General features: G+C 36.6%; 1 protein-coding gene across 5 annotated transcripts; it reads left to right on the forward strand.

Annotated features, from left to right (window-relative positions):
- Nucleotides 1-1,305: 1,305 nt before the first annotated feature.
- Nucleotides 1,306-13,666, forward strand: RNF6 (ring finger protein 6). Of its 5 annotated transcripts, none has more exons than XM_074303617.1 (4): nucleotides 1,306-1,769; nucleotides 6,888-7,099; nucleotides 8,016-8,123; nucleotides 10,715-13,666. In XM_074303617.1, exons 2-4 carry the CDS (start codon nucleotides 6,907-6,909, stop codon nucleotides 12,469-12,471), a joined length of 2,058 nt encoding a protein of 685 aa, XP_074159718.1. In that variant the 5' UTR covers nucleotides 1,306-1,769; nucleotides 6,888-6,906; the 3' UTR covers nucleotides 12,472-13,666. The 5 variants fall into 5 exon arrangements, with proteins under 5 accessions (XP_074159718.1, XP_074159717.1, XP_074159719.1 ...); XM_074303616.1 differs by having other exon boundaries at nucleotides 1,341-1,466; XM_074303618.1 differs by having other exon boundaries at nucleotides 1,342-1,764.
- The last annotated feature ends 58,423 nt before the right edge of the window (nucleotides 13,667-72,089 follow it).

A 72,089-nucleotide genomic window follows, 5' to 3' on the forward strand; every position in this document is an offset into this window, starting at 1 on the left:
TTCTGCAAAACAGTCCTTTAATAGGCAGCTTACCAGAGAAGGAAAGGGAAATATTATATGGTGCTTATGTAGCAGATACTAAGCTAGTATAAATATTACCTTATTTAATCCCTACAAGGTTCCTTAAAACAACCCTCTGAGGTAGATACTATTATCTCCATTTTACAGAGAGGACATTGAACCAAGAAACCAAACAAAATCCTGGGTCACACAGCTAGCTAAGTGTCTTAGATGGAATCCGGACTAATGGGGGTGAACCCTGAAACTGCCCAAACTATCCTCTGGAAGAGACCCAAAGGAGGATGACATAAACTGAGATCTGGGGGGCCGGAAACTGTACCCCCTTCCGGGAGTTCTCAGAATCCGTGGAAAAGCCTCCAAATTCCAAGTGATTTTATTCAATTGGAGATCTCTGAGGGTCCTCTATTGATTAGCCCAGACATCTGCCAATCCTGATTTGTCAATCCATCTCTGCCAAATTCCTAATCTCCTGCTAATTTGCCTGCTAGGAAAACTTCCTTCTTAGCGAACAATTCCCTTTTTGCCACACAGATTCCGGATTTGCGAATTTTTTCGTAGCAGAGGGGATTTCTCCCCCTTATTCCCACCCCTCATCAGAACCAGTTCTTCCTGCCTTTAGGTCCAGCCTTCTATTCACTGAGGTGCGCACCTAGCTATCTACAATCAGGACCTCTTCTCTCTTCCTGGCTGTCCCTCAACCTTGCTTATACGGCATGCTCTTTTTATGAGTCTCATGGTGCTTCATCATCACTAAAACCATTTCTATCTATAGCTACATATATATGTGTGTACATACACATTTATCTATTTTTATTGTACTATTTTAAATACTAATTATATAATAATATTGATTACTAATACTTAAACATTCATTTTAACCACGCCGATTTATCCCGGGTGCTAGCACGGTCACTATCTATTTTCTTATTCTGATAGCAATTCTTTAGAAGGTTTGTTTCATTTCTGCCTTTGTAACCCTACAATCTGACAGCGCCTTAATGCAAAGGAAGAGTTTAGTCAAAGTTGGCGAAGTTGGACTGATTCAGTGTTCCATTGGAGGAAATGTTCCTTTAGGTGGCTCCCATTAGCGGGAGGGGACACCGGAACGGTCCCCGCCCTCAGCCCCACCCACACGGGATTTTACATAATTAGGGAGGAAGCGCGGCCCCAGCGCTCCCTCCAGAGCTCCCGCGGACTGCCCCACGCAGCGGCGAGGGCGGCGGAGAAGGCGGGGGGAGGAGCGCAGTGTCACGCCCAGAGGCGGCCATGTGATAACCAGCTGGGAGGGAGGGAGGGGGTGTGGAGCCTAGGAGTGGTCGAGTGGGCGGAACGCAGGACTCAGGAATCCAGGCTCCCCGCCGGACGGCGATTCCGGCTGCACCCGCGATGCTTTCAGCCCGCCGGAGAGCCGATCCCCGCGTTCGAGCGGCGGCTCGGCCTGGCAGGTGACGGGTGGACGGGCTCCGGGGGAGGGATCGGGGGTGGTAAGAAGTCGCAGCAGCCGTCCCCCACCCTCTCTCCGCCCCGCGTCTCCTTTCCCCTCCGGCCGGTCGTTCTCCTAGCCGCGGTCTGGCCCGTCTCCAGATCAACGGCTCCCCGACGCAGCAGGCCCATCGGGCCCGGCCGTTCGGCACCAGGAACCGCTTCAGGGGGAAGCGGCCGCCGCCCCCGCCACTTCCTCCAGGGCCCCGCGAGGAGAGCCGCCGTTTCCGCTGCGGCCGGACTAAGACCCCAGAACGAAGGGTGAGGTGAGCCGGGGGCACGGTGGCAACGGCTGCGGTGGGACCCAGCGGCCGCCGCTGCCCTGGGAGGAGGAGAAGGAGAAGGAGGAGGAGGAGGAGGAAAGCAGGCCATCCTCGCCCTCGCCGGCTCCACCCACATCTCCTCTGATTGGTCGAGGTCCTCGCTAATGAGCGCCTCTCGTCTGGGATTGGCTAGAGAGTGCTGTCTATCAACCTTGCCTCGCTGGGAGTTCGGGTTGCTGAGGGACGCTCGGCTGCGGGTTGGATTTGGGGAAGGGTTGGGGCCCTGGGGCCGACTGACCCACCCCTGACTTTAGGCGAGTGCCCCTGCCCGGAAGGGGACCAGCAGACCTACGTGGGCTTGGCAGGGAGTTTAAAAGAGAATCTGGAGCCCGTGGGACGAAAGTTGAACTACGGCCACAGTAATTGAGTGGGGTTAGTGGATAAGGAAGAAGATTTAGAGGCAAGTCCTATCCTGTGTGGGAAAAAAAGCCTATATTTCTTTCCACAGTTTAATTTTGGGGGGAATTTCATTTTCTAGGCCTGTCTGTCAAAATCCCACGTGGAGAATTTGTAGTCTATTAGGGGCAGCTGTGTTAGAATACCTGGACGTCTCCGGGCTTCAAAGAGCCCACCTCATTTGAATATTTTATCCCTTTCTCCTAGCTTTTGAAGCCTATGGAGAGGAGAGGAGAATATTTCACAGATAATATAAGTTTATGCCTTTTTAAAAAAAAATTGCAAGGAAATTAAACTATGTTTAGATTTATTGATTAAATGATAAATCATTCATGAAAAAAATCTTTGGAGTATTATCACCAATAATGGTAGAACAACATGAACTTAGAAATTATTTTTTCCCAGTTATTTAGAAGAAAATAATATTCAAAACTCTTATGTTCCTTGACTAATGGTAGTTCATGTCCTGATTTGAAAAGTTAAAAAATGGAAAGGTAGCTTATACATCTGCTTATTTCCATGTTAACTCATTTGATGCATTTTTATATCTGAGTTCATTTTTATGCTTTTAAAGTTAATCAGAATGAGAATTTAAAGTACTCAAACATATAAATATCATTTGGACATTCCCTATCTGTTCTTTCAGGCACTGCCTTAGGTATATGGATCTTCCTTACCTTTACTTAACACACTCCTACTCTATCATGTGGTGAGGAAACAACATTGGACTAGAAATCAGAAGACCTGAGTTCTAATTTGAATTTTGCCAGACATTGTGGCCAGGGCCAAACTACTTGATGTCTGCCCTCAGTTTTCTTTTCTCTAAAATGAGTAGGTGAGAAGTAAGGTTCCTTACAGCTGAACCAAACATTCAGTGGTTGGGAACTCTCAAGTTTAAGCTGGAAACTAGAGTTTTATATATGTAGTCTAAGAGATATGTTACATGTACCTGTGCCTTTACAAAATTTCCAGCTCTTGCATTTAAAATAGTTTCTCTGGGTGCAACTGTTAAGATTTGCTACACTGATCAGATATCTAGAACTGAGTGCTCTTTGTGAACAGTGGAAGGAACTTGTTGACAAAGGAATAGAGAAGTACAGCTAAGAATGCGTTTTTTGTTTTTGTGGAACTTCATTACCATGTTGGGAACTAGTAATAATATCTAACAGTATCTGGCTATATATAACACTCTTAAAATTCAAGCCACATTGACAACTCTTATTTGTGGATGTAAGGGAATATTTCATTTTTAAAAAATTAATATATTTTTATAGGAGATATGGATTAAATTACAAGAAATTTTGTATTATACTACATTTGAATCATCTCTGCCTTCAGTTACTCCCCAGAAGTAAAGGAAATAGATTAATATTGTCAGATTATCCTGGAACCATTAAAAATAAATTCAGTCCTCTTCTCTTTCTCTTTTTTTAGTCCAGCCTTTACACTGCTGTTTATAGTTTTTCTAATGAATTCTTCTGCCCCAACATTCTTAATGGCTCCCTATTGCCTACTAAATAAAGTATGGATTTCATATCCTGGCATTCGAGGCCTTCCACTATTTGGGAACTAACTTATTTTTCTTATTTTTCTACGCTTGTCGCACCTTCCTGTACTCTTTATGTTTAACCAAACTGCACTGTTATATTAGTCATTCTTGACTTTTTTTTTTTTTCTTTTTTTTGTCTTTTGCCTTTGCCCTGCCCCTTTGCTTGGAATGAATCCATTTAAGTTTTCATCTTCTTCCTAATTTTTTTTCCTGTTGAAATTCTTTACTTCCTTCAAGATCCAACTTTGATGATAATCAGTAGAACCTTCTTTTGATACTCTTATCTCCCAGCTCCTAAGCTGGAAGTGATCTATTCTAAATTTCTCATAGTGTTTTGTTATCTCTCTTATCACATTGTATAATAGTTATATTTGTATATACCTTATCACCTACATATGATTACAAGCTCCTTGAGCCTGGAGCTGTTTCATTTTATCTTTGTATCACTAGCACATTGTTTATTGCGTTTAATGAATGTAGCATTAAATGCATCAGGAATACAGGTAGTTTCATTTAATGAAACATTTTCCTTAAAACAAGTTTTTTTTTTTAAATGTGCAAAGCAAAATTTTAAAAATTCCCATTGACTTGAATCATGATTTAAGCAATTGGCTTTAGGGGAGAAATAAATGTGGCAGTAAGCCAGAAATTTTTGTTGTTGCCTAATCAAAATATTCCCTCATTGGCAGTTTCATTCAGCAAGGCTGGCCACTAGTCAGACAATAAGACAATGTCCACTGGGTAGGGAAGGGTTGAGGTTTAGAATGAAGAGCCATCAGAGACTCTGATACCCTAGACTCCAGCCATCTGTGTGGAAGTAGCAGTTTCCTATGAGATTTCTTATATTGTCCTTGGAAAAGTAACAGATATTTCTTTTTTATTTTGGTGAAATAACCTCTCTAGCAGAGTGGGTAGGATATAGTTGATGGAATTATAGCAAAGTTTGGTACAGGAAATATTTTATATACTTTTGGACTTTGTGAAATCTACTTAAATATACTGTTTTATTTTTATAATATTCAGGTGTTTCTTTGTATAACATGGAAATTACCTGGGTAATTAAAGTAAATTAAAATTCACTTTAAGTTGAATTATATTGAAAATTGAGTCACAAATTGGATGTTTTGATAGTTACCTAGATAACTCTCAGTTTGTCACTTTGATGTAACTTTGGTATGAGAAATATACAGTGTAAATAAATCTAGACTGACACTGAAGACTTAACTGCCTTTTAGCTATTCCTAATTTGGTATATTAATTTTTTTAACGTCTTAGAATATATTTTCATTTAAATTGCTTTTTCGTAGTAACTCAGCTCTTATAATACTTTGAAGTTTATAAAGTACTTTCCTGATAACCCTTTGATGTAAATAATAAAGGTATTATTAACTCTACTTACAGATGAGGAAACTAAAGCTGAGATTGTGATTTACTACTAGTAAATATTAGATCTAAGACTCAAATTTAGGTTTGTTTAAACTTTCTTGCAATAGTTTTTGATATGTAAAGTCAGGAAAAACACATCAAAAGACCTAGTTTTTGCTTCCTTAAATCTTTTAAAATTTATACATCATTCAGCAAATGTATTAATTAATCTATTGTGGCAAAGACTCTGCTTGGTAAAGTATGAAATTTACATGAGATAAGTCCCTGCATTCAGAGAGCTTATAGTCTAATGGGAAATAATGCATAATATTGCCATTTATGTAATACTGGTACATCATACTTAATTTGCTCCATTCTTTTTATTTCTCTAACCATTTTGGAGAGTTGCAAAACAAAGCACTGTATGAATTCATAGGTGAAAACTATGGGTGTGAATCAGGGAAGACTTTGTAGAAAAGATGGTGTCTGAGGTGGCTTGAAAGAGTGAGTAGGTACTCAAAAAGTCTAGAGAATGAGGGAGAAGACACTGCAAGTATAGGGAGCAGTCTGAGCAAAGGTATTATGGAAGCTTGAAGGCCCAGGGTTTATTCCCTGAGTTTGGAAGCAGAAAATATTTTTGTTTGGTAAGAATATAGAGTAAATGAAGAGAAGTAATATGAAATAAGGTTGGGAAGGTTTTGTGGTGTAATATTTAACACCTCATGTGTCAGGCAGAAGAGTATAAACCTTGGCTTGCTGTTGTCTACCATGTACTTTTTGAGCCAAGGAGGGTTATGCCCAAATTCATGTGTAAGGAAAAATTATTTTGTCATCATTATAAAGAATGAACTCAACAGAAAGAAAATAAAGATAGAAACAGGTTGAAAAGCTAATAACCTAGGCAAGTAGGTAATTACTAATAAGGGCCTGTATTGGGGTCCTTGAATAATATAGAAGAAGGAATGAATAAGGGGGATACTCTAGAGATAAAATTTACAGGATTGGTAATGAGAAAGAAAAATAAAATATATTGTCAAAACAGTGAGATGGGATGTGTGTATATATGTATGTTATAATGTACCCCATGTCATTGTTTTGATTTTAGGTAAAATAGAGTAAAGTCAGAAGGACTTCAGATTTAGGAAAAAGTATAAGCTTAGATTAGATATTAACAAATTTTCCAAGAGTTTTTAACAGTAAAGGATATGAAAGATGAGATGATAAGTAATGGTTTCAAGGGGTATAAGGCTTTACATATTTTTTAAGAATTGGGAAGATCCGAGCATGTTTTTGTTTTTGTTTTGTTGTTTGTTTTTTAGGAAATGAGAAGAAGCCAATTATGAAAGAAAGATTAAAGGTTCATGAAGAAAGAGAGGAGGAAATGGATACAGGAATAAGAACCTAGAGATATGGGGAGGGAATAGGATCAAAGGAGTTGATTGGTTAATTTTAGGAAGGAAGAATAAGGATACCTTGTCTTCTGTTGCTAAAGAGAAGGAGGAAAGGGTACTGATGCCAAGATAAAGGAATGAAATTGCGGGAAGGGTTGAAGAATCTCTAGTCTTTTGACTTTAATCTTTCCAGGGAAGTAAATAGCTGGGTCTTCTGTTATAAGGGGGGAGAGGCTGGAAGTCTGGTTGGGTACAAAGGAAAAGGAAAACAAGGTTTTCTAGTCCAACTTAAATGAAAAATGAAGCAACCTATAACTTATGATTAACACATTGACTTTTTTTTGTGTATCGGTTGAACAGGAAGCCAGGATATCACAGCATGGATCAGTCTAGGTCTAGTTCAGGTGGAGGTAGTGAACAGGCCTCTTCTCAAGACCACCGTCACAGTGAAGATGAGCGAAGATGGCAGCAAGAGCGCCTCAGCAGGGAAGAGGCCTATTACCAGTTCATTAATGAACTCAATGATGAAGATTATAGGTTAATGAGAGACCACAATCTCCTAGGCACCCCTGGTAAGAGATGTATAGCAGGAGAGAAATACTTTGGCATTTAAGGAGGCAATTTAGAAGTGTAGCAAGTGAGGAGTTCTTTTCAGAGAATCATAGTACTAGTTTCTGCTTTAAAGTGACAAGGAAAAAAAAAAAAACCCGGAATACTCCTTTACGTTGGTGTAGAATAGAAAGCAAGAAATAATTCTGCTTCACAAGCAACCTAACTAACAAAACAAGATGATGATACATAAGGACATCTGTCCCCAAAGATGTTCTAGAGAGAGGTAGAGACACACAATTATATGTATGTGTACACACACACACACATAAACACATACACACATACACATATACACATTTATCTTAAGCAAAATCTTCATGAATATAATTACAGATATTATTTAGAATAAGAGTTTACATATCTTTAGGTATAACTACTTATACAATCATGTGACTTGCTACCTCTCATAAAAAGCCATTGTACTTTGCAGATCTAAATCAATCATTGGGTTATATATAAGAATTATAAATGAAGTTCAAGAAGATTTGGGGAATAAATAATAGTTGATTTCTACATCAAGTTGATGAAATGTGCAGTATTGTAGTCCAAAGATTATTAGCCTAATACAGCTTGCCAGGAGATTGAGATAAATTTAATTTGAATAAAAACATTTTTTTAAAAAAAGAAACAACTATTTGGATTTTCTGATGAATAAATAGAATGTGTTAACTAGAAGCTAAAAATTCCTACTTATATATTCTTTGGGCCCAACATTTACACTTCTTTCACTTTCCTTTAGCATCTCCAAAACAATGAATATTTAAATTCATTCTGTTGTAGTATGCTAAAGATTTGTTCTGCATCTCATATTTTCCCCTTATAAAACTGAGCAACTAAAAATTTACCTTAAAGTTTACATTTTCTAATTGCTTTTAGGAGAAATAACATCAGAAGAGCTACAGCAACGATTAGATGGAGCCAAGGAGCATCTGGCATCTCAGCCTGACCTGGAGAATAGACAAACTGAGGGAGGAACTTTGGGAGGTATTTTGAGCATTTTTTTCTTTACTTCCACAAGAAACACACTTTATCTGAGCATATACAACTGTGAAATATATTGGTTGGATAGTCTAGTCTTACATATTTAATTTTTGATTTGATACAAAATTAGATTCTTTATTAAATTTGGCTTTTCCCTACGAGTGTGCAACTTGCCTACCAAAAAGATATAACTAACCTTAACTTCTAATTGTTTACCAGTATAGAATGGAATTATTAAATGTCTAGATGCCTGATGACATTTCCTTGCATGAATATACACATGGATACATTTTTCATTTCTGCCATTTAATAAGCTATATTGTTAGACTTCTTGTTTTAATAATGAAATAGTAAAAATATCCTAGAATTGTCATGAACTGAAAAAATTGGATGTGTGTTAGGATTCTTACAAGGTGTTAAGTCACTGGAATGTATATAATTATCTAATTTAGTATGGTACTTAACAGTTCTCTAGTTCAGTAATATATTTACTAGAATTCCATGAGATTCACACCTTTAAGAGAACATACTTTAAAGGGGCTCCCACAAGCCCAAGGAGTACCCACAAGCCCACTCTCAGAGGCGGAGTCTGATTCCCACACACTAGGAGATTCAGAGTGAAGAGTCATTTGAAAATTCCACCGTGGTACTGGCTGGAGACATTGGGAAGATGAGAGGCTAGAGGCATTCAGACAAGAGCTCTCAGGATCCAAAGAGAGAAGAAGGCCTCCAGAAAGCTAGCCAAGCCCCAAGTGAAGGAGACAATACTTGAAGGAGAAAATAAAGGATCTGGAGATAAGATTTGGAAAGAGACAGTAAAGGACTTTAACTCCTAGCTGCATTTTGTGATTATTGAACTGAAACTAAAGCCAAGGCTACCTCCAGAAGCTCTCCAAAAAATCCTACTCCAAGAAAATGATTACAATTTAGAGAAAGAGAACATTACAGATGTGAAAGAGGAATAGATGTTAACTATATTTAGAAAAGTTATTATTTATTTATTTAGTTTTTACTGTTCTTGATACCATCTTACATCTTTGGAAAACATAATAAAGGCTATCTGGTTAGTCATTCTGTGCCTACAATCATATTATGTGTTTTATGTTTTAAAGTAAGGAAGTGATTTTAAATCATCAGTATCTGTTTTAAATGTCTTTTTATTGATGAACTTTCCAAAGCTTATTGGCCAAAAAAAATAAATAACCCATTTGCTTCTTTATACTCACATATATGTTGTTTAATTATATTTTTTACAAATAGAAAGTTTTTGAAAGGCCATGAAGACAGTGATTTGATTATATTTTAATGGAAGAAAAATTTATTATAAAACAATATATTTTGAACTAATGGAGACCTTCCTTGAAGGTAATCTAGTTCAAAAACTTTCATTTTAAATATGAAAAGCTTTGTTACTGATTTTAAGGTATTTTCATTGCTTTGTCATCCATTCTTTAATTAAGAGTAAATATATTAATATTAGGTAGTTATAAGGTATTTTCATCACCTTATCATCCATTCTTTAATTATGAGTAAATATACTAATACTGCGTAGTTACAATGAATATCTGTATTCCTATCCATTTAAAATTTTCCCTTATTATCTAATTATCAGTTTTACTTTGTAAAATGATTTCTTTAACAAGACAGAATATAGTTATATTGTGAAACTGTTGTTCTCTCACCTATTTTTAATAGTTAATTAGTGAATGGAAGAATTTTGAGGATAGAATATTTTGTAACTTAATTTGTTAATGCTGTGGTTTTCTGAAAAACCCACTTCATGTGAATTTTTCTGTTAGAATTTGCTAATCTAATAATAGTAGAAAACACTAATAAATGTGTACAGACAGGCAGTAGACAGCTCTCATAGCCTTCACTTATTCAATGAAATAATGTCAGATGATCAGTTCTTACTGGCAATTGTCTTCAGAAATCCTTTCTTGAACTCTAAACTTGAGCAAGTTTCTGAATGATAAGGTATAATTCTTGAAGTTCCAGATTTAGAGTGGATCTTTATTTGGCTCCAGAGATTGATGGTTCTGATTTTTAGCTTTGACCAAAATAATTTTACATACATAATAATGTGAATTTTCTGTTGTCTTTTGCTTCTCCCTACAATGAGGTAAGACAATTTTAAAAGCCTTCTTTTTAAAATATAAGAGTTCCTACTGACAAAGTGCTTTATGGTTACAGAACATTAATTCATAAGATTTTAATGGATCATGAGTACCAAGAGGGATCTCAGAGATCACCTTCCATTCTCCTCATTGAACAAATGAGGTAACATGAGATTTAGAGATGAAATGACTTGCCTAAAGGGTTACACAAAATAGTAACTTGTGACAAGACTTGAATCCAAATCCTCCTAAGGCAAGTCCAGAGTTTTTTCCAATGCATTATGGTGCCTTTTGTTAGTATTTCATACTTGTTTTGATGTTTGTTGTTCAAATGAGGATTCATTTGCTGTGCTCATATAAATGATTTTAAGTTTTGTGATATTATGGTAGTCCTGAAACTTTAAAATGTGGTCAGACTTATAAGCTTCTTATGAAAATAGTATGTATGTATAAATTCATTTTCCCCATTTTTCCTAGATGCAGAGATCCCTAGAGACAATTCAAATGGAGACTCCCTGTTAGAATGGCTGAACACTTTCCGTCGGACAGGCAATGCAACTCGAAGTGGGCAGAGTGGGAACCAAACTTGGAGAGCTGTGAGTCGAACGAATCCGAATAGTGGAGAATTTCGGTTTAGTCTGGAAATTAATATAAATCACGAAAACAATGGATTTGAAGCTCCTAGTGATGAATATGCAAGTGTTTCTCATTCTCATGCCACCAGAAATCATCCTGAAAATGGACACCAAAGAGCAGTTAGTCCTGTGGCCAGGAGAACAAGGAGCCAGACCTCAGTGACTCTGAATGGTGACAATCTCAGGGTCCCAAGGACTAGAATGGCAAGAAGTTCAAGGAGGCGGAATTCAGTTGAAATGTCTTTTTCTATGTTGGGAAGGGTAAGGAGCAGAAATAGGGGGTCAGTAAGCGTTTCTAGAACAAATTCTGTTAATAATAATCTTCTGAGTAGTCATGCAAACCCCCAGGGTACTAATGAATACAACTTGAGAGAAGGGCTAGGTGCATCTTCACAGCTCCAGGGAAACAGAGGTAGAACTCCTGTTCCCACAAGGAGTGCAAGCCAAAGACAAGAACCAGTAAATTTAGAGTCTGCTGTAAATAGTCGAAGCCGGTCACCAGTTCAAAGACAAGGTGATGCAATGGATTCTGAAGAACATAATTCACATAGGGAAAATAGACCTTTACAACAAACCTTTAGAAGGTCAGTTAGGAGGAGACATGTGGCTCGTGTCTATTTAGAGCCAGCTGGAGAACATAGAGGCACTACTCATACCCCACTGTCCAATTCAGGACTACTGTCAAGAATTACAGTAGAAGGGGAAGAATCCATTAGGCCTACAGCTGCTGTGAGGCGACATCCGACTATCACACTAGACCTTCAGGTTCGAAGGATTCGTCCTGGAGAAAATAGAGATCGGGATAGTATTGCAAATAGAACTCGCTCTAGAGTAGGATTGGCAGAAAACACAGTAACCTTTGAGAGTAATAGTGGAGGCTTTCGTCGAACCATTTCTCGTTCAGAACGTGCTGGCATTCGAACTTATGTCAGTACCATAAGGATTCCACTCCGTAGAATTTCAGAGAATGGACTTGGTGAGCCATCATCAGTTGCTTTACGGTCAATTTTAAGGCAGATCATGACTGGATTTGGGGAACTGAGTTCTCTAATGGAAACTGAATCTGAGTCTGAATTTCAGAGGAGTGGGCAACATTTAAGAGAGATGCATTCAGAGGTGAGTAACTCAAATGCAGTTGATGGCAATCAACAAAATGAAGTATCTTTTCAAGACAGGCAGGCCCAAGAAGGCAGCATTGAAATGAGTAGTGAAAATGAGAGGACCCAATCTAATAACCGCAACAATGAAAACAGGCAATCTCAAGATGCAAACAATTTAGTTGAAAGTGGGACGCTACCTATTCTTCGTCTTGCCCATTTCTTTTTATTAAATGAGGATGATGATGATGAGCACTTTAGGGGCTTAACCAAAGAGCAGATTGACAATCTTTCTACACGGAACTTTGGAGATATTGAAAGTGAACTAAGTAAAACCTGTAGTGTTTGTATCAATGAATATGTAACAGGAAACAAGCTCAGGCAGTTACCTTGCATGCATGAGTTTCATATTCATTGTATTGATCGCTGGCTATCTGAGAACTGTACTTGTCCTATTTGTCGGCAGCCTGTTTTAGGATCCAATATAGCAGACAATGGATAAAATAATGGAACTTGCTTTCATAATTACATTTTATCATAGCTTAGTATGTGTTTAAGCATTCATTTTTTAGCCTATTTGTAATGAGCCAACTGGGATGAATAATAATTTAGATAATGGTTTGGGCTATTTTCTTTAAAAAACAAAAAAACCAAAAAAAAAAAAAAATTGTTTCAAGAGGTAGGAAATTTGCATACATTTTAAAATGCAAACGATAAATTACTTTACAAAGTTTAGAACAATTAATATTGCTAGAACCAAATAATCTTTAATATGTTTTTATTTTGTTATGCTAAGCACTTTCATATATGTAGAATACAGTAGGATAAAATCAATTTGCTATTGTTAACAGTGCAACAGACTTTATTTAGAATTCAAATTTTCACAGACTCAGTACTGTGTCAAGAAATTGGTGTCTAAATAGTCACTCATTAGCTTTTTGTTCTAAGAACAATTTCTTTTCATAAAAGAATCTTTTGCTGGATGTTTGCTAAAAGTATTTAAGTTACTTGAAATGTTCGATTTAATATGCAGTATCCTATACCTACATATTTATATATATATATATATATATATATAGACATATGTATGTCTATATATATATATATATATATTTAAGATTGAAATGTCCAGTCTGAAAACTACCAGTTTGGTTCTATTTAAACTTTTTGGAAATTTTTGCATGTGGTTTTACACAATGCTTAATGTTGATAAGTTTATCTTGGAAAGTGGGTGGATTAAGGCAACATTTAAAAATATATACAGTTCAGTACAATGTTTCTGACAATCTGACTCTCAGTAGGCAGCAAGCAGTCTATTATAGTAAACAAGTATTTCTTTATAGTATGTTTGAACTTGAAATAGATATGAATTCAAAAATGGAACATGAAAATTTTAGGATATCTAGAGTCCTTTAACTTTGGTTCAACTTGTTTTTTACTTTATTATTTTGAAAATGCAAAGACTTCTCTTGGATTATAAAATAATGTATACAATATGCACGGTTTCTCAAACTTATATTAGAAAGTTTTTTGGAAAGGATACCATTTCTGTACTGAATAAAATGTATAGATAACATAGTGAGTTCTCTGAGACATAATAAAATAAAGAAAATGTAGACTTTATATGAACACCAAAAGTCATGTATTTTAAAAAAAACAAACCTTTCTATTTCTACAATAAACATTAATGCAAAGGCTGTGTGTAATATTTTTGTAATTATATAATCTGAGTTGGAAGGAATTGTGGGAACCCATATAACTCATACCTGTACAAGAATTTTTTCTATGATGTCCCTAGAAAGCAATTGTACAGCTTCTGAGGATCTCTGTTGATGCCTATATCACTGTCTGAGGCAGTTCATTTTACTTTTTGGGACCTCCTAAGTTCCTATAGAGTCAAGTAATTTAGAGCTAAAATGGGAACTTAAAAATCACCAATTCCTGTCTTTCTCAAAACATGAATTGTACTTCCAAATTTCTTAGGAAACTAGTCTGCATTTGGTGATTCAGGACTGAAGCACAGGGGGATTCTGGGGCTGGATATATAGGTCAATGAATCTTCTTTGGTGAAAATTGTTTTATAAGATGGTAATTAAAGCCATGGGAGTTTAAAATGTCTCTTAAGAAAGACCATAAAGTTATGTGATGGATTGTAATTGAGGTATAAGAAATGACAAGCAGAATGGTTTCAGAAAAAACAGTAAAAACTTACATAAACTGATGCAAGGTGAACTAAGCAGAACCAGATCATTGTACACGATAATAGCAACATTGTACAAAGATCAACTGTGAATGACTTCGCTATTCTCAGTAATATAATGATCCAAAATAATTCCGAAGATGTGTGATGAAAAATGCTATCTACCTCCATAGAAAGAACTGGATGGAGTCAGAATATAGATTGAAGAATGTTTTTAAAACTTTTTTCTTTTCTTTTTGCAACATGTCTAATATGAATTACATATTATAAAACTGTACCCATATATATCAAGTGCTTACTTGCCTTCTCAAGGAGGAGAGGGGAAGGAAAGAACTTGATTCAAAAATTATGGAAAAATGAAAAATTGTTTTACATGTAATTAAGGAAAAAAAATACATTCTTTAAAAAAAAAAAAAAAGAGTACATAGAAGAGGACCTAGGACAGACTTCAGAATCATCCACAATTAGGGGATATGATACTATATAGTGACCTAAGAAAGGAGACTTAAGGAGTGATCTAAAGGAGAAGAATCAGGAAAGAGCAAAGGCAAGAAAAGAACAAGAGAAGACTGAGAAGAGCTAAGAGATTTAACAATTAAATGAGATAATTGGTAACTGGAAAGAACAATGTCAATTGAGTGATGAGGTAGAAAGTCACTTTGCAAAGAATTTAGGAATGAGAGGATAGGAAATGAAAACAAGGGTAGATTTCTTAAACTTAAAATGATAGTAGAGACCAATGAAAAGGGATTTGGGTTTTTTGTTTTTTAGGACATAGTAAATTTGGCCATGTTTATACACAGTAGGAAAAAAACCCCAAATTTTAGTATTCATGAAAAGATTGAGTATGCAATCTAATGACGACAAAAGGATCAAGGGTACATGTAGGATGATTGGCTTTTGTAAAAAGAGGCTATTCCATCAGAAACTAGTGGAAAGGATTAGAGATGGTAGATGAGTTTTGAGATTAAAAAAAAAAGAGAGAGAAGCCCTGGCAGGTCACAGTTGAATTACCTCTTATTTTCTAAGTAAAGTTCCTACTAAGGAAGAAGTATAAATGGCTTGAGGAGAGAAGATTGGGATTAAAGTCTGGGGCGGGGGGAGAGTGAGGGAATCAGGGGAGAGTAAATGCTATAGTAAGAGTCCACTTGATAATGTATAACAAATGTATAGGGTTATCCAATCTGCATGGTTATGTGTCTTCCTCCAGCTCTGTTTGGCAGCATGTGTGTAGGACTAGAAGAGAGTGGGTGTTGGGAATAGTCAAGGGTTGGTGTTTAATAAGAAATGAGCTCCAATAGGATAGCAGTGTGAGGGATTTGAGAGTTTATTATAGGATTGGGATCGGAAAGTAGATGTAATATCATCAGCAAATACTAAAGGACAAAGGGAGGGATGTCTCATCAGTGGCAAAGAAAAAGTTTAAGAAAGAGTAAGCCATTGGGAAATATGAAATAATTGAGAAACGTTCCCATTTTTGACCAGGAAAATAGAATGCTTATGTACACTGAGTGGCTGAAGTAGAGTGTAGAAATAGGTAATGGGATTTAAGAAGATTGTAGAAATAGAAATTTAGGGAATTATAGGAAACATTGCCTTGAATGTTATAGTCTTCTAATAGGGCAGAAGTTTAGGAGGAAAGTGAAACAGGTGCTAAGAAAGCAAAAAGTATCACTTGTATGCCAGTATAGAATTACTGTTATTTGAATAGTGTACAAAAATTTAATATAAGTCCAAAGGTTAGGTTGCTTAATAATGACAGGAGAAGTTTGGAAGTGATAGTTGGGAGCAAAGGACATTTCAACTCTCCTACAGTAGAACTAGTGTATTGGGGAGAAGAAGTATGAGTTACATCCATTGCTGAAGGAGGTACAGTGTTGTCTTGGGAAAACTGGAAGGTCTTAGTAAGATCAGAAAGTTGAGAGATTATGAGAGGAATAGTTGCAGAATGAAGGGAGGTTTGTTCATTATGAAATTGGAATTCCAGAGGACACTTTGGAATGACTTAGCAAAGTTGGAATGGAATTTGGATAGAGTAGAGCTGAGAAGAATGGAGATAAAAGAACAAGAGGTGGGGATTTTGTATAATTTGTTGTTGGGTTTTGGCCAACTAAATAATATAGGAATAGGGAAAGTAGCAGTTGGTGAGAATATGGTAGTTACAGAAGCAGAAGTAGGCAGCAGATGAATTAAAACAATTTTGAATTGTCATTGCTGAGCAACAGACAGCACACTGCTTCTTCAAACTGGGTGGGTAGAGTTGTAACCTGGTGACTCATAATGAGATCAAAGTACTTGAACTTCAAATATATCTCCAATAATTATCTATTGACTCTGGACAAATAAATCTTTTTTGGGCCTCATTTTCTTAATCTGTAAAATGAAGTTGAACTAGATCAGCTCTCGAAGACAATTCTGGGGGTCTCTGAAACTCAGAAGGTCTACAAAATCAGTTTTTATTTCTAATATGATAAATATCTTTATAACCCACATAACCACAAACCCTTTGGATAGATTCTCAGTTTTCAACAGTATAAAGAGATACTGAGAGCAAAAATTTGAGAACTACCAAACTAGAGGATCTCTAAGAGTCCCAACACTTAGTCTGTCAGTTATTATAATTATAATATTATTATTAGATTCAGATGAAGTATAAAATACTCACCTTAAGGTGTTCATCATCCTGATAGTATATTAAGAAAATAGAAGAAATAATGATTTTAGATCTGGAAGAGACCTTTAAGATTATTTACTCCTACCTACTTTGTTTCAATTTAGTTGTTATTGGGTCAACTGTCTGATTCTTCATGACACCATTTCAGTTTTTCTTGGCAAAGTTGCTGCAGTGATTTGCAATTTTCTTTTCCAGCTTTCTTTTACAGATGAGGAAACTGAAATACACAGTTATTGATAATCACAAAAATAGTATCTGACACCAGATTTGAATTTAGTGTAATGGGTCTTCCTGACACTGGGGTTGACACTCTATCCAATGTACCACCTAGCTCTTTTGTTACAATAGCTTTTTGAAAAGAAAGTTAGAGAGTTTACTTATAAATAGTACTAGAAAGTCATCCTTAGACCTGAACCACCTCCTGACTCTAACCTATTCAAGTCAATTACACCGTACCAATCTTTAGACCCTTTTAATCCCTTTGCCACTGTAACAAATTATATCTCTTAGGAACTTTAAAGAAGGATAGTAATTATTAGTAATGAGCCTGCAAGTCCTTGCCAGAAGTATCAAAGTCCAGCTAAGCAGGGATTGCAACATGTAGCAAGTAGTCTATGCCATGTGGTTAAAGTTCAAAGCAAAAGCAACAGATGAGAGACAAAAAATATTTTAGTCTTCTGGGTCAGAAGGGCATTACCTGGAAGCAGTCCCGCAAACTACATAGATCCATGGAAGAAGTTACTTTATTACTCATTCAATAAACATTTATTAAGAATTTATCATGTAATTGTTATTAAATTATGTGGGAATACTCTACCACAGCTGGAGGGAGATATCTAAAAGTGGAATGGGTTGCTTCCTGAGTCTCCCTTTCACTAGAGGCTTTCAAGCAAAGGACGGGTGACTGTTTTTATTGAAATGTTGTTAAAGGAGATTCATGTTTACTTCCAAGTATGAGATTCTGTGAAAGTTGAGATGAGACTTCTCATCCTTGCCTTCATGCAGCTTATAGCCTAGTAAAGGAAAGACCCAAACACAGATAAACAAACCATCAAATAAGAACCAGATTACAGTGGTACAGAGCAAGGCACAAAGGGAGAGTGGAGAGGGAAAGTCATCCTTAGCTGTTTGGGAGCAGGGCTTTTGAAATGAGCTTACACAATGAATTTATGTCCACAAGTGAAGGGGATAGGTAATGGAGGAGATATTCTAAGCATAGGGAACAACATGACCAAAAGCATGGAGGGTAAATACATCACTGGAAGAACAGAGAATAAACCCATTTGATTGGAGTAGTCAGTGAATAGAAATTGCCATAGAATTGCAAAGGTAAGGGTGAGAGGAGCCAGATTGTAGAGATTTTTAATTAATGGCAGGAAATTTAATTGGAACTAGAGAGCCAATGAAGTTTTTGTTTGTTTGTTTGTTTGTTTGTTTGTTTTAGAGGGAAAGTTTGGCCAGATCTATTTTAAAGAAACATCATGCATTTATATCAGATTTTGCCTACATTACTTTCCTCATTACTCCACAGATGTTTTTTTATCATTTTATCATTTATCATTCAAACAGCCCATTTTGAAGCTAGCATACTTGGGTGTTCCTGATCACATGGAATCTATGCTATATGCAAAAGATTCATTCAAGGACACATAACTTAGAACAACCTCAAGAATGGCATTGATATCTTAGGTTAGGGTGTGTTAGGAAAGCAAAAGACCAGAACGAGTTGAGGCATGACAAAGCATGAGTTGAAAACAAAAGCCCAAAATGAGTTGAAGCATGACAAAGAGGGCATAGTAAGGGCATTAAAAAAAAAAGAACAAGGAAAAGATAGGCCTGTTTTTTGGAGTGGATAGAATAACATTCATAAATGACAGAAAGCATTATTTCTCTTCAATTTCACTGTCAAGAAGAATCACTTTCAGATCGAAGAGGATGGGAGTAGCAGGAAGGTTAAATTTGCCAAGATAAGTAGGAAGTTAGTAGAAATCAATCAACATTTGTTAAGCACTTACTATGTGACAGATATTGTGCTAAGCACTGAAGATTCAAAGAAAAGCAAAAATACTGTCTTTTATCTCACAATCTAACATCCATACATACATATGTCATGGTGGGTTGGTTGGTTGGTTATTGTCCTTAATTCTTAAAGAGGAAGGCTGTATCATGGGTTCAACACAAATAGTCCATATGAACATTTGGAGTGGAGATGTCTCTAAATTTGTACACATTTCTTTTGAGCCATTGCAATTCTGCTTTACTCATAGAGCACAATGTCTTCTTTGATGCAGGCATGCCATGCTGGGTAGTCCTATGCCAGTGTTTCCCATGTCTCACAATTGAAGATGAGGCAGAATATTTCATTCATGTAACCGAGATAGTGTACTCCATGTTTTGTAAACATTACATGGAGGAAAATGCAGCAACAACAACAACAACAACAAAACTTGGAAGGAATGGTTGAACATGTAGGAAAAGCAGGAAAGAAAAGCATCATAACAACTTAAAGAAGAGAAAGTATTACAGAGAAAATCATGACCAGTAGAAAACCAAGAATATTGAGGATTGAAAAAAGACCACTAAATGTGGCAATTAATAAATCATTGTAACTTTGGTAGTTTCAAGAAGAATGATGAACTTAAAAGCCAGATAACAGAAAACTTAAAAATTGAAGGAACCCTATGTAGAGTTTCTAGAAGAGTTTAGTTGGGGAGGGGAGGGAAGCAGCTAGGTGGATCAGTGGATAGAGCACTGAGCCTAGATCAGGAAGGCCTGAGTTCAAATTTGGCCTCAGATACTTAGTAACTGAGCAAATCACTTAACCTCTGTTTGTCTTGACGCACTGGAGAAAGAAATGACAGATCACTCCAGTATCTTTGCCAAGAAAACCCATGGATAGAATGGTCCATGGGATCATAAAGAATTAGACACAACTGAGCAACAACAACAATGGTTGGATTAAGGAAGAATTGGGGGGAGGGAGAAAAATTGAGCACATTTGTAGGAATGAACCAGAACTTTAGGGGGAAATTACATATAAGATAATGTGAATGATCATAGGGATTTTCTGGAGAAGGGAGAGAATGGGATTAAGGGTACATTTAGAAGGGTTTGCCTTGGCAAGAAAGGCCACCTCTTCATTAGAGACATACAATGAAAGAGGATATGTCTGAGTGATATGAGATGAGGTGGGGAGAAGGAAGCTCTTGGTTAATGACCTCATTTTTTTGAAGAAATATGAGGCAAAATACTCAACTGAAAGGCCGGTAAGAGGATGCTTCAAGAGGTTCAAGGAAAGAGGAAAATGTTTGGAATAGCCCCTTTGGCAAGTAACGGATAGCAAATCAAACAGATAGTCTTGCTGGAGTGAGGGACTAGTTGAGATTATGTATCACAAATTTATAGTCATCACAATTTCTTGATTTTTCTCCAGATTCATTTAGTAATACAAGCATAGTCATGTGGAATAGTGAAAGGTGAGATAGTGAAAGAAATCAAGTCTAGAGGGCCAGCAATGAATAGTAAGAAATAGAATAAGGAGGCAAATGATTCAAGAAGAAAAATAGTGTAAAGACAGGAAAAGTTAGAAAGCAAACATAGCTAAAATAAAATTGATGACCTGGTTAAGAATTGAAGGGTGAAGGAAAATAGGAAGAATCAGGAACAAGGTTGAAGGTTATAAGGCATAAGAAAAGATGGAGTATTAACAGATTTTGATTAGATAAAGGAATTTTGGATTTTATGAACATAGAAATTTAGGAGGGTTGTGAGTAATGGCTAGAACAAGGAAATGCTCATATCTATGTGTGGCTAAGGAGGAAAAAAGGAGTAAGTAGTTTAGCAAATTTCCTGCAAGATACACTAAAGCAAATTGTATGCCATTGAGCCCTGGAAGAATGCCCCATGATTACTCAGCACTGGAAGTCAGCAGAACTGCCAAAATAAAATGTCTGTTGCCCCTTTGCCTTAAGAGCAGACCTCAACCCTTTGAAAAATGAGTAAAAAAGCAAAAACAACTCTGACCATAGACAGCTTTTATGGAAAAAGAGAAGAACAGACCTCAAATTCTGAAGTTCCTAAAGGTAAATCAACTCCATATGAAGTCCCAAAGGGAGACATAAGCTGGTCCCCATTTCATAAAGCTTTCTTGGAAGATTTCAAAAAGAATCTTTAAAAAGAGTTAGAAGAAAAATGGGGAAAGGAAATGAGAACTTTGCAAGAGGGTATGGAAAAGGAAAAACAAATTATTTGAAGAAAACTTCTTAAAAATAGATATGAAATGGACAAAGTATATAACTGTGTACAAAATAGATCTGATGAAATGAAAAAAGGATATAACTCCTTACAAAATAGATATGAAAACAAAACTAATTTGTTGAAAAACAGAATTTGTGAAATTTAAAAAGAAGGCAATGAACAAAACAACTCATTTAAAAATTCAATTGTCCAAATGCAAAAGGAGCTTTAAAAAAAAAAAAAAGGTAACTGGAGAAAATAATAGACTAAAAATTAGAATTGAACAAATGGAAGCAAATGACTCAATAAGACTTCAAGAATGAAACAAAATCCCAAAAAAGCGGGAAAAAATAGAAGAAAACGTAAACTACCTCATTGCAAAAACAACTGACCTGGAAAATAGATCTAGGAGAAACAATCTAAGAATTATTGGATTTCCTGAAAACCATGATGAAAAAAAGAGCTTAGACATCATCTTTTAGGAAATCATCAAAGAAAACTGCCCTGATGTCCCAGAATAAGAAGGTAAAGTAGCCATTGAAAGAATTCACCAATTACTTCTTCAAAGAGATGGCAAAATGAAAACTCCAAGGAATATCATAGCAAAATTTTAGAATTATTGGATCAAGGAAAAAGTATTGCAAACAACCAGAAATAAACAATTCAAATATTAAGGAACCACTATCAGGATTACCCAGGACCTAGTAGCTTCCACATTAAAGGATGGAAGGGCCTGGAATCTGATATTCCAAAAGGCAAAGGAACTTGGATTGTAGCCAAGAATCAATGAATCAACTATCAAGCTAAATTGAGCATTATCTTTCAGGGTAGAATAATTTTCAGATTATTGCAATAACTTTCAGTTATTATTGCTGAACCATTAGAAGTGACCTTTGAGGAAATATGGAGAACTTAAATAGGACTTGGGACAAAAAAACAGTTTTGCAAAGGTATAGGGCCGGTAAACTATAGAGTGGTGAACTAGATGGCACAACAGATAGAGTGTTGGGCTTGGAGTCAGAAAAAACTCAGCTTCCTGAGTTCAAATCTGGCCTAGATATTTACTAGCTATGTGGCCCTGAGCAAAACACCTAACTGCCTCAGTTTCCTAATCTATAAAATGAGCTAGAAAAGAAAATGGCAAACCATTCCAGTGCTTTGCCAAGAAACCACCAAATGAGGTCAAGAAAAGTCAGATATGACTGAAAAACAACTGAATGTGAACATAAAACCCTTTAGGGAACAGAGTCTCAGAAGAGAGATATCCAAGTGCTTTTAAACTTGTTACCATGATTACTTGTTTATTCTCTTTGCAGGCAGCCTTAGCAGCCATCGTCAAAGAGCAATCCTTGTGAAGAAGGTGCCTCATTCACCACCACCAACTCCTAGTACTAACCAAATGTCACCAATGAGAGAAAAAAGTCCAAGTGTCTCCTAGACCATGGATCTTGCTAAGATATTATTAATAAGATATTAGTAATCACATTATTTTATCTTTCAGCTTCCTTCCAGAGCTAAATGTAAAAATCCTATAGCATTCCTTTATATCAGTGAACTTATTTTCAGGAAGTAGAATGTACTTGGTCTTGGGGTGTCATCATTGTGACCCCTCCCAGGGATGCAGGAATCCCAGCAACATGTCTAAAAATACAAAAAGCATTTTGTGCAATAGGAAGAACACTGGATTTGGAGTCAGAGACCCTGAGTTTGAATCCTACAATTATAGGATTTCTAGTTTAGCTCTGGAAGGAACCTTAGAGATCCCAAGTAAACAGCTCTTTCAGGGATAAAGTATTCTGACCCAACTAACAATGACCCTGAGAGGTAGGTGGGTTGCATCTCTAAAAAACTGTTTGCTTTAACTCATTTCATGGATAGAGATTTTGAAAAGAGGCTTTGAAAAATGAATTCATTTGCCTATGGTCATATAGCAGGTTAGTGACACAGGACATGAAACCAAATCTTTTAATTTCTAGTTCATGATCTTTCATGATTAAAAAACAAACAAACAAACAAACAAACTTATATAGACTAGGAAGATCCCATGGTGTGATGACCATGTTAGCACCCTGGATACCTTAGAATCAGCTGGAGTCAGGATAAGCAAAAGTCCTTGGTCTTTATTCTTGGTCTGTAGTAGTAGAAGTCAAGGGGATAGACGCAGGATCTCTGTTAGCTCACCTCTTCGTCTCCCACCCAGAAGTGACCCTGGCTAGTCTCACTCCACCCTCTAGTCTGTCCCACAATTCTCTGTATACACCAAAAGATTGGGCCAGCACAGGATAGTGGGAAGGGCCATTTTCCAAGCATATTCTTATAGAGTATGGCCAATCAGTAATTAGCCTCAAGTGCTCAATTGTCCAACCTCAGTGCATTGACTCAAGAGTTTCAGCCCTTTACACCATAGTTGTCTAGTTCACCCATAGAAAGTATGTATAGGACTACTGTTGAGATTTCAGTTGTGTCCAACTCTTCATGATTCCATTTGAGATTTTTTTTGGCAAACTTAGTGACTGTTACAATATTGTTGTTACTGTGTACAGTTATGTTCTGGTTTCTCTTCACTTAAATCTTCATCAATTTATATAAATTTTCCCAGGCTGTTTTTCTGAAATCATTCTGCTTGTATTGTATTGTAATCATTATTATAGCAGAATACAATTCTATCACAATTATATACCCCAACTTATTTAGTCACTCCCCAATTGATGAGAGGGATACATTCTATAAATAGTTTTGTATACGTAAGTCCTTTTCCTTTGATCTCTTTGGAATATAACTGTAATAGTGGTTGCTGAGTAAAAAGATATGCACTTTTCAAGCTCTTTGGCCATAATTCCAAACTGTCCTCTAGAAAGGTTGGACCAGTTTATAACTGCAGCAATGGTGCATCAGTGCTCCTGCATTTCCACATTCTCTTTAGCATTTGTCATTTTCTTTTTCTGTCATGTTAGCCAATATCAATAGCTATACATCCAGGTGTTTTGATTTGTATTTCTCTAATCAATTATTCTATTCTAGAACATTTTTTTTCAGTGACTATAGATGATAATGCTATCCTTTCAAGGATTGATCAGTCACTTGTATGACTAAATCTGTTTCATGTCTATATTGACATTTAACTCAGATTATAATATCATATTTCCTTTGATTCTATGGATAATTAATTGCCTCAGATATAATTTACAGCCAATTCTTTCCATGAAGGGCAGCTCTTTTCCTAGTCTATGCCCCAATGAATATTTAGATTGAACAGATGCCTTACCAAGGATGATAGGAATCTTGAACCCAAACCATGACCTATATTTTTATGACAAGATAATTCCCCCTTCTCATATTTCCCCTCAGCTTCAATCCCCACCTGCCCACTTCTGAGACTGTATTTAAACTGACATCATTATTTATGAGTGTTCAGGAAGCAGAAAAGAGGAAATGTACTTGGGGAATTTAGAGTAAAGGGTCACCCACAGAAGCAGGAAAGACTAAAAAATTGTATATGTGCTGCTTCCAGACCTTTGCCATGGTCATATACATTTAAAATTCACATTAAAATTATTTCTAAAATGACACTATTTCTGCAGCTTTGCCCTTTATCCTGCTATTGAAGCAGATATAATGATAGAATTTGAAATAATAATGAATAAATCCATCACTCTCAAAAGTTGAGAGGGTCACCAATTAATTCAAGCAGTGGATGACTTTTCAACTTGATCATGTCAGTGACAGGGTCTTGAGGAAGAGCTGAATTTCAATTGCGAGCTAGCCGACCAGTAAACAATAGACCTTTCAAAGCTACCTACTGCAACAGGAAGCATAAATGTAAATTAATTTAGAGAAGCCAGATGAATTCATTGGAGCTTTCCATAAAATGGCAGAGTTATTTGCATCATTTCAGACACCATTGCATTTCTGAAAACAGCTGCCCAGAATGCAAATGGAAGGACTCCTTAGCCTCCACTTTAAATGGAGAGTCTGAACTAAGATTAAAAAAAATAAAAGAAATACAGATTTTGTGAATTAACAACAGGAACCAAATAAGTGAATGCATTGTAGACAGATTCAGGAAACTAAGTTGGAAGCTTATCACATATTATGCCTCTAAAATGGTGCATCAGATTCTTTAGATTTTGCTTACTGTCTGCCAAGCAGCCGGTGAGTTTATTCTAAGCCTGGGATGTTTGTGCAATCCAAATAAATTCATTTAAAGTTGAGGAGACAGAAATTCTAAGGACTCAAGATCATTTGATCCTTTGAGAGAGATATTTCATGAAGTCCTAAATAAACTACATTCCTAAATAAGCCTCACTTTTTAGGGGTCTATAGGGAAGAAGACTGCTCATAGGACATTTCAAATTTTGTTCTTTTAGAAGAGTTCAGAAGATATATGTAAGACTAATGCTTCCTACTACAACAACAGCAGTCTTGAATCTAGATTATTGACTTTCTCAGTGTTTAATTTGTCCTCTACTTCTACCTAGTGGTTCCTTTTGGCTTTACAAGAGTAGTGAAAATGGGATATAGAATTCCAGTTAGCTGACAACAATAAAAAGAGCAATGATTTGAGAGACAGAGAACTTCTATTTCATGTGAGCTCTCATTAAAATGAAGGCTTCTTGACTTCAAGGACCATGATTTTTTTGTTTGTTTGTTTCACTTTAGTTTTCTGTTGGTTTTTTGTTGTTTTTGGTTTTTTTGTATTCTCAGTGCTTAACATTATGTCTGGCCCATAAGAAATACTATGTTTGTTGATTAACTGAATGCTTGTCACCTTTGTGAACTCCAGCAAGTGACTTAAAATTCTTGGCCATAGTTTCCTCATGTGTAAAACAAGGGGGTCAGGCTAAATGTCTTCTAAGATCACTTTTAACTATAGTGCTATAATTCTGTATATGTAAAGATGACTCCAATTTCCCTCAAATAGAGAGAGGCAAGGTGAGATAACTTAAGGAGTATCCAACAACACTGGGTTACTATACTAATATTCTACAGGATTATTCATTTTTCATTGTTACCTCAAACAGCTCTAATCTTTACCTCTCTCCATATATATATATTTGATATTTTTAAAGATGGTAGACAGGTAAGTCTTGGGTGATTATACATTGACCAATACAACTCTGTGCACTCACTCTGAAAATGGACATTAAATAATTTTTTTTTTATTTCTTTGCTTATTGTCTCATAGAGAACATGAGGATCCAAAAATATCTTGACAGTCTAAAAAAATTGGATCAAATCATTTTAAAAATTACTAAGGATGAAGGGTGGAGAGGACACACATCTTTTTCAGAGCTCTTCCCACGACCCTCGGGCTAAATAGCAAATCCAACCTCTGAATTAGTTCTGGACTGAAGAACCCACAAATATTGGGAGTGTAACAGATTACCAGCAGAAGACATTTTCAAAGATCTCCAGAAAAGTTTTGTTTCAATCAGGTATTGAGGGAGGTAGGCCAAGTGCAAGCAAGCTGAACACAGATGCCAGGGCAAGCAGTGCACAGTCCTGAGGCAGTATGGGTTCTGAGACAGAGAATCTACAGGAAGGAATCTATAGCAGTATTGACTACTCTGCCCTGGTTGCAAGCCAGTAGATCAGCAGAGAAGTTATAAAACATCCAACACAAAAGATAAATAGTAAACCCTGAAATATCAGAATTTCATGGGATGTGGCCATGCCCATTCAGCACCAGAGGTCAGTTAACACTGACCCAGCACAGCTGCTACCATTTATAGAGGAAGCTTGGACAATATCTTTCTTGCCCTAAAAATAGACTACAACTTTAAAAAAAAAAAAAAGGAGCAGAAAAGCAAAAAGAACTCTCCATAGACAGTTTTTATAGTGAAAGAAAAGAATAGATTTTAAACTCTGAGATCACTAAAAGCAGTTAGTCTCCAGATGAAGCCCTAAAAGGTTATATAAATCAGTCCCCATATCACAAGGCTCTCTTGGAAGAAATTAAAAAGGATCTTAAAAGAGAGCTAGAAGAAAAATGGAGAAAAGAATTGAGAACTTTCAAGAGGGTTTGGGAAAGGAAACAGAAATTATCTGAAGAAAACTCCTTTTAAAATAAATTTAGTGAAATGGAAAAAAGTATATAACACCTTACAAAATAGATTTGATTATTGGAAAATGGAATTGGAAAAAGAAAATAACTCCCTGAAAAACAGAATTTGTGAAATGAAAAAAGAAAACAAGTCCCTGAAAAACAGAATTTGTGAAGTGGAGAAAAAAAAAAATCATAGAACAAAACAACTCATCAAAAAATTCAACTGACCAAATACAAAAAGAACTAAAAAAGGTATGTGAAGGAAATAATTCACTAAAAATCAAAACTGAACTAATGGAAATTAATGACTCAATGAGATATCAGAAGTCAGTCAAGAAAAACCAAAAAAATTTAAATAATAAGACAAAATGTAAAATATCTACTTGGGAAAACAACTGACCTGGAAAATAGATCTAGGAGAGACAATCTAAAAATTATTGGACTTCCTGAAAACCATGATTAAAAAAAGAACCTAGGCATTATCTTACAGGAAATCATCAAAGAGAACTGCCCCCAATGTCCTAGAATCAGAAGGTAAAATAGCCATTGAAAGAATTCACTGATCACTTCCTGAAAGAGATCCTAAAATTAAAATTCCAAGGAATATAAGTCACTCTGGTATCTCTGCCCACAAAACTCCATATACAGTAATGGTGCTCAATAGTCTTCACTAGCCCATGAAGTCACAAAGGGTTGGATATGATTGAACTAGCAAGTTACTTTAGCATTTCTGAGTCATAAAAAATGACCTAAGATTAGAAATTATAGTTGGGTTATCATCTATATTGCTGCAGGGAATTCCCATACTTAAGAATTCATAGGTCTGTGGGGGTAAGAAGTTATTGATCAAATTCATCAGTACTGTTGCCCAGGTTTTCAGGAGAATTGGAAGTGGTTATAATAGCCTGTGTGACAATTTGGCCATTGGATCCTTGTTTGGGTACATACTACACAGCCCACAAGCACTGGCTAATATTATGCTGTAGATGAGACTAACAGAATTCTTTTTTTTTTTTTCCTTGCTGAGGCAATTGAGGTTAAGTGACTTGCCCAAGGTCACACAGCGAGGAAGTATTAAGTGTTTGAAGTCAGATTTCAAGTCAGGTTCTCCTGACTCCAGGGCCAGCACTCTATCCACCACATCATCTAGTTGCCCCTACACTGACTGACAGAATTCTTATATGACATCATAAAGGGCCTTGAATAGCAGCACTGAGCAGCCTGCCTCCAATCTCTTGTAGCAAAAATTCAATATTACTCTCTGAGTCCAATGGATAATGTATCCCCTTAATCAGAGATGGTACTGTTTATCAAATTCTATTCTTTTTTCTGGAAAGATTTTTTTTTTCCTGTTAGTAGACAGCTAGGCCTGAGAGTAGAAATTGTATGCTTGTTCAGTAAACTTGATAAGATCTAGGCAAACTTTTGCTGCTGCCAGATTCCGTAGATGTAATATCATACGCAGAGAAGGCTGAGTTAAAATAGTTAGGGTCTAAGTCTGTGGCAGGATGCCAGATTGCTGATTTGTGAGGTCTGAAACATAATATGGAAAAATAACCAATAAATCAGCAAACATTTATTAAGACCCCACTGTGTTTCCAGGCACTGTGCTAAGTGCTGGACAAACAACAAAAGAGAAAAAAATTAGTTATTGCTCATGATCTAATGGGAGACACAACATGCAAACAACTATGTACAAACAATATATATACAGGATAAATTGGAAACAAGCACAGAGGGAAAGGGCTAGTATTAAGTAAGGCTGAAAAAAGCTTCATGGAGAAGGTAGCATTTTAGTTGAGACTTGAAGGAGCCCAGAGGCCTGGAGACAAGAATGGGATACAGTCAATGAATATTCAGTCTTTTGTTCAAGGAATAGCAAAGAGGCCACTGTCACTGTCACTGGTTCATAGAGTACAAAGGGGGTGGGAGAAAGTGTCAGATATAAGAAAACTGGAAAGGTTCATGCTAAACAGAGGGAGCTACTAGAGATTATTGAGTAAAGTAATAGACCAGGGAAGCCACTTGATAGAGATGAGGAGGGAGAGAATTCCAGACAAAGGACATAGCTAGTAAAGATGTATGGAGTTGAGAGATGGAATATTTTGTGGGAGGAACAGCAAGGAAAAGAAAGAGACTGAAAATGAAAGCAAGATAAGGTAGCATAAAATGACTATCAAAGCATGGCCTATAAATATCAGGACATCTAAAATCCAGAATGAACTCATGGAAGGGTTTTTGTTTAGTTTTTTAGTTATACGAGGAAAAATTGTGAATCAAAGAGAGTATAGAATCTCTGAATGATAATCACTAGCATCAAAAAGAAAGTAAATCTGCTAAAACTATTATTTTGTTTTTGTTTTCTTTGCAAAAGAGAATGGCTTTTATGCTGGAGATTATAGAAGAAAAATGATTAATCAAGAAGAGTAAGAAAATAGTAAGAGACTTAGCTTTTCTTGATGAATTCAAGTCACTAGATGTAAATAAACTACACCCTCAGGTCCTGAAAGAATTGGCAAATATAAATACTGAGCCATTATTAGTGATAGATGAAAAATCATGGAAAGTGGGAAAAATACCATTAAAATTGGAGAACAAATGTTCCAATTTTCAAAATAAAACAAAACATGTGGGGGAGATAGAGATTTATCTCAGAGTCAGAAAGATCTAGTTTCATCAGACACATAATGTCTCTATAACTCAGGACAATTTGATTATTCCCAGACAAATCTTTGAAGATGATAAATCACAGATGTTCTAATCTATAGAGTGGGTTTCCTTATGGGGAGTTCCCTAGACCAATGAACCCAGAATTCTGAACTTTTAAAAATAATTTTCCAATACCATCTTAAGTATTTTTATTCAAAATATCAAATGACAGCTATTTAAATGGTAACATTTTCATTTGGTATAGTGACTTTTATGAGAATAAATATATACATTTTAATATTATATTACTGTGGATTTTATATGGAACTCTAGATGGAAGTTTGTGTTTGAAATCCTTTGAGAAATACTCCAGATTTTCAGTGAGTAGGTTATCATAACAAAAATACCTTGCTTGTGTTTGAAAGGTTTGCAAACTTTTGAGCCAAATAATCATTTCAAAAAGACTTGATCCATTCTCATACCAAAAAATATCTTGGTTGTATTTGAAATGTTTTCAAAGGACCACATAATCATTTCAGGAAGGCTTGATCCACTATAGGAGATTGTTCTTCTAGGGCTTACTGTAAAGAAAGAGGGGATAGATAGCCAATCCCATTCAAAATGACCCAGTTTCTGTTTGTGTTTGACATGCTACTGATTTTTTAAAAGCTGAGAAAGTTACTTTATATGTTGATTAAAATATCTCACTTTTTATTTAGAAAGTAAATACATTTTTTCATTTGTTTTTAAGGCAATTTTCCTCTACCTAGAAAATCCCAAGAAATATGATTGATAAATTCATGTCAACCTGGAGGAAAATCTCTAGTAGCACTCATATAGCTAACTTTATCATCTAGTGAAGTACTCCAGATTTCTATCTTTATCATTGACCAATGATTTGGATGAAGATATGGATTATGTATTTATCAAAATATCAGCTGGTGGCAGGAGGAATACAGAGAGGGTTGGAGAGACTTAAATCAACTGATGCTGAGTGAAATGAGCAGAACCAGAAGATCACTGTATACTTCAACAACGATACTGTATGAGGATGTATTCTGATGGAAGTGGAAATCTTCAACATAAAGAAGATCCAACTCACTTCCAGTTGATCAATGATGGACAGAGGTAGATACACCCAGAGAAGAAACACTGGGAGGGGAATGTAAATTGTTAGCACTAATATCTGTCTGCCCAGGTTGCATGTACCTTCGGATTCTAATGTTTATTGTGCAACAAGAAAATGATATTCACACACATGTATTGTACTTAGACTATATTGTAACACATGTAAAATGTATGGTATTGCCTGTCGTTGGGGGGAGGGAATAAGGGAGGGGGGGTAATTTGGAAAAATGAATACAAGGGATAATATTATAAAATATATATATATATATAATAAAAAAATTAAAAAAAAAATATCAGCTGGTGTGAAATTGGTATGAATATCTAATATGTTAGATATCACAATAGGCACCTAAAAATCCTTGATAAATATTGTTAGTGTGATTCCAAAGCCAGCACCCTCAAAGCTCAGGTTCCATGTGGGGATGAAATAAGGCATTCATTCACAAGTTGCTGAACTTTTAACAAAGGAAGATGTCCTAAAACAGCAAGAATATACAAGGGTACAACTTTTCTGAACATGGCTCACTTTGTCTCCATCTGAAAATTGCCTCTGTTCAATATATCATCAGACATGGTGACTTGTGTAGTTTCAGGCACCCACCAAGTCTGGGGGTTCCAGTCTATACCTAGTTGGGACTTTTTAGATCTCCTTATCAGGAAGTTGTATCAGGGAAGCTGGGTTCAATCAGATTGCACGGGGAGAGTATTTGAGGAGTTGGGGGACAGGAAGCTGCATTAGGGAAGCTGCTAAGGAACCCCAAATTGGGTGTGTTGTTTGTAGAGAGGAAGCTGAGTTACAGAAGCTGGGATTATAAGGGAGAAAAATGCTGGTTTTATCACAATGGAATAGGTTGTTTGATCTTGCTAGAATCAAGAAGAAATTTAAGTTATATCCTAATCTTTAGTATCAAAAATCAACTGCACAAATATAGAATGAGATAGATGTATTTAGGAGGTTGCAGAAAGAGCTGAGGATTTTAAAGGATTGCCTTTAAATGGCAATCTTGAAATTAATTTGATGCTATACTCCTATTCTGGAAACATCATATCTAAAATGCAGTTGACCTCTTTGTGCTCCTTTTTTGCAGATACCTTTGACATATACAGTATGAGGGTCTGATCCTTGGTATGATTGCTCTTACCAGCTTCCAGAGCTTCCACTCTGTCAACCATATTGTTTGGATTGTGCTTCCAACTCATCTACAGTTTCTGGAAAAGTTTAATAGAAAAAGAAAGTAACACTCCTCTGAATTTGTTTTGACTGGAGAACTTATTCTTGCCTTTATTGTTTTCAATAGCAATGGTTTTCTCTAAGCAGTGGTGGACTAAGAGTGTGGCTGTTGCTTCAGCAGTATCACAGGAGTCAATTAGCCTTCAATATTTACCTCTGTTTAGCAAATTATCCTATCTCTTTTAGCTGTATTAATTGATTTTATCAACAGGTTTCCCCATATCAAACCAAGATGGAGATCTCAGATTTTCAAGATAAGTTTGTGCTAAAGTGGATCAATAATTGTAGAGAGCTGAAACTCCAAAAAGGTATTCTTGAATCAGACAACTGAGCACTTAAGGCTAATTACCTATCCTGTGTGAGACAATGACTCTATTGGTATTTATTTGGATAAATGGCTCTTCTCACTGTTGGTACTTGCTGCATGTTTGGTGTTAAGATAATCATAGACAAGGATTGGGTGGAGGGAGGGAAGCAGAGGCACTTGGTGGCAGGACAAGGAAGAGAGAGGATGGTGACTCTGGACTCCAGGATCCAGGATTTTGCTTGGTTGCCTCCTTCATTTCTCCCCCTAAAGACCAAGGACTTTAATTCATCCTGATTCTGGCTGACCCTGAAGCCTTTCAGGGAGCTAATCCGTACTTTACAAATAATGACTCAGACTCATCATCTTAGAAGTCCTATCAGAAAAATGCCAAGGCTGTTTGGTAAGGCCTTAGCATCACAAACTCACCAAGAACAGAAAAGTAAAACCCAGATAATGGGGAGGTAATAAGCATATCCATTAGCACAGGATGTCTAGAGAGAAAGAGGCCCCAAAAAAGGGGAACATAGATACCATATGGGATTTTCCTGCATCCATCTGAAATGTTGACATTTTGTAAGAGACATCCAGAAATTCACTCATATTTAAAGAAGTTTCCCAGCCCTTCTAAACAATGCGGTTCTACTCTTTTCAAGTCAGAGAAATGCCATAGGTCTCCAGGACAAAGGACAGTCTATCAATTTCCAGCAATAGTCCTCATCTTTCAATAAATCTGTGACTAACAATATAGTAACTTGGTTGAATTTTCATTCATTCACACACCAATCAGAACACCTCAGCTTCAAAGCAAATCCACAAAGCTGAATAGTAACTAATAATACCATCTATCTCACAGAGTTGTTGTGAGATTCAAATGAGAGAATATTTGTAAAGTACTTAGCACAGTGCTTAGAACATAGGAGGTGTTATATAAATGTTTATTTCCTTTCTTTCCTTCATGTGTTAAAGTTTGCCTTCCTTAGGACTAACCCCTAGTCAAAGGTCCCTATCACAGTCTGAATCTGTGATTTGGAACTAAATAATGAGTGATGGAATTACCAATTAGCATCTACTCCAGTACACTGAACAAGGTTGGGTCTTTTCTTCCCTGATTTTGTTCAGACACCTGTTCTTGCTCAGGTATACAACCTTCTCACTCTGCTATAAGGCTCTAAGTGGCCAATACTGGCTGCAGTGTCCACAGAACTCTCTGTCTGTTACCTTGTAGTGTCTTGGGCTATAAGTAAGGTTCACTGTGACTTTTTTTCCTTTGATTTCTTGATCAGGAACAGTAATATTTGAAGGTGTTGTAGGAGGAAGGAGAAGGGGCTCAGTTTATTTCTTTCTGCTATTCTACCATCTTGTCTCCCTTTCCTGGACTCCGGAGTATTGAAAAGTTATTGTTCCTGATAAGAAAAACAGTAATGACAGTGATGACAAATGCCCATGCTGAATAGTCTAATGTCTTAATACATGGCTGGATAAAGTTTATTCAACTAACTCTACTCTTCTCCAGTCACTCAATGAAGTGAATCAATATATGGGTAAATTGGTTTATTTTTTGTTTGTATGTGTTGAGGTAATTGGGGTTAAGTGACTTGATCAAGTTCACAAAGCCAGGAAGTGTTAAGTGTCTGAAGTCAGATTTGAACTCAGGTCTTCCTGACTTCAGGACTGGTGCTCTATCCACTTTGCCATCTAGCTGTACCCACATAAATTTTAAATGACAAGGACAGTATTATTATTTTACTATAGTCTTTTGATCATCTAATAAGTGGTTTTGGAATTCGGAGGCTAATCTACTTGTTAGTTTTGAAATTATAAAACTTAAGAATTAATAAATCAAGACACTGAATGCACTAGAGTAACCATTATTATCTTATACAATTCATGTACTCATCCTATTGATATTAACAAGAAGTTATACCTTGTTAAAAGTTCAGAGTTATTATCCAAATCAAACTGTCCAGTTATCAGAAAGAGCTGTTAGATGTATTTCAAAAACCTCAGTCACAGATTATCTTTGATATTCTAGTTCCTTCAGCTTTTTCTCATCTTTTGACCCCATGTTTAGATCCTTAGGTCTATTTTTATATTTTCCATATATTCTCATTAAAATTTTAAACTTTTTAAAAGTTTTCCATGTGTCTCTTAAATGATAGAGTGCCAAATTGTAACCATTATTTTAGCACAAGTTCAACTAATGTTGAATATGTGTGACAACCTGCAATGTTCTTTTTCTCTAAATTGTAATTGTTCTCTGGGAGCAGGTTTCTTGGGGAGCTTCTGGAGGCAGCCTTAGTTTAAGTTCAGTTCAATAATCCCAAATGCAGCCAGGAGTTAAAGTCCAACTCCTTTATTTTCTCTTCCAAAATCTTATCTTCTTCATTTGGGGCTTGGCTAGTTTTCTGGAGGCCTTCTTCTCTCCTTGGTTCCCGAGAGCTCTTGTCAGAATGTCTTCAGCCAGCACAAAGGTGGAAATAGGAATGAATCTTGACTCTGAATCTTCCAGAGAGTGGGCTTGTGGGTGGGCTTGTGAATCTCCTGGAAGACAATCCTAGTTGTGAATCTCCTGGAAGTCCCCTGAAGTTCTCCCAAAGTTCTGAGAGCTTCTCACTTATATGTTCCATACTGAGTATACACTAATCATTATATCATGAGGAAACCATTATTTGTTGTAAGATTAAATCAATGCTAAATTAGATTTAACCATTGTCTCTTCAATTCCACTCAGTATCTTGTTTCAAGTTCTGGCCCATAACATCTCCTTGTAGGATCAGATCAATCCCATGCTAAATTAGATAATTATTGTCTCTATTCATTCCAGTGACTTAACACCTTGTAAGAATCCTAACAACAACCACTCCACAAATTGTCTCAAATTCATATTAATAGTTTTAAATTATATTTATATATATATATATATATATATATATATATATATATATATAATGTGGCGACTGAGTTAGGACCCTGGATGCCTTAGAATCAGCTGGAGTAAGGATAAGCAAAAATCTTTATTCTAGGTCTTTAGCTATAGAAATAAAGAAAGTGGACGAGTAGTGTAGCGTGCCCTCCTGGCAGTTACAATTACTAGTCTGTCCTAGACCCACCAGAGTACCTTTGACCACTGTCCTTTGCAGTGTCAACTCTACCCGACTCACCTCCTCTGAGGCCTTCAAAGGTCTCTGGACACAATCTCTTGAATCTATAGCTTAATACCTGGTAGCGTGCTCAAGAACAGCCATGTGTTATCTTAAAAGCCTTTATTATACCTACTCACATAATGCCCTGACTTGATGCCCTGACTTGATGGTTTCTGAGTGAACATCTGGTCAGAAGACCCACGTGTTCACTACCAAACTCCTTTCCTCTTTTGGCTATCCATCTTGGCTTGGCCACCCAGGCTAGGGAGCCAGGGTAAAGGGCGCCAGGTTAAAGAGAGCAACTGCTGCCTGCAGTGGGCTTATAAAGGACCTGTGAGGTCACACACAGCCAATCAGCGAGAGAGTCACCCATTATGAAGCTATCTCATCGTGGCCAAGATCCCACCCAAGGGCAGTCCTAATATCCACAGAAATTACTTCTGGGCCTCAATCTCCCGATGCACTGTGTCCGCCCATTTAAAGGGCTCTTACAGAGTAGGATCTCTGCAACCTCAGTACCTTGTCTCTTTCCCAGAAGTGACCCTGGCTAGTCTCCCTGAACCTCCTAGTCCCTCCCACAATTCTCTATATACACCAAATGATTGGGCCAGCACAGGATAGTGGGAAGGGCCATTTTCCAAACATATTCTTATATTGTCCAATCAGTAATTAGCCTCCAGTGCTTGATTGTCTTACCCCAGTGCATTGACTCAAGAGTTTCAGCCCTTTACAATATAATATATATAAATTTAAATTAAAAATATAAATTACATATGTAAAGCCTCTCTGCTTTCCTTCATACCTTCTGTCTTCAAAGGTCCTTTCCATGCTTTTCTTCTGCCAGTCTCCAGGGCAGCCTTACCACATTTCTTTGGCTGCAGGTCCAATAACAACTGACACTTTGTCCCACTTCTGAAGATGTAACTAGAACTACTACCTGGTGCTTCACAAGCAGGGGAGAACATAAGGTAGAGAAGAGAGTAAAGAAGCTAGGGTTGAGAGGCTAAACAGTGGGGCTAGTGGATAAAACTAGGACTGAGAAAACAGAAGAGTGAGAAGAAAAAGGTAGGGAAGAAAATGCAGTTTCCAGCTAACTAGAAGACACAGCAGGGATTGTTTGAATTCTAGGGACCAGTAGAGTCTGGAGTGAATATCTGTGCACCTTTTGGAAGATTTGAAATTTTTGTTGTCTGTGTGATGCTGAACTAGAGGTTGTAAGCATTCACTATAATGTGCTTGACAATACAAAAATGCCTACATGCTATAAAGCATTATTATTTCTGGCATTCAAACACATATTAAAACAAATTAATATTAAAAAGAACTTTTCATTTTGTTCCTTCAGCCTTTCATCATAAGTGGCTCTATCCCCAGAGCTTTGGCTTTGATGCCCATGACCTAGATAGAAATCTATCTCTCCTCTCTTACATCATAATTACTTATATTTTATGAGATCTATAAATATTTTTGAGGATTACTTCAATACAAAATTTCTGCATGTAATGGTAGAAAATTAAGGTAATGTGTGAATATGTCTTTGAAAGCGAATTTTATACATATATTTATAAGCATAAATTATTATGTGAATATTTCTATATGTGTATTGATATTTGGTGTGTGTCTAATAATAACAATGATAATATCTGCATAGCAGTTTCAGTTTTGGAAAGTACTTACATATGTCATCTCATTTGTATCTCAAAAGAACCCTGTGAGTTAGATATTAATTTTATCTTCATTTTAAATATGAGAAAACTGAGGTTCAGAGCATTAATCATCACACACTACTTCTTCTAAGAATATACATGGAGGTTCCTAATGTGAGAAAGTGTGTGTGTGTGTGGGGGGGTGTGTGTGTAAAGACACAAAGAGAGACGGACATAGAGAGAGCACATGTGATTATGTATATATTTGGGTCTTTTATTTCTTGGACTTGATTAAGCTGAGGCTTTTAGAACTATAGGAATTCTGCGAAAGAGGTGGCAATTCTACTCTTAGATAGTCCTAATTGTTATGAAGTTTTTCTTTACATTAAAACAAAGCCTATCTAGTTCTGTAAAGGTCTAGAACTGATCAGATGAACTTAACATAAGGTAACCTAGCACTTAAGGCTAATTACCAATTGGACAATTCTCTATTAACAGGCTTGGAGGATGACCCTACTCAACTCTGTGCTAGCACTATCTGTGGCTGTGGACAAGGAAGGGGAAGGGAGATCAGAGAGTGGAGTAGGAGAAGCAGGATCATTCTTGGTCAGTGGAGAGAGAGAGGAAAGAGGTGTGTAGCTTTCTAAATCTAATCCCCTGACGTTGACCTCAAAAGACCAAGAAGTCTTTTGCTTATCCTGACTCCAGCTGATTCTAAGATATCCAGGGTACTAACGTGGGCACAACAAGTTCACTGCTCTCTCCCATTTATTCTACTCTACTCTTTCCCCCTCTCTTCATTTTCCTTTAGTCCTTTCTTAGTCAATCAACAAGTTTCTAATAAATGCCTATATTCTAGGTGGGGGGGAGGAGGGAGTTGCAAATACAAAAACATGAAAGGGAAGAGAAAGGCACAGCATATAACTAAATGTATGTATAAAGCAAAGTTATTTAAGGGGAAAGTAAGTACTAACAATTGGGATGGGGGTGGGAGAGTTGGCATTCTTTATGGAAGAGGTGGTTTCTTAACTGAGAACTATCCATGGTGCTACTTTGGTGTTGGCACTGGATGGGTATTGCTATTCTTAGTTCAGGGAATTTAGCCACCCCCATATACTTGATGTTCCTTAACTGATTATGCTTCTACAATTGCCACTTAATTGGGATATATAGGATCAAAGTTTTTCACCTATAAATAGTATGATCTTCAAAGAATGATCAAGAAAGGCAACATAGTAAATATATATTAGCTACTCCACAAATTCATTTTAGAATTGAAAATCAATGTTTTGGTAATTTAATTCAATTCAACAAACATTTATGGTTAGGATTAGGTTGCTTTGATATATTCTGGAGACATATAGCCAAAATTGAAAGCAAGTCCATCCATGCTTACTTGGAACATTCTATATCATTCTAGTTGAATGTAAACTTCTTGAAAGCAAGGATACATTTGTATTTTTTCATCATTGTACATAACATTTAGTATATTATTCATCATATAATACCACACTTATCTACTAAGTAGATGTTTAATATTAAATGGAAGGTTATTTTCATCTTTATCAGAATAAAACTGGGTTAAGCTAAAGCAACATATGTAATGGAAATTATGTAACTAAATCTTCTTTGAAATTTCATCCTTTGAAAATCTGTGCAGAATAATATTGTCCAAAATAAAGCTTACATGAGAAAGAAAAAAAATTGAGGATGCTTGTGAGATAAGATAGCAGAATTATGTTTTTGAAAACTACTCTCCTTAATATCTAAAATTTTGTAAATAAAATAAGGCATAAGGAAAATTTTTCAACCTTCTAAGAGGTCTTCATGATCATGAAATTCAATCTGTCTTGGTAGGATTCTTATAATGGAAATCATAACATGCAAATTCATATAGTGTTAAAAAGTCACTGTTAATATTATCCATGGGTCAGAAAATGTGACTGAAAAACAAGTGTTAGATCAAGATCTTGCTACCTTTTTCCTATGCAAATATTGCTTTGTTTTGTAGCCATTATAACCACTTGTAGGAATTGATTTCCCTTTGCTGTCAGACACCTTTGCTCAAAACAAGCCAGTCTATCAAATGCAATTTGATTTGTAAGCGATAAGAATTCTTTTTTGGCAGATATATTTCCCAGAATTTTATAGCTGTGCTAAATTTCCTGGAGTTCTTTTTCAGGACATTCTTAGAACATTCCTTTCTACTGTAATCTGTCCAGCATCAGTTGATTTTTTTTTTTTTTTTGGCTGTTGTAAGAAACTGGTGCTTGTTTTCCTTCAGTATATTTTAGCACTAGTCAAAAGCATATGGAATAAAGTTTACTTTTTTTTTTATTTTAATAGTTTTTATTTATCAGATAAATGCATGGGTAATTTTACAACATTGACAATTGCCAAACCTTTTGCTCTAATTTTTCCCCTCCTTCCCCCACCCCCTTCCCCAAGATGGCAGGTTGACCAATACATGTTAAATATGTTAAAGTATAAATTAAATCCAATAAATGTATACATGTCCATTCAGTTGTTTTGCTATACAAAAAGAATCGGACTTTGAAATAGTGTACAATTAGCCTGTGAAGGAAATCCAAAATGCAGACAAACAAAATTAGAGGGATTGGGAATTCGGAATTCTATGTAGTGGTTCACAATCATCTCCTAGAGTTCTTTTGCTGGGTGTAGCTGGTTCAGTTCATTACTGCAAAGCTTACTTCTTACCAACTCAGTGACCTAAGAAGTAAGGAGATGTAGACCAGCTTTCAGTAGCAGACTGAATGTTCCAATCATTAGGAATTGCTGAATGGGCACAGATGGCAATTAAATTCCTTCAGAACTCAGATGGAATAACAGAAAGTTCTGAAGCTGAGGCAGTTCATTCACCTTGAAAGAACTCTTTTGTACCTTCTTTTTCAACTGCTGATGGTTTTTTTTGTTTTTTTTGTTTTTTGTTTTTTTTTTTTTTTCATTTTCCTCTAGATTCCTATAGAAGTAGAGATTAGGCATGACCTCCTATGGCTGCTACCAGGAGATATCTATCACTTAGACCTACTGAGTAATTTTCTTTATTGTTTCAAGCAATGGTAATATTCACATATCAAAGTGGGGATTCTGTATTACATAGTGCTTAGAATATTGAGAGGCTGGAAAGTAAATATGAGGATTTCATCAAAAAAACAGTGGTAATCAGCTATAGGATCAATAACCACCAAGGGGTAAAGCTTCCAGAAAGCTTTCTGAATCTGATTAATGAGGGTATCAGGTGATAAATGTCCAGTGATAAATGTAATAAATTATAAAATATAAAAAAATGAATTTGATGTACAGTATTCCTGTATTAGGATATACTCATGTTAGTTAGATTTTCAAAAGCAACAACTGTGCAAGCTCCTATTAGAAATTCTCTTCAGATTTATAATGTGCATAATTTTTAAATCTATTGCTCCATTTGGGACCAAGTTGATTTCATCAGAGTGTTTCTACTACAATAAGGAATTTGAGAATCTCTTCCTCCTTCATCTTCAACATCTATCTTAGGATTAGGATACTGTGAGTTGCTTTTTAAAGTTACAATGGAAATAGAATATAATATCTGTCTAAAATCTTGTTCTCTGTAGCACAAAACCCACAAAAGTGGCTAGCTTTAGTAGCTTATTGTTATTCATCATTTTTACAAAGTCCCATTGAATGTAATTGCTTTTCAATTTTACTTCTGTGCTCATGAACTTGCTGAAATTACAGGCTTGATTTTAATGATCCTTCTTTGCCATATGGATTATGTCAACAGGTAAAAGATGCACAGAAGTAAACATTATTATTAATGTTCTAGTATTGCATTTTCCAAAATAGTATTTTTCTATTAAAATTTCCCCATCCTCTAATATCTCATCATTATGGGGAAGTAATCCTAAATTCTAGAAGGCCATGATAAACGTTGACTTCTGTTCCGAGAAAGAAAGACTATGATACTTTATTTCTATGACTTGTAATTTCTGTTGGTAAAGGGAAACCCAGTGATGAGTTGCATGATTGTTGTCTGAAGATCAGCTTGACTCACCTCAAATTTATCAACTGCCTGGCTATTGGGTAATGAAGTTTTTGACCAAAGCAATTGTATACACTACAGTATAATGAAGTAGAAAGAACCATGGCTTTGGAGTCAAAAAAGTTCTCTACTTATGATGCTTTCTACCTATGTGACTTCAGGAAAGTGAGGTCATTGGATGAGGTGGATTCTGAGGCTCCTTCCAGGTCCAGCTCTATGATCTTATATATCTATGATTTATACTTTTTTTTTTCCTGGAATGAATAAAGCATTTCTTAAGTGTTTATTATGCATTGGGGGTACAGGTAAAAAGTAAGATAGTCTCTGACCTCAAGGAGCTCACATTCTAATGGCAGAGATAACATCCATGGAAAGTTTCAGCTGTGAGTCAGATGGAAAGGTCCCAAGAGGTCCCTGAGAGTGCAGTAGCAAAGCAGATACTTAATGCCTACTCTATAATGTCATTTACACTGATAAAATTGTATTCATTTCTAATGTTGAGCTATTTGACAGAGCTAAAAACTTTGGTGATAAGAACTATATTTTCTGGGTCTTCAACAGTTATGGCTGTGGTAGCTCCAAGAACATTTCTCAGACTTCATCTCCATAAGAGTTTTTCTGACTTTCCAAAATTAATATTACAGATACCACCATCCAGAGACTTCTAAAAACAACAACAAAAATTACATTAGCTGTCATTAATATAATATGCTTGGAACTATGCTACGTACTTTGCAAGCAGTATCTCATTTGATCCTCACAACCTTGGTAGATAGGTACTATTATTGTCCTCATTTTACGCCTGAGGAAACAGGGAAATGGAAGTTAAATGATATACCCAAGATGGCATGATGAAAACAGTTCAAGACTCTGAACTTGTGTGAACTGGGGCACATCATTAACTTCCATTTGCTTGTTATTTCAATCATGTCTAACTCTTTGTGACCCCATTTGGGATTTTCTTCACAAAGTTACTGGAGCAGTTTGTCATTTCCTTCTCCAATTCATTTGACAGATGAGGAAACTGAGTTAACAACATTAAATGTATGCCCAACATCAAATAGCTAGTAAGTGTCTGAGGCCAGATTTGACCACAGGAAGATGAGTTTTTCAGACTTCAGACCCTGTTCTTTATCCACTGCATCACCTAGCTTCCCTAAGGTAATGTAGAGTAGACTCATAACATGCCATAGAAATAGTATGGGCAACCTATTTCTTTTTTTCAGATGTAAAAGTAGACAATTTGCTTCTTTTGAATTACGTAAGAATTATTTCCCTGCTAGGTACTGACCTCTGCTGGCAGTTTTTTGAATATACATATGATCCAGATTAATAGCACTAATTATTTCTCAGGTATGTGTACATACCTGTGAAGATTATAGTTCTTACTTACTGTAAATACCCTCCCACCCAACATTAACATAGTTTTGATTTAAACTTATGCATCTTTTTCACATGCAAATATCCCCTCACCTGAATATCATCTGTATTATAAACTTTCCATTTGATTTTAGATTGAGGATGTTAACAAATCATTTAAAATTCCATTACAACAAAGAACAAAAATCATTTACTTAAAATATAAAGTATTATAATACCAGGAAATAAATTTTCAATATGCTCTTCCAATGCCTATGACACTAAGAAAATCATTTTGTCTCCTTTCAAATTCCCTGGGATGCGAAGTGATGAGACCAAATTCTCCCCCTACTCTCTAAGCCTTTTCTGGAAAAGGAAAGCAGGTCAACACTTTTTTTCTCACAATATAGAAGAAGACAGAAATATCTTGGTTATATAGGAGTGTGCCAGGACTGATATCTGTGCTTCTCTACCTGGTCCAGACTGGTGTGGGAATGTTAGTTGCTACACCTCCTAGCTCCCTGACCTGCACAAACTGCTCCATTAGGCAACACAAGAATGACCAACTATCTAGTCACACCATTCACTACCTCACAAGAATGGGAGTACTGCTTACCCAGATAATCAGATCTGATGTATGGACACAATCATATTAGTCTATTGCTCCCATTCTTTTCCTTCCTGGAAATCCTTTTCAAAACCCCTACTACTATGTCTATTGATGCAGACAGTTATTATCAGCACAATTAGTGTCTGCTCTAAGTAGGATGGGTGAGACTGCAGTAGAATTTAATGACCTTGGGTATGGAACCAATAAATGGTCTTTCCTACATAGATTTTGCATTGGAAGTTGTCATAAAATGATAGAGAAGAATTGCTCTTATGTGTCCCTTTTTAAAGATACCTAATGAACTCCATCAAGTTGTGATCCAGAGGAAATGGATCTGGTCTTGAAAGAACACAATTACTTTGCAGGTTTCTGGTTGTCTCTGTGTCTGTGTTCTCCTGGAAGAGATACAGAAACATTTCTCAAACTGATCAATTTAAAAAGGCCAGCTGATCAGAGCTGATCATCTACTTTCTGAATGGATATTCTAAGACTCCCCTAACAGTAAAAGTATTGACAAGGAAAGACATATTACATTCTGCAAGTCAACTTCAACTCTTACTGAATCTAATTTAGTTGATAAAATATTCATTAAGTGTTTATTCTGTGCAAAGTATCTTGTTGGCTATATGAAAGATATAAAATTTAGATAATTTTATATCTAAAATTATCTTCTGTAGTCTATCAGGGTGGTAAGGCATAAATATAAATAACTATAATACACATTATTATGTAATAAGTGCCTTAAAGAGAAGTAAAACAAAACTCTTTATAAGGTCTACAGAGGGAAGGTCTTTTCTAAGGGGTGAGATTAGAGAAAGCTTTGAGGAAAATATAGTATCTAAATTGCATTGTAAATTGCAGATAATAATTCAAAAAACACAGATGGGGAGAGATGGCATTCCAGATATAGGGAATCACAAAGGAATAGCAAAGGGAAAACATAGGACATATTCAGGTGGAGGAAAATTATCTAATTTGGCTGAAAGAGAGAGTATGGGTACTGTCTTTATACGAGATTAAACTGGAATGGAAAAGGAGGCACCAGATTATATATAGCCTTGACTGCCAAGTAAAGTAACTTGAAACTTACTTGGCAGGCAAATAGGGAACTACTGAAGATTTTCAAGTAGCAAGAATAATATGATTAGATCTGTGTATAAAAATATTATTCTGTCAGTGATATATTATATATATGATATAATGCATAATAATATATTATACATTATATAATATAACTATAATCATATAATAATTAACATAATTAATTATTATAGATTAGAGGGAAGATTGTAAAGAATTATTATAGGATGCTATTACATTAATCCAGATGGAGACCTGTGGCCACAGTGAGAAGGGACAGGGAGAAAGGACTGATAGAAAAGAGATTATAGAAATGGAATTGTTCACTTATTATCTGTGTGAGAGATGACTTCCTATCACATTCCCATTGGAGTTATTCCAAACCATTTCCATGACTTAAAAGCTCTGATTCTACCACTACTCTACATTTAGAGCAAATTATCTTTTTGGGAAGACTGAGATCATCAGACATTCACTCTCTTAATGTTATTCTTCCACATCCTTTACAAGTGTCCTTTCTAAAAGCAACTTTTAAAATACTTGTTTATCCTTATCAGAACCAGTATAACCAGAGGTTCAAAGCCCACTTTCCCAGTTGAATACTCAATTGAATACTCAATGCTTTGGTTTACATGAGGGGTAGAGTTGGTAAAAGGTTAAGAATGGAGATATCCTGGTCTTCTGGTTTTAAACTTCAAGAGAGAAATCATGCCATTCCAGACTCTTCAAGTTTCTGAAGGGAGAGAAGCATTCTAAGAATGCTTCTAGGAAGAAGCCAACATGTAGAGGAGTTTGAACTTCAGTCACATCACTATCCCCAGTTTATTATGGCAGTTATGTTGGAAAATTTTTCTTCAGGTGATATCCAAGACTCTTTCTCTTGGTTAAACTAAATCATCTCATTCCCAATAGAATATAATTTAGTTACACCATATATTGTCTGTTATATTCTCCTTTGTATGCTTTTTATGATATATATTTTGCTATCAATTTGGATAAATTAGTTTATTCACTTTTTGCTATGTATGTTTATTGGAGAAATGGATCTTTGTGGTATTCCTTTCTTGTTAATAAAAGTCATCAGATGCATAGATTTAATCTGAAATTTATTTCTGCTAGATTAATAATATTTAGGGGAGCAGATATAAATCTAGTCCAATAATGTCCAGACTCTGGCTCTCACCTCCTACTTCCTCTCCTGATAGCCATCCAAGTCTCTCCTGGAAAAGTGTGAAAAGAGGAGATTTTAAAAATATCTATACTTGTTTCCCTGCAAGACTCATTTACAATGACCCATGTGGATATTTATAACTTATACAGGCAACACAGAATACTCCCACACAGCCCTTATATCAGTATTTGGATTGGACAAGAAAAGTGTAGCATTCATGAGATCACAGTGAGAAAAATCTTATCTTTATATGTTAAAGAACTGTAATTTCATGGACATGGGGCTTCTTGGTGTGGGAATGCCATTCACAATCTTGGAGCCTTAGAGTTACTTTAGGCTCAGATGGGTTAAGTAATTTGATTAAAAATTATTTGCCCAGTAAGTTTCAAAAGCAAGATTTGAATCAGGAGTTTTAGAATTTAAGATTCTGATGAGAGTTAGGGAAGGGGGAACCCCTCTTGGGTCGGCGTAAAGATGGTCACGTGATGGTGCAGAGTCCCCTGTAAATGAATTTATAGGCGGGAAAACCTAGATTGATAAAAAGGGTTTATTGTAGGGATTTGAAAGTCAGGTTTAGTTGAGGGTAGAAATAAAAGGGCACCAGATTAGGTCTGGTGGGCAGAAACCCTTGGCATGACCGACATAAGGATGCCATGCTTAGGACTTCTGCAACGTGGACTCCAAAAGTAGCCCCTTTTATAATGAGGGCTCTTGGTGATCTTGAAGTTGGGTGGAGTCCCAGGCTCCTGGTGGGCTTTCAGCCAGGGTCAGCATAAACTGTGGGGTTGGGAAAACCCAAGTTAGCTCAGATCCTGTGGGGGATGGGGAAAGCCCACTGACCAGGATTTGTAAATCAAAGTCAGCCATGGGGGGGGCGTTTCTTAAAGGGAACTCAACCCCCATCAATTCTATTATATCCTCTTGCTCCTTTTTCATATTTGTTTTTAAAGTAAATGCTAGTATTTTGAATGTCAGAAAATCTCGTTTTTCTTGGCACATATTTAGTTTGCTACAGATGAAGATGTGTATGTTAGACTGAAGGTGCAAACCCATCAGTTTTGGTTGTATCAGTGACTCTGTAGCAATGTAGTTGTGTTTAGTTACTATGATTTTGTTGCTCTGATATTGGTGTACTTAGAAATGGAAATATTCTCTTTTTTTTGCATATACCTGTTATTTACATATACATTTGAAATAAAAAGTACTTCCCCAACAAACACCTCTCCTCCAAGTACATTTCTTCCCAACAGTTTGACAAAGCTGCCTAAAATGGAAAATATGACTGATGGAATATCCTGTTTTTCACATTTGTGGTTTATAGATTATTAACTGGGAGGAAGAGCGTATACTTGAATTTTCTAATTCTTATTAATAGTGTTCTCTGTAATTTACTTGTATTATTTCATTGTTTTTGTTGGGGTTTTTTTGTGTTTACATTGTTTTAATCACTGGGTATATTATTACTTTGGATTTACTTTCTTTTCTATGTATTTCTCTGTGTAAATGTTATCTGCACATATATATTACGATGGTTAGTAACCTTCTATTATATTCAATTGCCAATTTGTTCAGTGATGTCCCAAATACTGGGAATCCATTTTATTCCTAATTTTTTCCCTAATGTTTTATTATCACAATAATAATGCTATGAATATTTTTGTTTGCTCTCTCTAATTCCTTGGAGCAAAATTCTTGTTGTGGGATTTCTGAGTCAAAGGGTATGAATAATAATGTTATGAATATTTTTATTTGCTGTCTCTAATTCCCTGGAGCAAAATACTTATAGGATTTCTGAGTCAAAGGGTATGAATAATGTTTTAGCTTTCCTAATATAATTCTAATTTATAGCTCTGTCAACAAAGTAGAGCAGCTAAGTGGTGCAGTGAATAGACTGCTAGAACTGAAGTCAGAAAGACTCATCTTCCTGAGTTCAAATCTGAACTCAGATACTAGTTGCATGTTCTTGAGCAAGTTACTTAACCCTATTAAGTTCTTCATCTCTAAAATGAGCTGGAGAAGGAAATGGCATACCATAGTAATATTTTTTACCAAAAAAACAAAACAAAAACTCAAATGGGGTCACAAAAAGTCAGGAATGACTGAAATGAGTGAACAACAATAACAATACAACTTTATTAACCATTAATTAACATGCTTCTGTTCCATGGTTGATAACAATGAATTTTCCCATCCTTTATACTATGCTAATTCAGTGGAAATTAAATGATGCTTTTGAGTTCTTTAATGTTCATTTCACTAATCATCAGTAATATCTAATACTAATTCCTATGTTGTTTAGGATTTGTATTTTTTCTTTTGAACTGTTTGTTTCTATGTTTTAAAAATTTGTTTATTGGACAATAACTGATTTGTATTTCTGTCAATTCTCTGTAAATTTTATGTATCAGACTTTTATCAGAGATGTCAAATGCAAATATGTTTTTAAAGTCAATATCTTTTCTTTGAATTGTCTTCTGTATTGATTTTATGTGTTTGTAATTTTACACATGATGAGATATAATGAAGATCAGTTACAAAGTGGAGTTGGTTTAATGTGGGAATCAAAGGAATCATTCAGATTCTATCATATAAACTTTGATTCCTTGTGCTGCAACATGTATTCTCTACCATCTTGTTGTCTTTCTGCTATTCAGTTATGGGAAGCAAGATTTTACAAACTATCTATTGTTTCATAAATGGAAATGAATGAAATTAATCAACATCGTTCTATTTTATGAATGGAGAATTTTGAAACCTACTAATTCTCCTTACAACTTGACCTAAATTTACTCTTTCCCCCGTTCCAATTTGTAAAGTTAATCTTTTTTTCAGTTAGAAATTAGATCACCCAATTTTGTAATTTGATTTGTTTCCTGGTTAATTGTTTTTATTATAATTAATTGTTCTCATTTGTGTGTTTGTGTGTGTGTATAAGAATCGGCTTCACTCTGTGGTCAAGGTCTTTATTCCAACTGGGACGACCACTAGCCCATTTATTACTACTGTCTAACTAACAAACTACTTTTGCTCAGATTGTTTCCTCAGTTATTATAAGCTAACTGCTATACTTATAACTAAAAGATATTTATAAGTATCTTCCAAATTGCTCTTTTAAGAACAACAAAATGATGTCTGCATTTTCATTGGCATTTGGGATTTTGGTCTGCTTCAAGGTAACTGGGAAAATGGAGTTCTCATTAACAGAAACAGAAAAGTCAGGACAAAGTTCAAGGAAATACTATGATTTATACTTTGGACATGATGAATTTGAGGTATCTGACAAGTAGGGGGAGATGTCCAGTAGTAAGTAGAAATGCAAGATTTGAATTAATCAGAGAGACAGGGTGATGTCATTGCTAAGGCATTATAATTGGAGTCAGAAAGATAATGGGTTCTTAATAGTGCCTCAGACACTTACTAGTTATGGAATCCTGGGCAAGTCACTTAACCTCTTTATTATGATTTAGTTTCCTGATCTGTTCAACAAAAGGTTTAGATTTGTTGGCCCTTCCAGCACTGTGATCCTTTTATCCCATGATTGTCTATAGATGTGGATGTCATCCACATAAAGCTGGAGTTAGAGATGTGCCAGTGTATTAGATCATGAAGAGAGATAATGTAGAGAGAGAAGCAGGCTGAGAAAAGAGCCACCAGGGAGTGTCTACTTAAGAAAGTGGAAGGAAGAAAAGGTCAGAGGAGAAGTGGCTAGAGAAGTAAGAAGAGAATCAAAAGATTAAAATGGCAAAAATGTCTGGGAAAGAATAAGTAGGAAGGGATGGAAGAGTGGTCAATAGTTTTAATGTTGCTGAGAGATGAAAATCTTTGGTCTTATCAATTAAGAAGTTATTGGGGACATTTCAGATATAGATTTCAGTGTGATGGTAAATGAGGTCAGATTAAAAGATCTGAGAAATAAATTTTTGAGGGAAAAGCAGAGGCATCAAGGAATTTTTTTAAATGCCTCAGATGTTATAAATTTAGTCAAATCTGTAGCTGAACTAGAATTTCCTTTCTAGAATTCCTGAACAGTTATGCACTCTTCTCTGTTTTAACTTTATTTTTCCCCGCATTTACTTTTTATTTTAATTTATGGAATAAAACAAGCATTTCTATAACACAGTATAATTTTTTTTTTTTTTTTTTTTTTTTTAAAGATGGCTAGGGCAGCCACGTGGTGCAGTGGATAGAGCACCAGCCCTGAATGCAGGAGGACCTGAGTTCAAATCTGATCTCAGACACTTAACACTTCCTGGCTGTGTGACCCTGGGCAAGTCACTTAACCCCAATTGCCTAAAAAAATAAATAAAATTAAATAAAATTAAAAAGATGGCTGCATATGAAGGATTCTTTTAAAGACTTTTAAAACAGAGAAAGAATCAACTAATTCACCAATCAACCCATTCCAATTTGGGACAACTCTAATTGTTAGAAAAATTTTCCTTATATTAAGAAATTAGCTTAAAAAAAAAAAGATAACTTCTTTGCAATTTCTACCTAATTCTCCCAGATCTACTGGGATCAAGATGGAAAATCTAATCCACAAAATAATCCTTCAAATACTTTGACAGCTAATATGCCATCCTTAAATTGATTGTTTTAATCGAGAGCAGGATAGAAGAAAATTTTTATTTACTTGCTTCTATGACAGGACAAACAAGTTTGTTGTTTCTAAGTGAAGAAAAAGGAGCCAGTGCATAAGGAGAAATTGAAGATGAATGATAGACCCACATAGTCATTTTCTTTTTTTGTATCCCTGGCACAGTGTGTGACACAGAGTAGGTGATTAATAAATACTAATTGATTAAGTGCCTACTAGATGCCATACAAAATGCTAAGCACTGAGAAAACAAACAAACAAACAAACAAAAAGGCAAAAAGCAGGCCCTCCTCTTGAGATTAAGGAGAAAAAAAACAAGTATATTCTAACAAAGTATTAGGAAAAAAATCATCAGAGGGAAGACATTGGAATTATGAGGGACCAGAAAAAAATTCCTTCAAAAGGTTGAATTTTACTTAGGACTTCAAGGAAACTAGAGAAACCAGGAGGCAGAAATGAAAAAGAAGAACTTCCCAGATATAGGATCAGTTAGTTAAAATGCCTTGGGAGAAGAAGGAGGAATAGAGAGAAGGCCTATATCACTTTATCAAAGAGTACATGGAGGTGAAGGTGTAAAGTGTAAGAAGAATGGAAAGGTGAGAGTGGGGCAGATTTAGAAAGGGCTTTAAATGCCAAACAGGGGTTTTTACAATTGATCCCAGAGGTTATAGGGGACCAATGGAGTTTTTATTGGGATTGAGGAGGTGACAGATTTAACAGCTGAGTAAAGGATGGACTGGGAGAAAGGGCAAGATTTGCCACAGGCACACCGACTAGCAAGCTACTACAATTTTCCAGGCAGGAAGTGATAAGGACCTATACCAGGTGCCAGAGGAGAAATGTTACAAAGGCAAAATCAACAGGTCTTGGCAATGAGGAAGTCTACCTCCTCAACAGAAAAGGATGAAGGAGGTGTATAGAGTATATCATTGATATCAAACTCAAATAGAAAGAGAGGCCAATAAGGATTCCTGCTGCTTTATATTGAGAAAAACACATTAACATCATCTACGTTTTGTTGCATTTTACTTTATTTGTTAAATATTTTCTAATTACATTTTAATCTGGCTCAGGCATCTCTGTTTGAAACCTTTGGAATAAAGGACCTCAAATCAGACAGTTCAAATCCCACTCCAGGCATTTATTAGATGAACAAATCAGTTAAATTCTCTTAAGATAGGGATGTAAACAAAAGTTGTAGTATCACACTCAAAGAGCTGTTCATGTGATCAAATGTGATAGTCACAAATGTGATAGCTTGGCAAAGGAAATATTACTATGTAAATATTTATTATTATCATTATATTTAATTTAAAGTATCCTTTATTGCACTCATCTATCATCTACCATGTTGTGCCTAATCTTTGAAGGGCATACTATGTGCCAGGCACTATGCTAAGAGCTGTAACTTTATGAAAGGATAAATGAATGAAGCATTTATAAAGTACATACTATGTGAAAAGCACTGTATTTAGGATACAAATAGAAAAATAAGGCAATTCCTGATTTTAAGGAGCTCACATTCTAGTGAGGAAGACAACATATATGGACAGTTTAAGCTTCAAATCAAATAATGAGTCCAAAAGCTCTGGATGCAGATCCTTCCTCTCATATTTACTAGGTGTGTGGCCCTGGGCAAGTAATTTTTATTGCTACATGATTCAGACAATTCTCTAGAACTTATTTACTAAATCTTATGTGAGTTTTGTCTATTGGTGAAGACAGATCTCAATGATATTTCATATATATTATTATGAAGCTCAAAGCCCTAAAACACTGAACAATATTAAATAATAGAAGCAAGGTGGTATTAAAGGAAAATTTACTGCATTGGGAAGTCTAGGAGTTTAATTATGGTTCTGCCAGTGACTACATTCCTAACTGTGTAAATCACTTCAATTTTCTGGGCTTCAGTTTCCTCAAGTATCAAAGGGATTATACAAACAAGATGACCTTTAAGTTCTTTCTAAATCTAACAGCTTATGGTTCTACATGCCTTAATTAAAATAGTAAATATTTTCACTGGATGTCAAGAAAGAAAAAATTTTTTTTTGCAGGATGAATGATAATACAAAGAACAGTTACCAAACTCTATTGGGATCTATAATACTTAGGTTTTCATCTTTCACAATAGCACAAGGGACCTCTTGTGGGAGCATAGTTTTGTTTTCTTTTTTCCTGTTTCTTGTTTGTCAGTCTAGATGTGGGAAGAGGGGACTGATGGGAAGGCTTATCCTTTTTTTTTTTCTTTTGTTCTTTGTTCTGAAGGTCACTGAGGCCGGATGGATGTAAATTAACAATTTCGTAATAGCATGAAATAGTGTGGGTTTTACTTATTGACTCCAAGACTTACTGGATAAGGTTTACTGGATACTCAGGCACAAGATATTAATTTGTCTTATTCTGAACATTCCTTTTGAAATTCGGCCTTTTCATTCATACACGGAGGCCTACCTGTGGAGACAGCCAACAATCCTTATACTTTAAACCATAAAGACAAAAAACCAAAACAGCTCCTGCAACAGGAGAAATGGAGTGCAATGTAGTGAGGAAAGCTGGAGACCCATGTGACTTCCAGGTTTACCAGGAACACAGGTACACTAGGAACACATACCCAAATTTCCAGAGTTCATACAAAGATTACTATAAGAAAATCCACCCAAATGCCTCAGGCAAATTATTGGAGTGGTATTGAAGAAAGGAATGAATAAAGAGTTGAGGAACATTCCGTCATATTGAATAAAGGCAAAACATACAGACAAACAGGCGGATAGCAAGGCAAGCAGGAAGACAACCAGTAAGGGAGACAGACTGACAAAGAGATGATAGAAAGTCGGACAGATAGGAAGAGAGACAGACAAGCAGAAAGACATTGCCAGGCAGGCAGACGAAAGCTGGCAGACAGATATTAAGACAGACAGGCAGACAATAAGATTGGCTGGCAGACAGGCAGGGAGACAGACGGACAGTATGACAGACAGACGCTGGGGACATGTGTGTATCTGGGGGTGTGAAACTAAGCTCTCCAAAGCTTTGGCAAAGTCCACAGCCAAACTCCACGTCCCCAGGCCACCCATCCGGGCCCCCGGGCCCGGCACCAAAGGAAACATTTGGCCCCTACAGCTTGCTCCGGCTCTGTTTCCCAGCCTCCTATCATCCTGCCTGCTTTCCTCCCCTCTTCTTTCCTTCCCCCCAGCTCCGGCGGAAGGTTAGGAGCTAAGCGCCGCCAGAGCCGCTCCCCACCCCCGCCCGCTGCGCAGAGGGCAGCCGAGTCCGCAGCAGCCGCAGCGGGGCGGGCGGCCGCAGGAGCTGCATTGGGAGCTGCAGCAGCCCTGCCAGCCCCGGCGCAAGCCCATGGCCAGGAGTCCGAGCCTTCAGTCTCCGCCGCAGCCCCCGCAGCAGCAGCAGCAGCAGGCGCCGCGGCCGTTTCCCTCCTCCAGCCCCTGCATGCCATCCGGGCCGCCGGCCGATCCTGTCCGAGAGCAAGATGCCGAACACTTCGGGCCTGGACAAAGCTTTGAAGATGTCTCTGCGGAGGAAATCGAAAATCCATTCGTCAGCAGGTAGGGCAGGAAAATGGTGGCAGTCCTGGGTAGGGGGCGGGGGGTGGGGGAGCGGGGAGGAGATTGCGGAATCGGATTGGGAGGAGAGGGGAGGAGAAAGGAGAAGGAAGGACCAGCCTGCGGGGCCGAGCCAGGGGAGGGGGCTGCACCGGAGGAGTGCGCGCAGCCAGCCAGCCGCGATGGGTGGGCGGGACTGGGCCTCCAATTCCAGGCTGTTATCTGACACACCCTTGCCCCTCCCCTGGATATCTTGGTCCCGGGCAAAGGTCCGCCGTAAATTTAAAAGATATCCTTGCCTTCCTTTACTCCGAAGGCCCCGGATTACCGCAGCTTCCTCGTTAATAGTGGAGGAAGGAGGAGGGGGCAGTGACTGGGGGAAATGAGCCTGATTAAAACCAGTCTTCTTTGCCTACTTCCCAAGCTGGCCAAAGACTGGTGGGGGAAAGAGGGAGCGGGGAACAGCGGTGGGGTTGGTTGCGTGTGTGTATTTGTACCTGCTCCTTAAAAGTCAGCGCGGTGTTTTGCTCTCAGAGAGCGAAGGACGTCCAGGTTCCCGAGGTCTGGGTGCTTGCAATCGGCAAGCAGAGCCCCGTGACCTCCGCGGGCTGCACGTGGAGCCTTGGGGTCTCCCAGGGGGTTTGTTTGTTGTGTTTATTTGTACTTTGTCCTGTTGAGAGAGAGACTAAGAGTTGAAGATGTTTATGGGTAGATCCAGTTCTCTCAATCGGAAAACACAAAAAAACAGTTCCTCAAATAGAGCTCGGATAGTTAACTCCCAAATGAAAGGACAACTAAAACACACCAAACACCGCGTCTTCATATTGCATACATTGTAAATACGCGTAGCCTCTGGCGAATACTGTGATATTATGGAAAAAGCAGTGGTCTTGAGGTCAAAACCTGAGGAGTTTTGGCTCAGATACAATAGCAATGTGATCTTGGGCAAGTCAATTGATCTTCCCTAGTCTCCGTTTCTCCTGTGATAATGTGTGTGACCTACCTTGAAGAGGCATGTTGTATATGATCAAGAACCGAATAAGTGACTTACTCTTATTGTTATGAATATTGTTGTTTACAATCACAATCTAGAGATAAATGTTAGTGCCTGAAAGTCTGCATGCCTACTAACCTTATACATCTTTGAAAGCATATAGTTTGCTTTTGTTCATTTTATCAGTTATTAAGAAGTTCTTTCGTTGGTGTCCTGTGTGGATAAGCTTGATGGGTTGCCCTGCTCCTTGTGATCTTGGGTTATCTCAATTTTACTGTGATGAAAATGGAAATGTGACCTTCACTCAGGGACTTAAACATTCATTTATTACTAAGAATTTCCTGAAGGCTAATGAAGAGATTGATAGGAAGAAGGCACCTTGTTTACACTTGGAAGCTGTTAGCCTTTTTGATTCCAGGCTTTTTATAGAGAAGAGAGACATCTAAATATAATTGACTTTCATACTTCAGATACTGAATATCATGAATGTGAACTGCCCTCTGCTAATACTACCACTAAAGGTGTTTGTCTTAGGCATCAAAACCTTCAAACTTAGAAATTCCCTTAATGTTTAATAAACTATTTGAGATTTAGACTTTTTCAGTGTTCATAATTTATTTTTTTTCCAATTTGGTGAAAAAAGTAAAACAAGACTTTAAAAAAATAAGTGCATTTGAAAAGAATGGTGGTACTTAAGTTGTGAACTTCTCTTAGATAATCATGATAAACTGAGAAAATTTTTAAACATTTATAAGGGAATATGGAACCATTAAAGCTGAGTATCTGACTCTGTATTCAGTTTAAATGAGGTTAATTTTTGTACTATAAATAACTGAGGTTATTTATATTATATTTTATGTTATTAGTATAATATCACTCTAGACATAATAAAAAGTCAAAACTCAGTTAACTTGTTTTTAGTTAACTAGCAATTTATTCTTGTTGAAGGCAATTGTATGATTTTTATTAATAAATATTTAATAGTTATTTCTCTTACTGACAGTTCTATGCATTATAGTGGTATAGATCAATAGCACAAATTGCTTTTTAAAAAAGAGCAGGACTTCTATGACTTGGGAAGTTCATTGCTTGAGCAAATACTCTTATTTGGATTTATTTAGAGAAGCTGACAATACCATAAATTCAATGTATAAACTCCATTTATCAACTAAAATATGAGTGCTGTTTCTATAGTTTAAAAAAAAAAGCATTCTTAGACTGGAGCTTTTTATATACTGCAAAATTATATACTGGGTTGCTTGATTACTTAGTTCTCTGATACATATGTATACATGTATATGTATATATATATATATAAAACCAAAAGGGAATGCTGTATTTGCGGCCTCCATCTCCCAGTCAAAATCCTGAGGGCACTAATCCACTGCTTCATCCCCTAAATTGTGTCTCCAATACTGAGTTCTGATGTTCATTTAGGGGTGTGTGTGTGTTGTGTCCTTCAATCAAATCAACTTGTACTCTCACTTGCTTAGTCTTTCTCCATCATAGCCATCCATCTGTGCAAAGAATCATTATTTTAGTACTTAGTTTAACTGGATTAAGTAAAATGGTAATAAAAGATAAATACATTACTAGCATCAGTATAATTCTGACATCCCATTCAATCCCTGGTTCATCTCTGTAAAGAGTTGATGATTTTCTGTATCCCCAATTCTACCCCAGCCACAGTCTTCTCAGCCAAGATCCAAGTCACAGAATTATAGGGGTCACCATCTCATCTTCCATTTGCAGCCCAGGGTATAAGAAAACAATAATTCATATTTACAATAGGCATGGAGATGTGAAATCTGAAAAGTTCTTTACATTCTTTCTGAGGACAGAGTTTAGGCTATTAGACTGAGACTACTCCTTCTCCCCCCATTAGAATATGAGCTTCTTGAGAACAGGGTCAATGGTGCCTTTCTTTGTAACCCCAGTACTTAGTACAATGGCTGGCATGGAGTAAGCATTTACTAAATACTTGTTTACTGACTGGCCGAAGGGCAGTTACTCTCAGCCCTTCTCAAGTTCCAGAAAGAGCTTCTATTGCATTGGATCTCTCCTATGCTTGTCTCTTTCACTTCTTGAAAGTTCATAGTGCTCACCAAGAATTTCAGTCAGGGCTAGAAAACTATGACTAGAATCAGAAAGATCTCAGTTTGAATTTTGCTTCCGACCACCTAGGAAACAAATATATGACTCTGGGTAGGTATCTTAACCTTAGTTTATTTGTAAAATGGGAATAGTAATAATAGCACCTACTTCACAGGACTGTTGTGCAGATCAAATATGATAATTTATGTACTTATTAGCAAAATCATCATCACCATTACCATTATCATCATCTCTGAAGCCCCATCTTCACTGAGAAAGGTAAAGGATTAGGTCTTGCTGGCTCCTGAGCTCAGTGGCAGAGAGCTTTACACATCTGCTGTCATTTCTCTTCTCTTTCTACATTTAAAGTCTGTGTGGGAGATTTGGAATCCAACAGTATATGCTAAGGACTCCACCAATTGCTTTGTCCTTCTGTCTTTTTTCAATTATAGAATGTACCTGTATATTTACTATATATATACTCTTCTCAGAAAATATTAAAAAACAAAAGTTTAATTTGCAGATATTTTTCCATCTAATTATAATGGGGGAAGGAGGGAAATAATAGAATCAAGGAGTCACAGAAGAATGTTAATGATAGAACTGATAATCAGTGGTAAAAATGTGGGCCACTATTGAATATTACTTTTAAAAGCCTACTTGTCTTTTATGGATTCCCTTACCCATTATTCACATATAGATTCACTCATAAAGATTTCATATTAATGGGAGAGTAGTCATAAAAATCAGTAGATGTTTTCTCAGTCACCTTTTTGTGATATTAACAAAGTTCAAGAATTTTTGTACGCCTTTTCTATCTTTCATTCAAATATCTTGTATATTGGTTGCACAATATCTTCATAGATATTATCATTATAGAATGGAGGTTGGTAGATTTATTATAAAATAAATACAAAATAGTTAAAAATAAAATAGGGAAAAGTCTATCAGCATTTAGGGTGAAAAATCATGCTTAATTGGTGTCTTGAAAGAAGTGGGGGGGTTCAATGAAAAGAAAGTGTCTTCCAAGAAATAGTGATAGCTGATAAAAAAAAAAAAAGGGAAACTGGGGATAGAATATTATCTGTGAGGAATACAGAGAAGTTCAGTTTGGCTAGACAATAGACTACAGAGAAGGAGAGTAATATATAATGAGAATGGAAAGTTTGGGTCTCAATTGCTTTAATTGCTTTAAATTGCTCAAAATGCTTTAAAGCCAAAGGAGATTATATTCATTTTAGAGGCAAGAGAGAACCACTGAAATTTATGGAAAATGGAATGATATTTTCAGGATTGTGCTGAAGAAAAATAATTTTGGCAGATTTATGAAGGATAGATTGGAGAGGAAAGTTTTAAAGCTGGGAGACAAATTAGGAAATCCTTGTAATTGTCCAAATGTGAGGTAGGGAATATGGTGGCTATGTGAGTAGCAGAGAGGGGTCTGATGCAAGAGATGGTATGCAAGCAGAAATCAACTACTCTTCTACTCTACCTCAGCTACACAGAGATAATTATATGCTTTGATCTTGTCATCAATCACAAGTTCCACTTCCATGTTCATAAACTCTGAAATTCTTTTATCTGATTCCAATCTGTTATTCTGTCTTTTCCTTTGTCTTGCAACTTCACACTCTGTTCTTCATCTTATCCCTAATATCCAATCCCTCTGTTCCTCAGTTCCTTCCCTATTCATCACTCCTATGCATCTTCTCCCATCTCTTTTTTGACTGGTTGTTGAATCAATTCAATTCTAAACTGTCTTATTCTCTTGAGTCCCTTGAGTCGTTGCTGGAAAAACTCATGTTCATCAGAACTAATCATTGTATAATATTGTTGTTACTATGTATAATGATCTCTTGGTTTTGCTCATTTCACTTAGCTTCATTTTATGTAATTCTCTACAGACCTCTGAAATCCTCCTGCTTATTATTTCTTATAGAACAATAATGTTCCACAACATTCATATACCATAACTTCTTCATCCATTCTCCAATTGATGGGCATCCACTTAGTTTCCAGTTTCTGGCCACTACAAAGAGGGCTGCCACAAACATTTTTGCACATAAAGGTCCCTTTCCCTCCTTTAAGATCTCTTTGGGATATAAGCCCAATAGTAACACTGCTGGATCAAAGGGTAACTTTTTGAACATAGTTACAAATTGCTCTCCAGAGACTTGCATGAACTGATGCTGAGTGAAATGAGCAGAACCAGATACACTATACACTTCAACAACAGTACTGTATGAAGATATATTCTGATGGAAGTGGATATCTTCAACATAAAGAAGATCCAAATCACTTCCAGCTGATCAATGATGGACAGAAACAACTACATCCAGAGAAGGAACACTGGGAAATGAATGTAAATTGTTAGCACTACTGTCTATCTACCCAGGTTACTTATACCTTCGGAATCCAATACTTAACGTGCAACAAGAAAATTGGATTTACACACATATATTATATCTAGGTTATACTGTAACACATGTAAAATGTATGAGATTGCCTGTCATCTAGGGGAGGGAGTAGAGGGAGGGAGGGGAAAATCTGGAAAAATGAATACAAGGGATAATGTTATAAAAAAATTACTCATGCATATATACTGTCAAAAATGTATAATTGTAAAATTAATTTTAAAAAAATTGTTCTCCAGAATGGCATTCACAGTTCCACCAACAATGTATCAGTGTCCCAGTTTTCCCACATCCCTTCCAACATTTGTCATTGTCTTTTCCTGCCATCTTAGCCAATCTGAGAGGGGTGTAAATGATATCTCAGAGTGGTCTTAATTTGCATTTCTCTGATCAATAGTAATTTAGAGCACCTCATATGATTAGAAATAATTTTAATATCTTCATCAGAAAATTGTCTATTCATATCCTTTGACCATTTATCAGTTGGAGAATGGCTAGAGAATGAGTCAATTCTCTATATATTTTAGAAATAAGGTCTTTATCAGAACCCTTAAATATAAAAATGATTTCCCAATTTATTGCTTCCCTTCTAATCTTGTCTGCATTAGTTTTGTTTAACCTTTTTAACTTAGTATAATCAAAATTCTCTATCTGGTGTTCAATCATGATCTCTAGTTCTTTGGACACAAATTCCTTCCTTCTCCACAGATCTGAGAGGTAAACTATCCTATGTTTTTCTAATTTCCTTATAATATTACTCTTTATGTCTAAATCATGAACCTATTTAGATCTTATCTTTGTATGTGATGTTAGGTGTGAATGGAGTCCTGATTTCTTCCATACTGGGTTTCCAATTTTCCCAGCAGCTTTTGTCAAATAGTGAGTTCTTATCCCAAAAGCTGGAGTCTTTGGGTTTGTCAAACACTAGATTGCTATAGTTATTGACTATTTTGTCCTGTGATTATAACCTATTCCACTGATTGACTACTCTGTTTCTTAGCCAGTACCAAATGATTTTGATGACTGCTGCTTTATAATATAATTTTAGGTCTGGCATAGCTAAGCCACCTTTATTAGCATTTTTTTTTCATTAATTCCCTTGAAATTCTTGGCCTTTTGTTCTTTCATATGAACTTTGTTACTAATTTTTTCTAGAGTTGTAAAATAATATCTTGGGAGTTTGATTAATATGTCACTAAATAAGTAGATTAATTTAGGTAGCATTGTCATTTTTACTATATTCGCTCAGCCTACCCATGAGCACTTGATGTTTTTCCAACTAATTAGATCTGACTTTATTTGTGTGGAAAGTGTTTTGTAGTTGTGTTCATATAGTTCCTGACTTTCCCTTGACAGACAGATTCCCAAATATTTTATACGATCAACAATTATTTTGAATGGAATTTCTTTTGGTATCTCTTGCTGCTGGACTTTCTTGGTAATATATAAAAATGCTGATGATTTATCTGTACTTATTTTGTATGCTGCATACCATCATATCATCTGCAAAGAGTGATAATTTGGTTTTCTCATTACTTACTCTAATTATTTTAATCTCTTTTTCTTCTCCTATTGCCAAAATTAACATTTCTAATACACTCTTGAATAGTAATGGTGATAGTGGGCAGCCTTGTTTCACTCCTGATCTTATTAGGAATGGTTCTAGTTTGTCCCCATTACATATGATGTTTGCTGATGGATTTTAATACATTCTACTGATCATTTTAAGGAAAACTTCATTTATTTCTATACTCCCTAGGATCTTTAATAGGAATGGGTGTTGGATTTTTATGCATCTGTTGAGATAATCATATGATTTTTCTTAGTTTGGCCATTGATATAGTTGATTATCCTAATAGTTTTCCTAATATTGCTCCAGCCCTGCATTTCTGGTATAAATCCTACTTTGTCATAGTGTATTATCCTGAGGATGATTTTCTGTAATCTCATTGCTAATATTTTATTTAATATTTTTGCATCAATATTCATTAAGGATCTATAATTTTCTTTCTCTGTTTTCACCCTAACTGATTTAGCTATCAGCACCATAACTATATCATAAATGGAATTTGGCAGGAGTTCTTCTTTCCCTATTTTTTTCAAATAGTTTGCATTGGAGTTAATTATTCATTAAATGTTTAGAATTAACATGTAAATCCCTCTGGGCCTGGAGATTTTTTTCTTAGGGAGTTGATTAATAGCTTGTTCCATTTCTTTTTCTGGAGCTTCATCTGGAGTTGCCTTGCCTTTTGAAACCTTAGGATTTGAGGTCTGTTTTTTTCTCTATCCATAAAAACTGTCTATGGTGAGAGTTCTTTTTTTTTGTTTTTTTTTTTTTTTACTAATTTTTAAAAATTTTGGGATCTGCTAAATGCAAAGGAGGGACAGCTGCTTTAATTTGCCCTGGGACAGTTCTACTAATTGAATTCTAGTTCTGGGTAATTGTGGGTAGGTCTGGCACTCTTCTGGGGCTCGGTGGTTTACAATTTGCCTTTTGTAGCAAATCTGCCAAATCACCTGCTTGCAACCAGGACAGAGTAGCCTAAGAGGCTCACAGAAGATTCTCAGGTGTATGGAAGCTGCAAGTCTCTGACTCCCTGCCCCAGTTCCTTGCCACAGTCTCTCTGTGCTCCAGTCTGGGCTCAGCAGACTGTCCCCTTACCCATTTGAAACAAACCTATTTTGAAATTCTTCCAAGGTATCTTCTTCTGGGAATGTGTTGTACTCCAGATATTTTTGAGTTCTTTGACTCCAAAGTCAGTTTAGAGACAATCTGCTGTTGGTTTGAAAGAAGATTAGAGGAGACCACAGAAAGTCTTGTTTGCTCTTAGCCATCTTGGATCCATCCCCATTAATGAAATTTTAAAAAAATACCAGGTGATAACAGATTAGCTAAAATTACAGGAAAAGATCATGATAAATGCCATAGGAGATGTGAGGAAACTGAGACACATGCATTGTTGGTGGAGTTGTGAAATGATCCAACTATTCTGGAGAGTAATTTGGAACTATGCTCAAAGGGCTATAACATTGTATATATACTTTGATGCAGCAGTGTCACTACTGGTCCTATATCTCAAAGGAGATCATACAAGAGAGAAAAAGACCAAGTGTGCAAAAAATGTTTGTTGTAGCAAGAAATTGAAAATTGAATGTACATCAATTGGGGAATGGCTGAATAAGTTATGATATAAAATGAAATGAAATATTATTGTTCTATAAGAAATGATGAGGCTTACATGAACTACTGCTGAGTGAAATGAGCAGAACCAGAAGAATATTATACACAGTCATAGCAAAATTATGTAATGATCAACTGTAATTAGTTCTTCTCAGCAGTACCATGATCCAAGACAATTCCAATAGATTTGAGAGGGAAAATGCTATCCACATCCAGAGAGAGAATTATGGAGACTGAATGTCGATCAAAGCATACTATTTTCACCTTTTGTTATTGTTGTTGTTGTTTGTTTTTTCTTTCTTGTGATTTTTCCCTTTTGGTCTAACTCTTCTTGTACAACATGACAAATATGGAAATATGTTTAAAATAATTGCACATGTTTAAATCAGATAGTTTGCTGTCTTGGGGAGGGGTAAGGAAGAAAAGGAAAAAGAAAACAATTTGGAATTCAGAATCTTACAAAAATGAATGTTGAAAACTATCTTTACATGCAATTGGAAAAATAAAATGCTATTGAAAATGAAAAGAAACAAAAGAAAATTGCCATGTGAATTATAGTTAGTTGGAAGAGTTTTAAAGACCAACCTTGTCATTTTATAAACAAGAAAAATAAAATGTAGAAAGTTCAATTTATTTGCTCAAGGTCATATTTGGTAGAAGAGTCAGAGCTGGAACCCAGGTTTTTGCTTCCTAGACAGTGTGTCTCTTCATAGTCCACATATATTGACTAACCATTTCATTTGTATTTATGCTTTTCCTTGGGAAGGGAGAAAGTAGGTTTTATTCTTCATTTCTCCAATTTTTATGTCATCTTTCTTGAGATATTAAGATATTAACTGACTCACTAATGATGACCTCTGTCAAACATTGACACTGAAATAGTTGATTTATGCATATGTTACAGGCAATGGTTTAGGATATTTTCTGCATGTGAAAGCATTAAATTATTGTTGCCATCATTTTCAGAAATTTTAAAAGTCTTCTGCTTTTTTATTATCATTCTAATGATTTTATCACTAAAGAAAGCCAGAATTATTTCAAAATTTCTCTTGTCTTGGTCTTTGTATAAAGAGACCTTACTAGAGGCAGAATTTGATGGAATTTACATTAACAAATATATATATGAAGACCTTCTACATGCAAGGAAGTAGGCTATGGTAGATACTCTGTAAAGAACAAAGAAACATGTAATTCAGAATATCATTCACTCTCATTAAACATTTTGGAAAATGACAAATGTAGACTTGTAAGCTCCATAAGGAAATAACTGCCTTATCTAAACTTTGCATCTCAGTAACTGGCATAGCCTTTTGTACACAGTACATAGTGTATAAATATTTGTTTAATTGAATAAAAGAGCCAGCCAAAGAACACACTAATTATACGTGGAGGTTTCAGAAGTTTATCAACTCATATTTTTTCCTTGCTTTCCCTTCTCTTCCCTTTATTTTCCATCTCCTCCTTTCCTTCCTTCCCTTCCTTCCCTTCCTTCCTTCCTTCCTTCCTTCCTTCCTTCCTTCCTTCCTTCCTTCCTTCCTTCCTTCCTTCCTTCCTTCCTTCCTTCCTTCCTCCCTCCCCCCTTTCCTTTCTTCCTTCTTTCCTTCCCTTCCTTCCTTCTTTTTTCTCCAAGGTTGGAAGTGCCATGATCTCATATTTAGTATGGAAGCTATGTGATCTACTCTATTTCTGACTTAGTGCAGCTTGCTCCTCCTTAATCAGTTTGATAGTTCCCAAATTCTCAGGGTCTGCTGGACTTAGTGCGGTTATCTGACTGGCTTTAGCCCAATGCAGTTTAGAACTTCCAAACTCAAACAATCCACCAGCCTCAGCCTCCCCCATAACAGGGATTACAAATGTGAGTTCACCATTCCCAGCTATTACTTTGTATTAAAGTACTTCCAGCCTTAGTGCTTACCACCTTCTATTATGAAGGTGGTTAATAATCATTCTGGCTAATGGTTTTGCTTATTTAATTATTGATTTATTGTGGTTTAGGGACATATCTTTTATCTTAAACCTTCCCCTCACCAAGGTGCTTGTCCAGACAAATGAATTAGATTAAAATTATTCTTTAAAAAGCTTCCAATCATTTCTGGGAGGATGTGGAATCATCAAAGCTGGGTCTGTACCTTTCCTTCCTCAATCTTTATGTTCACTAAAAATAAACAATGTTCAATACCACATTAGGTACAAATTGTTATTTACATCCATTTAAGCTAGTGGAAGTACATAGAACAAATGTTAACAACCATTAAGATGGGTTAAAAATAAAAGTGAGCTCACTGTTCTCCATTGTGGTTTTTCTCCATAAGCATCAGAAGTAACCGCAGGGATAGGGCAAATGGCACAATGTGCAGAAAAGACTTCCCTTGTTGATTTATATAGCAGTGGCAGCAGGATGGACCAAAATAATAACCATACAGTCATTCTGACATCTAGTCTGGAAAAGAGTATGTCTGTTTCTCAACATTAAGGATTGCTAAGCAGGGCTGCCCACCCATGTCTATCTGTGGCCCTGGTTTATAGTAATTTCTCTGCAAGTATGGATGTCTCCTCTTGATGTTTTCTCTGGGTTTATGTTTTTCTACATCAGTTTACAAAATTTCCCCCTGTTTCTTATCTCTTACTCCTAATCAGGGATGACATTATTTTGCTTCCTAGAACTTTGGATATTAAATAGAAGAATGGTACTTAAGAGTGTTGAACAAAGCTATAGTGGAGGAAGATTTCTGGAGGAAGATTTCTGCCAGAATACCATGGGATCATGTCTTTGACCTTATTCCCTTATCAGTGACTTAGATAGAAGTAAACAAGACATACTTAGCAAATTGCAAATGATGAAAAATTTGGAGTGATAAATAATATATTGGATGGCAGAACTGGAAGTCTAGAATAATGTCTTGAAATTAAGGTAGGGGCAGCTAGGTGGCACAGTAGATAGAGCACCAGCTTTGAATTCAGGAGGATCCGAGTTCAAATCTGATCTCAGACACTTAACACTTCCTAGCTGTGTGACCCTGGGCAAGTCACTTAACCCCAGCCTCAGAGAAAAAAAAAAGAAATTAAGGTGAAATTCAATAGGGATAAGGGACAGCATGATAGTGGATACAGAGCTGGCTTCAGAGTCAAAAAAGGTTGAGAATTTCTGCCTCAGTGGGTGGAACTAGTGCTAATGGTGAATGGTACTGATAAGAGAGTTCTGATTCCACATAATTAGAGCCAAATTTTATATAGTGTTTTAAGAATATGAAGCATTTTCAGCATGCAATCTTATTTGATCACAAGGGGAAAAAAATCTAACAAAACTCCTTACCGATTAGACCTGTCAAAAATGCAGTGGCCTGATTGAAAGGGTAAGTCAGGCCAGATGATCTATTCTCAGGAATGTTGTAGACAAGATTCTTCGTGATTGGGGTAAGGGATGGACTAGATCAGTGGTCCTCAAACTTTTTTAAATCAGGGGCCTCAGATTGTTGGAGGGCCGGACTATAATAAAAACAAAAACTATGAACAAATTCCTATGCACACTGCATATATCTTATTTTGAAGTGAAGAAATAAATTGGGAACAAATACAATATTTAAAATGAAGTAAAGTTAAATCAACAAACTTACCAGTATTTCAGTGGGAACTATGGGCCTTCTTTTGGCTAATGAGATGGTCAGTGTCTGGTTCCATATTTGTCACTGCTAGTCGTAACAAGTGATGCAAGTGTGCATCTGTTAGTCTTGATCTGGTGGGAGATTTCAAATGTTACATTCTAGAAAAAGTCTGTTCACAGACATAAGTGCTGCTGAATTGAATAGCCATTTGTAGCATGCATTTCTGGCAGTTACAATTACTAGTCTGTCCTAGGCCCAACAGAGTACCTTTGACCATTGACCTTTGCAGTGTGAACTCTACCTTGCTCGCCTCCTCTGAGGCCTTCAAAGGTCTCTGGCCACAATCTCTTGAATCTATAGCTTAATAACCGGTAGCACGCTCAAGAACAGCCACGTGTAATCTTAAAAGCCTTTATTATACCTACTCACATAATGCCCTGACTGATGTCCTGACTTGTTGGTTCCTGAGTGAACACCTGGTCAGAAGACCCACGTGTTCACTCCCAAATTCCTTACCTCTTTCGGCTATCCATCTTGGCTTGGCCACCCAGGTTAGGGAGTTGCCATTTTGAGTGTATGGTTCCTGAGATGAGAATATGTCTCAGAGGGGAGATGCATAGAAATTATGAAGGCTGCTTGACTTGAATGTGTCTTTCAGAGTCACAATTCTGCAGTTCAGCCAGTTCCATTTGGTAAATTGTAACCACATTTTCAATGTCAATAGAAAATGGGTTACAGAAAAGCTGTATGTCCTGTTCATGGAGATGAAGCTCTTTAAATCTAAATTGGAACTCCTTTTGCAATTTTTCCAATGAATCCACACATGTTTTGTTTGGGTATGTAATTGGCGGTTTTTCTGCTAACAGATTTTGAGTCGTGGGGAGATGAAGAGGCCTAATTTTACTTCAAATGCTTTGACATGTGATTGCATATACAGATGAGCTTCCCCTTTCCTTGAAGTTGCATATTGAAATTATTGAGTAGCTCTGTTACATCTGTCAGAAAGGCAAGGTGCCATTTGCATTCTGCATCATTGAGCCCTGGTACTTCTTTGTTTTTTGAAAGCAGAAAAGTTGTCATCTGTGGAAGTAAGTCATACTCTCCCTCGACTCAGCCAATGGATTTCTGTGTGATATAGAACATCTTCATACTCAACATTTAGCTGAGACAGAAATTCCTGAAATTGTCTGTGATGTATTGCATTAGCTCTAATGATTTAACACAAGGTACCACAATTTTCATAACAGAGTCCCACTTCAGTGATTTACTACACAGCGCTTGTTGGTGGATGAGGCAGTGTATGTTGGATGAGAATGGTTGTCTTTGCCCATCTCTTGCTTAATGTGAGCAATTACTCCTTTCTTAGACCTCACGCTGCTAGGGGCACCATCAGTTGTCACGCTGGCTAGTTTAGCCCAGTCCAGCTCCAAACCATTCATAGTTTGACAAACCTTAGTGCAGCAAGCTCTTCTGTGACTTCAAAATAATCATTCATCCCATGAATAAAAATTAGAGGTTGTGCAGAATCACAAACATCATTGCTTTCGTCGAGTGCCAAGGAAAAATATGAAATTTTTTTTTGGTGGAGTTTTGCAAATGCTGATGCAGATTGTCTCCCATTTCTTCAATCCTCTGTGTAATTGTAGGTCCTGGAAGACTCACTGTGCTAAATAAATCGGCCTTCTCTGGACACATCTCTTTGGCAACAGAAAGAAGGCATCCTTTAACAAATTCTCCCTCCACGAATGGTCTGCCAGTGCGTGCTGTTAGCTTGGCAACTTGAAAACTTGCTCGCAGTGATGAAATATTTAGCTGCTTCTGCTTCACAAAAATATTTTGCTGAGTTGTCAATATATTTTTCACTTTTAATATTTTTTCTTTTCTCACTTCTCCAACCAAACAATCATATTTATCTTTATGTTGAGTTTCATAATATCAATGCAAATTATATTCTTTGAACACAGACACTATATTCTGGCATATCAGACATACAGCTCTTTCCTTGTGCTGCATGAAAAAAATTATCCTAAGTCCACTGTTCTTTGAATATCCTACACTCCAAGTCAATTTTTCTTTTTCTTGACATCATTGTTTCTAAGGGATTCCAAAATATAGATATACAGCACTACAAAACCAATATACCACCAATAACTTTGCCCACCCAGAGACTGCAGTGCCCAACTTCCTCCACGCTGCCTCTGCGCTGTGATGCCTCCGTTTCCCCCTCTCTCTCCCGCTTCAGACCTTCCCTGCCACAAGTCACCGCTCAGGCGGCCCTCCCAAATGGCCTGGCTTCCTCTGAGTCCTGGGATCAGTTCTCATGATCCCGCGCTGCATGATTGTACGTGCTGCATTCATAATTTATCATAATCGCAGTGCATATATGTATATAACTGCACAATATTGTATGTGCAGAATGAGCTTCAGTGACAAATCGTACACTGGGGCTTCCCGGGGAGGTCATCATGCAACTTGAAGCTGCACAAGTGTGTGGGGACCTCTGGAGGGGGATGAAGCAGTACACCAGCTCTGCACCCCTCATACTCAGGATAAGTGGGGGGCACTAAGGTCAGACCCCCAGTGATTACAAGGTGATGACATATGTTAGCAATATTCCATCTCTTTATGAAACTACAGAACATACACACAGTCATAAAACTGATGACCTCAACAGCCAGACGTGAGGTCACACGGACACAGGGCCACGGCCTGGTACCAGGAGCCTCACTCTGGGCGACAACAGCAGTCAGTACCGCAACATGTGCTAGAGAGGAAGCCATTACATTGTCATCGCAGCATAATGACAATGATGGAGTCAAGCTGGGACTTGTAGTACCGACTGTTACTATACCCGTGCACCAGACACCGCCCATACATTCCCCCTGCAGCGGCGTGACATGCGCAGCATACAGTGTACATCCCTCTGGCGGCTTCCATTACTTTACAAGGCTGCGGGCCCTCAGTTCTCCATCTTCTGCATCTCTCTCCCTTCCCCACACCATTCACCCCAGCCTGCGAACTCACCTCAGCTAGGGATGGCTTCACATTCTGTCTCCGCCGCCCCAGCCCAGTGCTGGAAGTGTGCGTGGATAACCGAGTTTAGGTCGAACGTCACTTCCGGTCTGATTTTGCCATGACCTGGCAGGGACATAAATGTCCTCAGCGGGCCTGTCTGGCCCATGGGCCGTAGTTTGAGGACCCCTGGACTAGATGGTCCCTTGAGCTCTTTCCAAATTTAAGAGTATGTGTCTTGATTACTAAATTTTGAGCCATTTGTCAACATATCTCACTGCCATATTCTTATTGTCTCCAGTAATTGTTATTGAAGAAAGAACGGAAATTGGTAATGAAGAGGTGCAGGAATTGGAGTAGGGAATCCCCTCTGGTTGGCAGAGGTCCAGTGAGAAAGAATTCACAAATCCAAAAAGTCTGTATGCCAAAAACAAAGTTTATTGTTCACTAAGAAGGAGACTCTCTTAGTGGGCAAAATTCCTAATTAGGAATTTGGCAAAGGTGTATTAACAGACCCCTGGTTATATGGGCAAATGTTGGCCTGGGACTGGGAGCTGACTGGGTTAGTCAATAAAGGACCATCAGAGATCTCCAATTGAATAAAATCACTTAACTGGGAATTTGAAGGCTTTTCTCAAAGTCTGGGAACCCTCTGAAGGGGATCCGGGCCACTCCCAAAAGATCTTATTTTCAATGAGGGTGATTTGATCAAGATCTCCCATTGAAGGAAGCCGCTTAACTTGGGAAGGGCTTGCCTGGGAAGGTATACTTTTCCCAGGGGTTGGGAGTATCTGAGCCCCCTCCAAAGGTTACACCATTTTCTCCAAAAAGATCTCAGTTTACATCACTTTCATTTCATCATATGACATACATTTCACTTATGATATATTTAGAGGTAGACATTACTGAGATTGTAAAATTCTTGGAGAAGGAAAAAAACCCCAAATATTTCTTAAGCATTTATTATGGGTCATGTAGTAGATTTGACAAATATTATCTCTGCTGGTCCTATACAAATGTATCCAAAATAAAAATAATTAACATGTTAACTTTTGAGTGAGGTTTGACACTTTTTTTCTCACAAGTTCATTCATTCTTTCTTTTCTTTCTTCCTTTCTTTTTCTTTCTCTCTTTCCTTTTCTTTGTCTCTTTCTCTATTTTTCTTTCTTTCTCTTTCTCTTACTTTCTCTATTTTTCTTTCTCTTTATATTTCTTTCTTTCTCTTTCTATTTCTTTCTTTTTTCTTTTTAGATGCTGTCACATCAATAACTTGTTCTGAGGATCCCAGGACAGAAGACATAATGAGCCTTTTAAATGTTATTACTGAATCTAATTATACGGAAAAGTAGGATGATCAAACCACTGTCCAGGGTGCTTTCTAAGTAAGCTGCTTCTACCTGGTGCTACATGAACCACTGATAAAAGAGTAAATTTACCTTGAAAGAGAAGAGCAGTGGAAAACTCCATTTGAGAGTGATCTTTAGCTCATCACAGCATCAACCATCTGCCCAAATCTTTTTAACCACATAATTATCCTTATTTAAAACTCTCCCTTGATCTTCCTTTGAGTCTTCTTTACTCTTGCTTGTCAAAGAATTTCACCTCGAACTTAAGCTAATGCCCTCCTATTGAATGTTAATAGCCCTAATGGCATTGGCATTCAACAATACTACTACAACTTTAAGCTTAATCCAGTCTTTAGTTTCTTCTTAAATAAAAAGAAGGAAGACGTTCATTCTTCTGGCTTCCCAATAAGCTTCCACACAGCCACTAGCTGGTCTGTTAAATTATCCTGATTAAGCTTTAGAGTTTTTATTTCAGCTGCTTCTGTAGTATCAGTTATCCCACTATTTCACTCCCTAACCTGAGGTCAACTCCAACATCTGTTTTATCTTTCCTTTTGAGTCACCTACCACATATTGCTATGATCATTTGTCATGGTCATTTCAATTCAGTGTTTTTGGCCTTTACATTAACTCACTATTCTTTTCTTGGTCTATTTACTTCCCATCTGATTTTCTACTGATTTTATTTCAAATATTTCCTTTAATCCTCAATCATTAAGTCCCTAATCTCACTCACATATGAGTTTGTCTTCCACTTCTGGCACACTGAATTAAGACCAACTGTGAACTTCAGGATCATCTACTTATTCTGCTTATTAACATTTTTCTTCTTGTCTCAACACTTTTCTCCACCTTTCCTTCTCTTGTGTCTCATAAGAAAAGATGTCTTCTGTCCTTCCTAAGGCTAAGTCTTTCATCTAAGGCAGTAAGGAAAAAGATGTGGAATCCATTTTTTTCCTTTCTTCTTCAAGACTTTTTCCTCATAAATTATTTCTTTTTCTCATGCAACTCTCTTCCCCAACTGGTTTCTTCCTCTTTCCCTACAAATATGCTCAGGTCTATCCTATCCCATAATATATTTTCTTATTGTGATACACCTTCAGGTTACTGTTCTATCTTTTTCTTTCACTCTATTGCCAATTTAGATCTCCTGTTTGCAATCTCCTTCTAAATTAACACTCATTGAATGCAGGTACTAAAATATTATAATTAATATCATAATAATCTTCAGTATTTGTTATATGAATTGTGAATAAACAATGGTCATATAATCATAGCATTTTAGAGTTGCAAGAATCCATATAAAAATCTTTTTCCTTCATTTTACTGATGAGGAAACTAAGTCTGTAAATTAAGTGACTTGTTTAAAATTGTTTTGTTCCATTGTTCAGCCTTATCTGAGATTTTCTTGGCAAAGTTACTGGAGTGGTTTGCCATTTTCTTCTATAGCTCATTTTATAGATGAAGAAACTGAGGCAAATGACATTAAGTGACTTGCCCAGGGTCACACAGCTACTTAGTGTCAGAGCCCAGATTAGAATTCAGGAAGATCAGTCCACACTTGATAGACTATCCACTATAGCTGCTATGTGTAAGGTCACAGAGTGGGTGAATGGTTTAGAATTTAGGTAAATGTAGCCAGCTGTTGTCTCCAGAAGCTGCCAGATCGCTCTCTGGGAAGAGATCTGCTGTGTCTACTCAAATCTTTCAGACAGATTCTTCTTCCTGTAGTGAACCGTTGTCTCCAGGCAGTTGCTGTTAACTCTTGTCCAGAGAAGTGACTTCCCTTCCTGCAGAG

This window comes from Sminthopsis crassicaudata, chromosome 3, assembly GCF_048593235.1.
Source record: "Sminthopsis crassicaudata isolate SCR6 chromosome 3, ASM4859323v1, whole genome shotgun sequence".
Taxonomy (NCBI): Eukaryota; Metazoa; Chordata; class Mammalia; order Dasyuromorphia; family Dasyuridae; genus Sminthopsis; species Sminthopsis crassicaudata.

Bases quoted from the DNA above. Each gene is read 5' to 3' on its own strand.
- RNF6 (XM_074303616.1), top strand. From the start codon at position 1,408: ATGCTTTCAGCCCGCCGGAGAGCCGATCCCCGCGTTCGAGCGGCGGCT. The intron at 1,467-6,887 runs GTGACGGGTGGA...TCGGTTGAACAG, and splicing joins GCGGCGGCTCGGCCTGGCAG to GAAGCCAGGATATCACAGCA. The intron at 8,124-10,714 runs GTATTTTGAGCA...CATTTTTCCTAG, and splicing joins TGAGGGAGGAACTTTGGGAG to ATGCAGAGATCCCTAGAGAC.